Raw genomic sequence first — 60,948 nt, 5'->3', positions numbered from 1 at the left:
TCCCCTGCTGGAGCTCCTTTTCTCCACCTGTAAAACTCGGAACCCGCTCTTCGCCTGTCCTCAGTCCCCCCTCCCTGCCCGTCTGCTGGAGACCTCCTCCTTCTCCAGCAGAACCCTTCTCCCCACCCGTGGGGAGCGTGAAAGGAGCCTAAGGAATCTACGCTTACAAACCAAAACTCAGTACACATGGTCCGACGTTATTTTAATAAGCGAGTGGGCAAGAAAAGTTATTCCTTGGTTCACTAATTTATTCAATAAACGCTTTGTGTCAGGCACCGGGCTACAGTAATTTGATAGACATGATCCCTGACTTCATGGAAGGAATTTCGGGGGGCATTCACCTAATACCACAGTAATATATGCCCAGCCGTGCCGTGCCTCTCCAACAGAATCTGTTGCAAGGAACAGAGCTGAAAGTCCCCCACCTTCACGTCCACGCTCTCCCGGGGCTGCTCCCAGCCCCCGCCTGAGCGCGCGGGGACACACTGGCGCTGAGCCATCGCTGCCCGGCGCAGGCCTCCTTCAGCCGGCACTCCCTGGGGACGCCCCATCAGCCCGGCTCGGGTGGGATTCAAACACCGGCGCGAACATCCCGCGGCCCCGCCCACACCCTCCCGGCAGAAGGCCTCGCCCTTTCCGTGGGGGCGGGGACGGGCCCGACCAACCAGAGTTCCCAGAACATGCAAATCAGCTCCGTCCCCCAGGTGAGCGTGTTTTCCCAGACTCCTCTGCTTCTTCTGTGGCGAAACACAGCCCCGGTGGGGCCCGACGGCGCGCGCCCCCGACAGCCCGCACCCCCGAGCACACGTCTCCGACAGCGCGCGCCCAGCGCCGGCACTCGTTCGTCCTCACATCGGGAGCGAAGCGGGAGGTGGACGCCCTGGCGCCCTGCTAGAGGCGCCAGAAGCCCCTGAGGGAGGCGCGCGCCCGCCGGAAGCCGCGCCCCCGACGCGGCCCACAGCCCGAGGCGCCGGAAGTGGTCGCGGTCGCGCTGCTTCCGGTCTGCGGGAGGCGCTCCGGGCGGGGGCCGCGGGGGAGGCGAGCTGCCGACTGGCCGAAGGCCGGCACCCATGGCGGAGGGCGGCGGGCGGGCCGGACCTGGGCCCGCAGGTAACGTGCGCGCGGCCGCCGGGCCCCGGGGCGGCGGGGGGGGCCGGGGCGGCTGCCCGGGCCGGGGCCCTGCGTGTTGCCCTGCGGCCGGCCGGGGCCCACGGAGCCGCGCCCCGCAGCCGGGGGTCGGTCAGCGCGGCTCATGGGATGCCCGGCTGTCCGGCTTCGCGAGACCAGCCCTCGCGCCGATTTCCCCTCCTGTGGAACTTGCACCGTAACTGCCAGCCGGCTGGCCTCTAGGGCTGGATGGGACCCCCAGCTGTAAAGAGAGGACGTGGGTCATCCTCCAGCTGTGAGCGCAGCGGTCGGGAGAGCCCCCAGAGGTCAGCTCCCGGGAGGGCGGGTGCCTTCTCTCCATCCTGGCATCCGTTCCCCTCAACAACCGCCCCCCTCCCCGCACAGGCCAGGGACAGCGATAACGCCACCCCCAGCGAGCTGTCAGTGACACAGCAGGTCCAGGGGCCCTTGCCCACCGGCAGAGGAGGCAGCCGTGCCATAGTTCGGTTTAGGCGGCTCGAAAGCCTCGCGCCCAAAATAGCCATCTGACTGAGGGTCTCCACCTTGAAATATTCCTGCCAAACAAACGTGAATTTGCGGGGACGTGTGTTTGCCCGCCTTCGGGAGAGGCTTCCTCTTAACCTGCGGGGTCGGGGGGTGGGCGGAGGTGCCCTCCTTGTCTGTTGTCTCAGTTTTCCCCGGGTACCAAATGCTTCTATGTGCTCTGGACTTTACACGCTCATCTGTGTCTCTGGAGAGATACCCCTCCAAAGAGTTTATTAGTTAGTAATAAACTAAGGAGCTTATTACTCTTAAATGTGCCAAAACTTAAGGTATAATGTTGTTTTGGAGACGGGTGCAAGTAGTGCCTTTCATCCCTCCCTCCATCCATTCATTCATCCAACAAACGGTTTATTGAGGACCTGCTATTGGCTGGACCTGGCTGGGGGTGGGGATACTGCAGTGAATAAAAATACAAACAAAGCCTCTTCTGTCCTGGGCTTTGGTTGGTATTGACTTTGACCGCAGGGGCAGCCAGGACCTTAGGGTCTGGGACATCACTTCATGGGAGAGTGCGGGAGGGACTGAGAGGTGTTCACCTGGGGGAAGAGGACTGGCAGCTGCTTCCCAGCGTGGAGAAGAGTCTTGTGGCAGGAAGACTGGCTCTGCCTTTCGCAGAGGCACTCTTGTCAATATCCAGGCGGTGCTGTTTTACTGTTGAGTGTGTTGCAGGCCTGGGAGTAGAGGGGCCACAGTTAAAGCTTAAGTGCTGTGTCGAGTAATTGTGTTGTCATTGGAGAAGCTGATCAGGAAAATGCAAACTTAAAGATATCTTGGAGCTGGAGCTGGGGGAGAGGAGGCTGTGTTGAGCTGGGCAGGTAGTGGGTCAAAAAGGGGCCAGCGAAGGGAGGCCTAGAGGAGAACTTAGCAAAAGTTTGTCAGAGTCTCCTTACACCTTCTGAATCTTACCCCTACTTTGAACTTTTTCAGCCTGTGCAATGAAACTGTGGGATAACTACAGTGGAGGATAACTACCGAAGGAGCATTGGCATGGGGGCCCAAGGGGTCCTTGATGCCTGCCTGTTCATCTGCTGCAGATCTGGCTGTGGCATGAGCTCGAGTGACCCATGCGTTTGTGAACCCTCACTGCTCTGCCCACCTGCCTGTGGCCTTTGTGTCTTACCTCTGCCATTGAACTATCAAATCGTGGAGTGTAAGGAAACGTACGCATCACCCCTGTTGTCCTATGGCCCAGCCTTGTATACAGTAGGTACTCAAAAGAGATTTGATTTGAATATAAAAAGCAACTTCAGCATTGGAGAGAGTCCACCACTAGGACAGCTGGCACGGTGGGGACTTGAATGAAGGCCGTCTGAGTTCATGCTCTTTCCTTATGCCCCTCTCTGTGCAATTATGTTTATAAAGAGATATTCTGGGCTCCAGTGTGAGGTGAAGAACTCAATTACAGTTGACCCTTGACAACACAGGGGGTGGGGGTTGCCAAACCCCTGCACAGTCAAAAATCCCCATAAAACTTTACAGTTGGTCCTCCATGTTCGAGGTTCTGCATCTAAGAATTCAGCCAGGGACTTCCCTGGTGGCTCAGTGGTTAAGAATCCGCCTGCCAATGCAGAGGACACGGGTTCGAGCCTGGTCCGGGAAGATCCCACATGCCGCGGAACAACTAAGCCCGTGTGCCACAACTACTGGGCCTGCGCTCTAGAGCCCGTGAGCCACAACTACCGAGCCCACGTGCCACAACTACTGAAGCCCGCGCGCCTAGAGCCTGTGCTCTGCAACAAGAGAAGCCACCGCAGTGAGAAGCCTGCGCACAGCAACGAAGAGTAGCCCCCGCTAGCTGCAACTAGAGAAAGCCCGCGCAGCAACAAAGACCCAGTGCGGCCAAAAATAAATAAAATTAAAAATTAAAAAAAAAAAAAGAATTCAGCCAACTGCGGATTGTGTAGTGTAGTATGTATTTAGTGAGAAAAATCCATGTGTGAGTGGACCCACATAGCTCAGACCATGCTATTCAAGGGTCAGCTGTAGGTATCTAATGGTACAAATTTGTTGACTACAGTTGACTGCTGAACAGCTTGGGGGTTGATCTGCATGTAACTTATAGTCGGTCCTCTGCATCCGAGGTTCCTAGGCATCTGTGGATTCAACCAGCCACAGATTGTGCAGTATTGTGCTGTTTACTGTTGAAAATATCTACGTGTGAGTGGACCCCTGCAGATGAAACCTGCGTTGTTCAGTGATCAATGGTACTTGTTCTAGTCCATTCAGGATGTAATAACAGAATAGACTGGATGGCTTATAAACAACAGAAATTTATTTCTCACAGCTCTGGTGGTTGGAAAGTCTAAGACTAAGGCACTGGCAGATTTGATGTCTGGTGAGGGCCTGCTTCCTGGTTCCTAGGCGGCTGTCTTCTCACTGTGTCCTCACGTGGTGGAGGGGGTGAGGGAGCTCTCCAGGGTCTCTTTTGTAAGGGCACTCATCCCATTCATGAGGGCTCCACTCCCATGACCTAAAGGTCCTACCTACTAAAGGTCCTGCATCTTACTAATCACCTTGGGGGTTAGGACTCCCAGCATATTATTTGGCCGGACATTTTGGGGGACACAAACATTCAGTTTATAGCAGCTACTCCTCCCATTCCTCACTGATTTTGTTGCCCATTTCTCACGTACCAAGTTTTTTATACTAAGCTCTTTTCTGGGCAGTTGATTGTTTGATTTATTTATCTTTTTATTCTGATGAGAGAGAATTTCTATTATCTAGTAGGATAGATCTCTTCTCATACATACAAAAAAAACAAAAAGTGATTCTTATTTTTATTTCCAAATAAACTTCTAGAAGATTTTTGTCACATCTCATATAAAAACCCCAAAGAGATTTGTTAAACCTCTTAATTTATTTGGTATCACTTAAAATTTTCCTAGCATTGACTCTCACTCAAGTACATGGTATGGTTTTCACCATTTATTCTGGTCTTTATTGTTTTTCTGTTTTCTATCTTCATTATATAGGGCTGGCTTTCTATTTGGATGCATGTATCTAAAAATCTTCCTTTTTACTGCGGTGCAGCTTATATTCAGAAAAGTACACCCGTCTTAGGTTACCATCAGATGTGTCACTCCCGGGGACTCCCGCGTGGCGAGGCCATTGCCCAGATCGCGCGGCAGGGTCATTCAGGTTTACAAGCAGCAGCGTGTCTCTGGCTGTTGAGTTTTGCCAAAGTCAGGTGTCCTTTTGTAACGTGGTAGCTGATTATATGTTTTTTCCCAATACTAAGACATTCTTGGAAGAAATTAGAGTAATTTTATGGTGCCTTTTCTGATACATATTTAAAATTTCACTTTATTAATATTTTATTTAGGATCTTTATCCTTAACTAGTTTTGGCTTATTATCACCCACCCCATCAAAGTGTTAAAACCTTGCCAGGTTTGGTGTCAGGAGTGTGCTAGCTTCATTAAGGGAAACTTTTTACAGTTTCCTGGCTCTGGAAGCTTCTGGAGCAGGGGAATGATGCGTTCTTGAGAGTTGGAGAGCACCCGTGTTGGGGAGAGGCAGGGCTGGCGGCCGAGGGCGGCCCCTCACAGTTGGTGCTGGCAAGGCTTCCCTGAGCTGACAGGCGCCCCTCTCTTCAGTGCAGGTCCGAATCTGAAGGAGTGGCTGAGGGAGCAGTTTTGTGACCATCCGCTGGAGCATTGTGAGGACACGAGGCTCCACGATGCAGCCTACGTGGGGGACCTCCAGACCCTCCGGAGCCTGCTGCAGGAGGAGAGCTACCGGAGGTGAGCGCCGCTGCCCGCCCCGGGGCTGCCCAGGGTTTGGCCTGTGGGTCTGCACGCAGCTAAGGCTCGGGAGCTGTGAGGGAGGCCCAGCGGTCTCCGATTTGCAGGTGGACACCCTGAGCGTTTCCACTTTCCGAGGATGGGATAAAAGGGGACTGCCGGAAGCGTGGTCAGACTTGTAGGCGACAGCCTGATGGCGAGGGCAGAGAGACCCGAGTTCAAGTCCAGTTCTGTCACCTTTATATTTTCCAGCAACTTCTGGTGCTCTCTGGGCGTCAGCTTCCCTGACGTTACCCTCGACGACAGCGTCATTACTGTCTCCAACAGCGGCCCTGCTCCCTTGCGAGTCTCTTCTGGCTCTTTATCCTAAGGCGCATGCATAAATTCTCCTCACTTAATTATTGCATCGTTATCCCCCTTTGGGTCCGGACTTCCTGATGGAGCAAACCTGTACAGGGTTCCTGACGCCCTCTCCTCTGGCTTCTCAGGGCCTCAGTCATCTGCCTCCGGGGCCTGGGGCTCAGCCTCTGGCCAGCTGTCTCATTACCCAGGGACCATGCTCCTTTTGTTGGTAGCGCCCTGCCTGTTGCCTTGCCACATCCTGCTAGCTCCTCCAGACCGGCTTAAGCCCCTCATGGCATCGGAGTCTTGCTGTTACTTTTCCCCACTCGAGACACCCGGGGAGCACAGAGACTCTGCCTGTTCTCCGTGTGTCTAAGATTGGAGTCTCAAGTAGACTTGAAACTCACCTGCAACCAGAAAATCCTTCAGGCTCTTTCTGTGTTTCTGTTTCCCCTCCAGGGCTAGGATGCCAGTGAGTTGATAGAAGAAATGCCTGTGTATTGATACTGAAACTTATACCACTTTTCGTGGACAGTTCCCAAGAGAAGGATTTCTAACAATACAAGAATAGGTGTCTTTCTTCTTTCCCTTCTAATGTCTTAGCATTATTTCATTAGAATAGATATTCATGTTAAAAATAAAAAAGCTCCAAAGAGCCAGAAAGGATCGTCATAAAGAGAAATGAGGCGGATTGCACATGAATATTTAACACGAATGACTCAAGTCCAAAGAAAACCTTAAATTTGCAGATATAACAGTAGAATAGAGTTAAGCTACTAAAATAGACCAAGTATGTTCATATTGCTTTTTCAAGTACCGTTTTTCTTTCTTTCACTCAGGTTCAGTGAATCTCTGGTTTCTTGACGATATTTTGCTCTTGCTATGTAGTTCTTTGGTGATGAGTCCTTGGAGCGTTCCTTGGCCTCCTTGGCTAGTGGAAGCTAGTAACCAGCTGAAGGAGGAACCCTGACCTGTTGCATGTTTCTGGGTCACTGCTTTAGTGATCTGTATTCCTCAGCTTTGTTCAGAGCTGCGCTGGGAGCTTGAGGTGAAGAGCCTCAGCTGGTGACATGATGGGTCCGTGCATTGCATGACCCTGGCATCCCTTGATGGGGGAGTTGTGGTCTGAGTGTCACTTGCAATGAGGGCTGAGCCTGGACGGTTTCCCTCTGCTGCTGCTGGCCAGGAGTGTGGTGATTCCTGCAGGCTGTCCTTTGTGCTGTGTCAGAGGTAGAGGGACCACAGTGGTCATCTAGCCCCAGTGAGGATACCGAGGCCCAGAGAGCGGTCCAGCCTCAGGCCTTCACAGGTAGTAGCTGGTGAAGAGGGGCGTTGGGGCCCTGACCCAGGTCCCGAGCAGGTATGCTGTCCTCCATCCTGCACTGCCTCCCGGGCAGGCCCTTCTCCCCTTCGTGGAGCAAAGAGCTTTGGACGCGAGTCAGGAAATTGGAGATCTTAACTCTAGTGCTCAGTAGTTTTACCTGCGCCTCGAATCTCCTCATCTGTAGGACTGGGCTCGTAATTTATTGCCTGTCTTGCCTCAGGCGTGGACCCAGCAGGGTGGCTATGTGAAAGCATTTCATGAAACGAGCACCTGGAAGCACTATTAAAGCGAAGGCTGCCCTCCTGCTCCCTGTCTCAGGGTCCTGCCTGAGAGGAGCTGGAGCGGCTGGCCGGTCTCCCAGCGCCCCTCCCAGCCTGGCTCCCTGTGCTCTCTCTCAGCCGCATCAACGAGAAGTCTGTGTGGTGCTGCGGCTGGCTGCCCTGCACACCACTGCGCATCGCGGCCACTGCAGGCCACGGGGACTGCGTGGACTTCCTGATCCGGAAGGGGGCTGAGGTGGACCTGGTGGACGTGAAGGGACAGACGGCCCTGTACGTGGCCGTGGTGAACGGGCACCTGGAGAGCGCCCAGATCCTTCTGGAAGCCGGCGCCGACCCCAATGGAAGCCGGCACCACCGCAGCACCCCTGTCTACCACGCCTCCCGGGTGGGCAGGGCAGACATCCTGAAGGCCCTCATCAGGTCAGTACCACAGGGGCCGGGCCACCGTTGCCCTTGCGATGGCCACCACGGGGAGCGTGGCCGTATCAGCACGTTCTCGCAGCCACATTCTCATTTCTTGTTTTCTGCATTTGCCTTTTTTTCCTCTCTCTCTCTCTCCAATTAGACTTGTTAGAGGATTTGTCTATTTTGTTAGTCTTTCTAAAGAGCTGCTTCTTAGCTTTATCAGTTCTCTTATTTTTTTACTTACTGATTAATTTCTGTTTTTATCTTTATTTTTTCCCATTTTCCTTAATTTTACTTAATATTTTCCCTAACTTTCTGAGTTGCATGCTTATTCATTTTTTTTCTTGATTAATAATGTAAACTTTCAAGGTTATGAATTTACCTTTGCCTATAGCTTTGGCTGTGTCTGCTAAGCTTTTTTCTTTTTCTTTTTCTTTTTTTTTTTTTTTTTTTGCAGTACGCCGGCCTCTCACTGTTGTGGCCTCTCCCGTTGCGGAGCACAGGCTCCGGACACGCAGGCTCAGCGGCCATGGCTCACGGGCCCAGCCGCTCCGCGGCATGTGGGATCTTCCCGGACCGGGGCACGAACCCGCGTCCCCTGCATCGGCAGGCAGACTCTCAACCACTGCGCCACCAGGGAAGCCCTTCTTTGGGCTTTTTAAAAATTATTTTTTAATGTCCAACTACGTTATTGTGGATACTTGTAACAAAGTATATAACCACAGGGTATTATTTGTATCGTACAAGATGACAGCCTCAGTTATGTTATTCAGACTTCCTCTCTCTTTTTTTTTTACATCTTTAACCATTGGATCTTCCCCAAATTCAGAGAAGTCTGTTAGTCTGTAATTACTGTTGTGATTTTCAGTTTCCCCTTGTATTTCTAATAATTTTGCTTACCATATTTTGATGCTCATTGGGCTCATGAAAGTTCTTGCTTATGGATTGTGCCCTTTATCAAACCAAAAGGAAACCATTGGTTTCATTGAGGGCTCATTTATGTAGCATTCTGTAACTTTTAGTTTTCATCTTAGTGGGTTTAAGTAATTCTTTGTGAGCTCACTTTTACTGTTTGACTGTCTGGGGTTCTTTTGTTTTTTTAGGTGATACAAATGAACTTTTATTTCACACTTCAGGAAGTGGATAGTCTCCGAGAGCTGCAAAATGGGGTGAAAAGCAAGAAGCTTTTGTAGGATAAAGGGATTCTTTGTTTTTTAATACAGTTAACATTGTTGCCATAGCTGATGTTAGGTCTATTACTGTTGTCTTTCTGTGTCTTAACTGTACCTTTATTTTATATCTTTTTTCCATGATCTGTGTTTTCTTTGCTTTCCCTTTCTGTGGTTTTAGACGGTTTCTGGTCTTCTTTTAATTGTACTAACGGTTACCTTTTTAAAAATTTGAGCCAGATTGCATTTTCAGTCTCATGTCTCCAGTGACTTCTTTCTACTAAAGATGCTTCCCTGCCCAGCAGCCCCCGCCACCCCCACCACCGCCCCCCGGCTCTGGAGGCTGTTTGTTCTGTGGCTGGACTGAGTACAGTTCAGGTAGCCCGTTGTCGGTGTGGGAAAGTATTACAGGAGAGGGTTACAGCATTGTTACGGGCTGCATTGGGGGTGTTCTGAGGAGCAGGGACCTGGCGTCCCCCTCGCCCAGTGCAGGACATGGTTTTTTAAATTAGGTACTGAGAATATATTTATTATATCAAAAGGATTTATATATTAAATGGCTATGGAATTGAGTTTTGGAAAGATAATTGAGGATGATATGGTGGTTATACTGGAGGGTGATGAAGACGTGATGATGCTTTTTTCCCCTTCTTTTGAAGGATTTCTAGCCTGATAATCTAAATCACCTCAGTCCCGTATCTTTGCATCTTGGAGAATGTAAGTCATTAATTTGGAAATGTTTTTCGGTAGGATCAATCCATGAAATTTCATCTTGGTTCCAGAAATCCCATAGGGCATTTCAGTCAATTCATGATGCGCAACTGCTTTGAATTAACTGCAGGCTTGACTTTCAGATATATTTACAGGTGCCCTTCTTGAGGAAACGTTACTAAGACATTTTGCTGCCCCGCTGGAGTACAGGACATTACTTTTACAGTGAGGTACCAAGAGCATATATTATTCTGTTGAAAAGTTTTCTGGATTCTAAATTACCAGATAATTGACTTTTGGAAAATGGGGTTAAGTTACTGAACAGCTAATACAATCTAAACACAATCTAAACGCAACTCCTGCCTTCCCTGTGTCATTGTCCCTCATAGGCAGGGCTCTCTTCTGTCACTGTTGTGATCTGGTGTCCCTCTGCAAGTAACCTCCATTTTGTTACTTCTCATTTCCCTTGATATATATTACTGATGTTTTTTGAAAAAGGTAAGGAGTGGTATTTCTGTATGTGCAAAAGTTATACTGATTTATTGAGTCGTCCCGGTGGTTCCTTGCCAGTGATACTAAAAGCAGTAGGGGAATTTTGGAAAATATTCAGGATTAAAATGAACTGGATCCCATCCATTATATTTTTATGAGTGGATGAAGGACTGTCTTTCCCACAGCTCAGCTAATACCAGATTGTCATATTGCCCCAGATTACAAACATTCTAGAAGACATATCCGTAAGAGTAAGGAGGCAAAACAATGTCACTGCTTGAAGTCTAGTTCTCTTAATTGGTTGAGTGTGTGAAATGAAATATCGGCTTCTGCTTGGTTTGGTATGTGTTTTAGAATGTTCCTCTTGTCACTCCTAGGGTATCATGGAGAACATTGGGTGATACTTGCATTTGTAGTGGCTGACGATGCTGCATGGCGTCATTGGGAAGCGGGTTGTCATGGGAGCTCATTGGTCTGTGTGCTGTCCTTTGTCTTCCTCAGCTCTGTGCTGCTGACAGGCAGCAGTGTCGCTTCTAGGGGCACGTTCCTTCGGATGCTTGCAGTAGTGCTGAAGAGACGGGTGATAAAACGTGATTGCTGGCTGTGAGTGTCGGCCAGCTATTTCCATTAAGGCATGGAAAACGATGCTCTCCCCTCCGCCCGGGCCCCTGCGTGTCAGGCCCCATCATCATTACTGCCTACATTTTGTCATTTCCTAATTCAGCTGAAATATGTGATGACAAAATGTGTGAGGCACTGCAGCACTGTCTAGGGCAGTGGACGCTCGAGTACACAGGTGCTGGCTAATGTTTACTCACGGAAGAGTTGGGTAACGCCTTTTGGGCAGCAGTCTCACAGAAGTGGGGCTGTGCTCTTCTCATTACATCCTCTCAGGCTGCACATGTTTTCAGTTGGTCCCAGTACTGCTGATGTTCACTTTCATCTTTTGGTTAAGGTGGCGTCTGCCAGCTTTTTCCATTGTAAAGCTCCTCTTTTTCCCTCTGTGATTAAAAAATATTTTTGTGGCTCGGTACTTTGGAACCATGTATATATCCTTTGGAACCATGTATATATATATATATATATATATATATATATATATATATATATATATATATATATAAAACCACGTATATATCCTGTTCCTCATCAGATTTTTAATTTATTCATTTATTTATGTTAGACTCATGGTTTCCTGTGGAGTTACAATTATTCTAGGCTCTTGTGTACTTTGCCTGGTTCATCCCTGGAATTAGTCATTTCTCCAAGGAATCCTGGTTTCTTTTTGTGGCGAGTGCTATTTAAAAGCCAAGATGTGGACACTAGGAGCGCTTATTGTTTTCAGCTTCTCCTACTGGACAGAGCTAAGGTTACTTAAACATGTTTCTGTCTACATTTCTGTATCTATTATACATTGACAGTTAAAGAGTTCACCCTGATGCCTCTAATCCAGTCCCTCAGGGTTCATCCTACTTTTCTCCCTTTCCAAATTTATTATTCTTTTGCAACATTGAGGGATGTGGTTCCCTTACCTTTAACATGTTAACTTACTTTGCCAATCCCCCATATTGAACCAGTCTCCTGTGCTGCTGCCCCTCCCACACATGCCTCCTCCCCCGCCGCGGGCTGTAGCACCCTTGCAAGGCAGCATCCTTAGAAGCACCCTCTTCACTCGGCCGGGACTCCAACAGCTTGAGCAGGCCGCCCTCCCTGCTGTAGTCAGCGGCCCCCGCTTAGTGTAAAATGACCCAGTTGGTAGTTTGTGCTTGGCCTGGGAGAACCCTAAATGTCCCATAGAAAGCCATGTATTTGGGCGTCCTTGGGTGCAAGGACAAGGGCAGGTCCCTTGAGGGGATCCTGAAGGGTCTGCCTGTAGAGTCGTTTAGAGATTGGCTCTGGTGGAAAAGGAGGCTTCCAGGTCAGGCGGCCCCTGCATTGGCCTGTGTGAGATTCATCCTCACATCTGGGTTGTCTCTGGGAGTCAGAAGAGGAGAGCTCCTGGGCAGCCATACAAATCAGCTCAGGGACTGTCATCAACGCTCCCACCTCGGGCGGCTGCGCGAGGCTGCCTTGCTGTGCATCCTGTCCTGGGTCCTTCTAGGTGAATCTGATGCTGGGAATGGGCTGGCTCCTCTGGAGGTTCAGTGTGCCTGAAAAGAAGAGCCACCCTGGCGGGCAGGACATGATGGCACCAACTGGGTACACAGTTGGGTTAAAGTATTTCTTTTTGCTTGCAGTTTTTAAGGATTGCTGTTTAATTTTTTTTTTTCTTTTTTTTTTAATGTATGCAGACCTCTCACTGTTGGGGCCTCTCCCGTTGCAGAGCACAGGCTCCGGAAGCGCAGGCTCAGTGGCCATGGCTCACGGGCCCAGCCGCTCTGCGGCATGTGGGATCTTCCCGGACCGGGGCATGAACCCGTGTCCCCTGCATCAGCAGGCGGACTCTCAACCACTGCACCACCAGGGAAACCCCTAATTTTTTATAGTATGTATTTACATGGTTCCAAAGTCAAATCTATAAAACAAAGTATATTAAAAGCAGTCTAGCTTCTATCCTCATCTTCTTCATCCCTGCCCTATAGATAACCATTTAAAAAGTTTTGTGGTTTATCCTTCCATCATTAAAAAATAGGTAGGTATGTGTCTAGGTGTGTGTCATGTACACATTGGTATCGCAGCCTCCTCCCCAGGATAAACAGTGGCATACTTCACGTTCATCGTCCTGCTTTTCTCACTTATCAGGGTGTCCTGGAGGTCACTGCAGAGCAGTCCTTAGCCCTGGTCCTCATTCCTTTTCAGATGGTACAGTGCTCCTTTATGTGGATGGGCCAGGCCCTCTTGACGAACCTGTGGCTCGTTTCCTGCCTTTGGCTATTACGGGTACTGTTTTAATGAATTGCCTTGTATATGCATCTTTTCAGAGTTTTGCAAATGTGTCTTGGGACTAGATTCCAGGAGTTGTGATTGGTGCGTCAGAGGGTACATGCATAGGTAAGTTTGCCAGCTATCACCAGATTTCCCTCTACAGGGATTGCTGCATTATGCCTGGCCCCCAGCGATGAATAAGACTTCCTTTTTCTTTAAAGCTTGGTCAATAAGTTTTTGAATTTTTCCCAATGGGATAGGTGAGAAGTGGTGTCTCCGAGTAGTTTTAATTTGCATTTCTGTTATGAGTGAGGCTGAGCATCTTTTCATCTGGTTGAGAGCTGTTTGCACGTGTCTATATCCATCTCTGGCTCATTTATCTATAGAGCTGTTGATCTTTTCCTTTTAGAAGGTCTTTATATATTAAGGATGTAACATTCCCCAATTTGTAACTTATTGTTTTACTTTACTTATGTTAAAAAAGCTTTGTTTTTGTATCTTTTCCTGATCTTCCAAATCAACTTTATAATCAACTTATGTAGCTCCAGGGATGTTATTTTTATGTATTTACATTTATAGTCAACTTACTTGGTTCTGGGGAGGGTATTTTCATTTATATAATAAACTTAGGGAAAATGACATCTTAATGATATTGAGTCGTCTTGTCTAAGACTACGGTATGTCTTTCTATTTCCTTAGGTCTACTTATGTGACTTTCAGTAGTAGTTTATAATTTTACTCATGCAAATTTTGGACATATACTGTTAAGTTTATGCTTAGATATCTCACTTTAAAATTTATTTTGCTATCAGAAATGAGGTCTTTTTCATTTTATCTTTCAACTTGTTTTTGTTTGTATATAGAAGGCTGTTGGTTTAAAACTTGCTACTTCAATAAATTCTCTCATTGCTTGTTAACTGCATTTTCATTAATTATTTAAGGCTTTTCAGACAGTTATATTCTCTGTAAATAGGGAAAGTTTTACCTCTTCCTTTCCAATTTTAGTCAGCTAATTGCTTTCTCTTGTCTAATTGCACTAGTACTTAAAAAAAAAAAGAGTCTTTAAAACGAGTGGGCTGGAAAGTGGGGCTGTGTACCTTGCTCCCGGCAGAGCTGCTGCTTGTGTTTCCCTGCTAGGCGAGAGGCTGACTTCTGGGTTGAGGAAATATTTTTTATCATGTTAAGGAAATATCCCTTACTTTCTTTTTTATTAAGTATTTGCAAACATGCTTAAGTGTTGAGTTTTGTTATATGCCTTTTTTTTTTTGCATCTATGGAGATAATCATGGATTTTCCCCTTAGTTCTGTGAGTATGATGGATTATGTTAATAGTTTCTAATTTAAGAACTACCCCCTGGAATAACCCCCACGAGGCCATTGTATGTTGCTTTCTTAATGTTTTTAGATTCTCTTTGCTAACGTTTTATTGGAGGTTGTTAAGTTGATATTCATAAGTGCAGTTAGTTGGTAGTTTTTCTTTATGGTGTGGCCTTTGTCAGGTTTGGAGATTATTGTTTTGTTAATTTCATAAGCTGAATTTGGAAGTTTTCCTTCTTTTTCTTTGCTTTGAAATAGTTAAAATAGCCATGGGATTGTTGGATCTTCAAAGGTTTGAAAGAACTCCCTTACGAGTTCTTTTGCGTGAGTGGATTCCAAGGTTCCTAACTACCGTGGAACCTGCTGGTGGTCACGGGACCACTGTGACTGGGGGGCTCTCCGGTGCTCCCAGCGCTCCTGCAGTTCGGGCCCATCTCCACCGGGTGCCGTGGGGATGCGTTGACTGCGGTTGGCCTGCTGTGAGGCCTCACTGTCCGTGTGTCTACCCTGCAGGTACGGGGCCGATGTCGATGTCAACCACCACCTGACTCCTGACGTCCAGCCCCCTTTCTCCCGGCGGCTCACCTCCTTGGTGGTCTGCCCCCTGTACATCAGTGCAGCCTACCACAACCTCCAGTGCTTCAAGCTGCTCCTGCAGGCTGGGGCAAACCCGGACTTCAACTGCAATGGCCCCGTCAATACGCAGGGCTTCTACAGGGGCTCCCCCGGCTGCGTCATGGATGCTGTCCTGCGTCACGGCTGTGAGGCGGCCTTCGTTAGCCTGCTTGTGGAGTTCGGAGCCAACCTGAACCTGGTGAAGTGGGAATCCTTGGGCCCAGAGTCGAGAGGCAGAAGGAAGGTAGACCCTGAGGCTCTGCAGGTCTTTAAAGAGGCCAGAAGTAAGTGGCCTTAGTTGAACTCTGACTGGCAGTCTCTTCAAGTCAATTGAATGAACCAAGTTGTAGCAATTTAAAAAAAAAACAACCTCCAACTAAGCACTTGGTCACAACCTTCAGTGAGGACTAGGAATTTTCTAGAATGGTCTACCAGATTGGTCTTCTCTTTTTAAATTCCCAGACACTAAGATTTAATACCAAGAAACCTATCAAAGTGCATGTTCTCAGAGCTCCTAGAATTATGTTCTCTTTACCCCTTTGCGCTGCTTTGTGATCCCAGATTCTTTCACTGCTGTTTATGGCTTTTAAGTGTTTGCTTTACAACAAATCGCAAGCCCTTCCTTCTCTAGGGCGCCTCACGTCCCCTTCTTCAGTTCCACTCAAATACCATTGTTCTGCATTGTGTGCTAAGTATGATTTTTGTTAGAATGAGGTCTACAGTTTGCTTATTCATGAAGAAGGATTTTGCCAGTGAATTAAGTTGATGGCCAGAGAGTTTGCAGTTGAACCGTGGCTTGGTACTTGTTGTCGTTCTCTCTCCAGGACTCAGAAGTTGACCCTGTGCACCCTCTGACCTGCCCACACCCTGCCCCTTTCCCGTCTGGGTCTTGAGGGCATCTGAGTGACCACCTTTTCCCCAGTCCCTTACCTGTCGCAGAACTTATGTTTGTTGTGTTCTTGTCACTGGCTTTCCTCAAACCAGTCATTAAAGCATGGTCCTGTTGAGCCTTCCCCAAAAGAGTTGCTTGCTGGTCAGTTGGAGCCACACTGACAGAGTTAGGCTCCCTGTGTTCATGCCTGTTTCACAGGCAGAGACATGGCGAGGCTGTTTTGACCCAGAGCAAAATTGTCAGCCTGCCCTCCTCCTGTGTTGCTCGGCCCGTCCCCTTCAGACCCCCTTGGAGCTTCTGGGAGGGACCAAGAGCAGAGACTGACAGAGGGCAGTTTGTCACACCTGCTGGGGCGTGCAGTGGCCAGCTCTGTTTCTCTGTCTAGGGAGTTCCACAGAGTTGAGCAGATAACAAGACCTTTCTCACCAGGGCCTGCTCTCCTCTGGAGGTGGGAAGTGGCAGCGAGCGTTGGCGCAGCTCCGCTTGTCCTCACAGCCAGCCTTTGGTCTGTAGGGTTAGGAGAGGCATTTAACCTCTCCCTCTGTCTCTCCCTTTCTTCCCATGCGTTCCAGGTGTCCCCAGGACCTTGCTGAATCTGTGCCGCGTGGCCGTGAGAAGAGCGCTTGGCAAATACCGACTCCATCTGATTCCCTCGCTGCCTCTGCCAGACCCCATAAAAAAGTTTCTGCTGTATGAGCAGAATTCACGAGCAGTGGTTGACTGCAGTGAGGAGGAAGCAATCTCCAGAGCCAGTCGACACCGATTCTTGCCCCTGTGACCACGTCCTGTGCTGCTGACTAAATCCCACCTGGCTGTTGGTGAAGCGGAATCAGCCTTGTCCTCATGGATTGTATTCCATCTCAGGTGCTTGGGGCGTCGGACAGTCCTTAGGTCGGTATCAGCCGAAAGGCTCGTACAAAATTAATTTTGTTCTTCCTCAATGTCTGTGTTTTGGAAATTAATGAAATGGGCCTTGAAATGTGAGCAAGTTCGGGCTGAGCTTGGAGGCCTGCTGACTTCCCCAGGAGGGGGAACTATCACCTTGCAGGGCTGTGCTGCTGCGTTTGCCTCTCAGCTTGATTAACGCGAAATGAAAAGGAGTCTTGCTATAAAAGTACAGAGATGCACTTCCTGAACTTACCAGTTTGTTTCCCGTGCTCCTGGGGTAGACGTGTGACATTATCACACGCACCCCGTTTCCTTGCCGCTTCACTGTTCTCTCCTTGTGGCGGAGGCGTCATATTAATTGTCTTCATTCAAGGATGGTTTCCTGGCCACGTGGATTGGCTTTACTGCCTCAAAGTCAATACCTGCATTTGTTCACAGCCTCTTTAGGTAACGCTCAGAGTTCTGCAACGCTGCACCTGTCTGATACCTACCTGTGCCTAGCATCATGCCAACAGGTCTCATGAGTTCTCTGCCATTTCACTTTGGGGAGCTTCCAGACAGTTGATTGATTTTAGGAGGCCAACGCTGAAATAGCCAGTAATTGACTGCCTACATTCGGACCAAGGACTGTCCAACAGCATTCACTGCCAGTTCTAAAAGAGGAGGATGCCTGCGGCGCTGTCTTCTCGTCCTTGCACATACCAGAAAGTGCAAACTTCAGTCATCTTCTGGATGGTTCGAAGCTTTCGGTTGCTTTGTGTTCAGTGGACAAAACATCTGCTGTTTGGTTGATTGATCTTCACTTTTTTGGACCTAATTGTCTTGGTAGTTGCTCCTAGAACCGAAGAAGGGGATAGCAGTGAGGTCAGAGGGCTTCCCCTGGCCTGCTGGGGGTGGTGAGAAGTGAGAGGAATGAGCTGGCTTGTCACCTGACGGACGGCTCGGCTGTGGGCAGGGCTCACTCACACCTGGGCTGCGTGGCCAGGTGTGTGGCCATGTCGGCACAGGTGGGCCAGCGGCTGCCTCTTTAGAGCATCCAGGTGCTGCTGTTTCCAGGGAAATCACATCTGGTAATTTGAGGCCTCAGGGCCATTGTGTGGATCCATGGTGATTCTGACCTTTAGAAGTGTTTAGAAACGGGCAGCTTTCAAATCTGAGTTTGGATTTTCTGCAATAAGAGAAATCTAATTTGTAACAATTGAACTAATGATAGGGGTTTATTTAATTATTAGCGTCATTATGTGTCTTCACCGACCAGACAGGCAGTGTCTGGTCATTGTCTTCTGTGGCTCGAGGATGGAATTCTGAACTCCACCTCCTGTGTCATGGATGGACGTGTGTTGGAAAGCCAGGCTGGCCCGTATATGTACATATGAGGTCTGAGGGGGGGCCGTCGATGATTTGGGGGGGCCAACGTAGCCGCTGGAGGCTTCACCTCATTACAAGCGGTGGCCAAGGCGTAAGTGTTGGATGGCTTCTGAGGCCCGAGACCGGGCTGTGTGCTGCTCCTCAGGACGGGGAGCCTGCTTGGCTGGTCGCATTCAGAGCTCGGAGTCAGGAGAGGCTTCCTGAGAGGAGAGGAGCTGCAGGTGGGCGGCCGATGTGGCCCTTTGCAGCCGGAGCTGAGTGCTGCAGGGCTTCAGCCCAGGCCGGGGATCAGCTGCGTTCCTGTGGCACGTGTGGTGGGACCACACCAGAGCTGGGCTGCGGCTGGGCCAGGAGCTGCGGGGAGCTGGGGCTCTGCCTGCACTTAGGGAAGGGTTGTGTGGAAGCTCGAGCCACCCAGAGGTGGGCTGGGCCGCTGGAGGGGGCTTCGTGTCACTGGGGGTGTGTCAATGCTGGCTTGTCACCTCCGTGGGCGGGCTGAGAGAGGTGTATCAGGAGTGGTTAGCTCCCCTTACTTTTTTTTTTTTTAAGAAGATGTTGGGGGTAGGAGTTTATTAATTAATTAATTTATTTTTGCTGTGTTGGGTCTTCATTTCTGTGCGAGGACTATCTCTAGTTGTGGCAAGCGGGGGCCGCTCTTCATCGCGGTGCGCGGGCCTCTCACTATCGCGGCCTCTCTTGTTGCGGAGCACAGGCTCCAGACGCGCAGGCTCAGTAGTTGTGGCTCACGGGCCTAGCCTCTCCGCGGCATGTGGGATCCTCCCAGACCAGGGCTCAAACCCGTGTCCCCTGCATTAGCAGGCAGATTCTCAACCACTGCGCCACCAGGGAAGCCCCTCCCCTTACTTTTAAGCTGTTGCAGCTGCCCTTTGGCTCGGAGTCCCTGCGGGTGAGCCTTGCTGCAGGCTCGCAGGACATTCTGAGTTTGCCCTGCTTGGTGTTTTCTTCAGGGGTCTGTTAGGGACAGAGCCTCCCCAGCCCAGCCCTGGGTAGGAGGGTGTCTCTGTTCTCAGACCTTCTGGAAAGCTGCATCTGGGAATGCTGCCAGTGCGGGGGTCCCAGCCATGCCGGTGCGACCTTGGGGCTGCACCAGCAGAGTGGGTGTCAGCCTCCTTTGCAGGTGAAGTGAGTACAGGGCTTGCTTCTGGGGGTTGGAACCATTTTTCTGGGATCTCTCTGGAAGGAGCGGACTGAGTCGATGCTCATTGTTGGGCCTGGCCCAGAGCTGGCCGGGGAGGCAGTGGGACTGGGGAGAGGTTGAGCTGGGGAGTGGGGCCCCCGAGCATGCTGTGCTCAGGGCCGGTCCGCAGGGGCCAGGGCCTCAGCTCTTCCTTTGCAGAGACAGGTTGGCTTTCTCTTTGTGCAGCCAACTTTTAGAGGTTTTTTCACAATCCCAGCAACTTCGAGGTTCAGGCTCTAGTTTGACGTTTCACAGCTGCCAGACCTGAATCTGAACACAAAGTAGATAGCTGCTTAAGGCCATTCCTGCTTGTTTTGAGTGACGCTTTGCTAAAGCTCCCTTTTTCTTTTGTTGGCAGGGATAGGATCCAGAATAGGCAAGAGTAACTCTCTCCATCAGAGCACTTTATAAAATCATGTTTCTGAGCCCTGGGCCCCCAGCCCCACACAGCCAGGAAATGTGGTGGTACTTAATGAGGCTGTGGCCCCAGAGCCCTCCGCAGGGAGGGGCATGATGCACCAATGGGAAGGAGCCCGAGGTCCCCCCAGCCTGGTCCCGGGAGTGTCCTGCTGTTGTCCCCGCTGGGGCGCCTGCCGGCCACTGAACGGAGTCCTGTGCCTGGGCCTTGGCTGCTGCGGACAGGCGGTGGGTGGGGGGGGGCGGGCGGGGTGTGGTGGGGGCAGCGCTGACACCTCTGAGAACCTCTGAGAATTCAGCTGTGGCATCCTGGGTGGCGTTTCTGCATGTATTTCCAGAACCCATCAGTGTCATACATATCTGTGCCTTTTCATATTACTTATGCTCTTTGTGTATTTATTTACTTATGTATGCCCTACCTTGTTCCAGAAAAGGGTTTAAGGCAGTGATGCTTATTTTTTGATGTTCTCTTTTGACATTTGCTAAGTTGTAGTCAACATGCGCTTGTTGTTAAACAGGTAGTTTTAAAAAAGGAAAGGACAGTTAGCAGTTTCCTGATGTTGAATATGTTTCTGTTACCAGGCCTGAGTGCCATCATTTTAATTTTTTCCTCTTGCTTCCATGAATTGATTCTTCAAATAAAAGGTTCATGCATAAATAGAAAGAGAGGAACTTGCAGCCAAGGTCAGGCTGAGCAAAGGAAAATCGGCCCTAGAGAGAAGCGCTCTCCTGTGCTTGCTGCCTCCTGCCTGGCCTTGAGCAGGTCCTCTTCCCAGGGAGGCTGCTCTCTTACACGGGCCGGGTCTGGCCCTGCCTTTCCCATGGAGCTTTTGGGAGGACACATGAGAGAATGTATGTGAAAGCACTTTGCACTTAAGCCATCCCTGCGACGTGTACACTGCTGTCCTTGTGAGTGTGGTCCCTCTTCTCAGTGGATGGGTCTTCGAGGCCATGATGGTGCTGGGACAGCCTGTGATCTTGGTGGTCGGCTGGGCTTGTGCCCCAGGGGGCAGCAAGAGTCACGGCGCCCACGGCATAGGCCTCCTGTGCAGGTCGAAGTACAAGGACACATGTTAAATGATATAGGAAGTCAAGTTCATTCAATTTAAAGGGTTGTCTTTTATTCTGAGATTACGTCCTTCCTAATTTGGGTGATAAAATGTCCTCTTATATAATGAAGGTGATACTAGAGGGCAATATTTTCATTTTAAAATGCTCCTGGTTGCAGAATAAAACGTCGGCTGCCCTTTTGTCAAAGCACAGAATTTCTTATTGAGTTTGCCTGTCTCTGAAATCCAGCGTCGGGGACCCGCAGTCTCGCTACAGTGTATGTTTACGTGCCGAGGAATTTCTCTCGGAGTCTTGAAACAGCCTGTACGTGGTTGAAGGAGAGCCCAGCGTCTGTTCTGCCTGGTAGTCCAAGAACAAGCCCTGAGATCACTGTGTGAGCTGTTAGGAAGTGCGTGCTTGTGTCCTGCCCACGGCAGAGCAACGACCCTGGGGTGATGGGCCTCTGGCCTCCCCAGATCCCCTGAGAGACACTCCCGGGAGGTTTGTGTGGCCTCCTCAGCGAGGCTGCCCCTGACCTCAGGCCTGGGCACCTGAGACACCCCCGAGTGATGGCGCTTGCGCTGGTGGTGAGCCTTCTGGCACCAGGGCTGCTGGCTTCTGCTTGTGCCCCTCTCAGCCGCCTGCCACTCAGCGGCCAGTCCCGAGTGGTCTGGATTCCCCGCCAGCTTGGAAGTGCCTCATCTGGCCCCATGACCTCTCTCTCCCTCGCTCGCTTATGCCTCACTTCCCTCCTCATCCCCCGCCCCCAGCCTGACTCTCTTGATGTGGAATAAAATAACTGATGTGCACACATGAGTGGTTAGTGGGATCATGTCCTAGGAGAATTCCACGGGGGGGACGTGCAGAGTTTGAAGTGCGGTGGCGTGCGGAATATATGCTATAAATTCTAGGAAGACAGTTGGATGGAAAAGAGAGGCGGGGGGGAAGGGTGACTTCTGTTGCCTTAACTTGTAATCGCTCAGTGTCTGGAATGCATGGGGAGCTTTTCTTTTTTAAGTTGCTTGGATTTCAGATCTCTCCCAAGTGACGTATGCGTGTGCATCCATGCAGTTTAGTGTGGTATTTGTGGGCACGGCTCTCCTGTGTATAACATCAGTTTGCTGCTGTGATTTAGCCAGCAGTGCCCCTGCTCCGCCCCGCGTGTTTGCACAGCTCCCGCTGCTTCTGTTTGGTGTCGGGCACGTGAGGTGTGACACACGCTGGGGCCCGTGTGCCTGCACGCATGCTGAAGGGGAATGCTGACCGTCAGCCCTCAGCTTCTCCTTCCTCCTCTGGTCATGACTGCGTGCTTGCCCGCAGCAGCTGGGACCATGACTGTTCTTTGCACTTGTGCCTGGTTAAGAGCTTTCAGAAATACAATGGACATCTTTGATATGTTATTGTAACTTTAGTAAATGCTTTATTCCCCTTTAATTCCCCCCAATGCCTTAATTTTGTGGACTGTTTATCTCATTGGATAGAAGAATTGACCATGTGAAATCTTTGTACATGAACTTCAGGTAGAAGAAGCTGGCTCTCTGGAGAGTTCCTAATTCGCAGAGAAGGGCTTATCTAACACAGGAGTTTTAAACTGCTCTGGGGGACCCTGGTGCTCTAGGGAGGCACCCAAAATGTTGCACAGGTTTAAATTGATGGATGAGCCTGTTTTACTTGATGGGGTTTCTAGTTTGAAGAGAGTGTGCTCCTAAAAGTGTTTGAAACACATGGCTTTCAATCAGGGTGACACTGTCCCTACAGTGCTCTGTCGGGTGGGGAGGTGGTGGAGACTGCGGGCCCCTGTTCTTTGTGACTTAGTTTGAAAGTGGGAGGGTGAGGTGTGAAGCTTTGGGAGTTTGAAAGTGGGAGGGTGAGGTGTGAAGCTTTGGGAATGAATGAACTAAATAAAGCATTTATTCATCTCTCAGTGACTCCCTGGCATGTCTCTCTGTTTGCTGTTTCAGATGTTTTCTTTGTTCCTCACACCAATGCCCAACCCCCTACCCCCATATGTACACTTCTCCTGCTCTACTGAAAGATGGCCTCACTTTCAGTCTACCTCAAAACCAGCTGCATCTGTGTGGCAGAGATTGCTGGTTTTCCTTCATTGTCTCCATCTGTGATAACAGACCCACAGTTCTAGCTGGAGACTTGAATTCTCTGAACAGGTCTTCATTTCCCAGACTTCTTACAGCTCGATGTGGCCATTTACCATAGCTCCTTCCTGAAATCCCATTAAAGTTACAGGGAATTTTAATTTTTTTAAAAGGCATAAATCCACTAGGATGACTATAAATAGCAACAAAATTTTGGAACCTCTCAAGAAAACAGATGAATGGTAACTGACTTAGAAATACCCGAGGAGACAACGTTGTAAAAAAGAAATGAGAGCGTCTGATTTTATTGCAAAGCTCCCAGAGGCTCTGGGATTGGCAGTTCCAGGTGCCTGTAGAAGTGTTTGTGAAAGAGTGAAAGCAGGAGGGCTGGCTGAAGGCCCTTTTCAGGAGCAGTTACAACTCTCCACTCCACACAGTTGAGAAGTTGTTCCTGCCCCAGCCCGGCGGGAGACTGAGGGAGGCGAGACATCGGCCTTCAGTATGTAAAATCCTCAGCTCAGGAAACAGGCTGTATCCTCCAGGCAGGAAATAAAGGAGAAAGAGACTTCTTGAGAGATCTCACCAGCCTAAAAGGAAACACCTAAAGATACCAATACTGAATGTGGCTAAGGAAAATCACACACTTCTAACAGTGGATTCCAGTAAATAATTCAAGAAAATTCTGAGAATGAAGGCTATGTTTCCAAATTGCAAGGACTGGCCAAGTACTAACCACGGCTGGTGACCAGCCAGGGCACATCACTGTGGAATTGCGGAATGCTGGGGAGAAAAGATTCTATAACTTCTGGAGTGGATAAACAGGACACATACAAAGTATCAGGAATCAAAATAGCTTTGGAATCCTCAAATGTCACATTGGATAACAGAGGAATTGGGACCTTTCAGAATTCTGAAGGAAATGCATATAAAAGTCATGCTAAAAAGACCTGTAGTTTCTTTAAAAATGTATGTTCCACACACCCTTTCTTAAGAAACTATTAGAGGATGTACTCTTCCAGAACAAAGGGGTAAACGAAGAAAGGAGAAAACCTGGTATTCAGGAAATGTGGATCCAGCGCAAAGAGGCAAGGTGACTCCCAGGAACACAGTGAAAGCCTTGAGGACGACAGCTGTGCATCAGGCACAGAAGGCACCCGATCGAGACTAGATGTGAGGGGCTGAGGCCCCAGAGAAGATGCCTTAATTATTAGAATACCTGTTGTCTCTGAACATGTTTAGATAGGAGTTGGGATTGATTTATTGACAAGTACCTAGGAAACCAAGGGACATAACTCCAAGGAAAACAAAAGGTTGGGCAAGAAAGAAAAAGTGACCACGGTAATACTAGATGCCTCAGCTGTGATTAGTATTTACACAGAGTCCTAATAACATGCACCTACTACCATAAACGCTATTGGGGGGATGGAGGGTGGGGAAGTGTGTGTGGGTGAAAGCTAAATAATAAAGAGCAGAATTCATTACAACCAACAGAGGGCAGCAGCAAAGCCCAAAGCTGCTGCTTTCTAAGGAAAAAATGGACACACCTCCAGGGAGACTAATCAAGACAAAAAGGACATACAAATCACTTAAAAATTTAAAAGGGCAATTTTATAGGTCATATAAAAAGATAAGGGTATATTATAAACAACTTTACGATAGTAAATGTGAAAATTTAGAGGAAATGGACACATTCCTAGAAAATAGAATTTACCTAATTTATGGAAGTACTCGGACAGCCGCGGGGGCAGCTACTGCCCGAAAGGAAGTGGCATTTGAGTACTTGACGCGGAAATCTTGGCGCGTCTCCTTTAAGAGGAGGTGAAGCCCCGCCCCACGTGGGAACGCCATTTCTCAGCGTCCGTTGTGATGTACGTCACGACGTGGAGGGCCAATGAGGACCCGGGAGGTGGGGCGTTCCTGTGCGTGTGGACGAGGTGCGGGCCGGACTTCCGGAACCGTCCTCCTGGGATCCCGTCGGCTCGGGGGTCGGCCCTCAACCGAAGGACCCGAGAGCTGGGTGGGGTGGTCCTGGAGGATTGTCGGCTGGGGCTCCCCTGGCGGCAGGGCCGCGTGGTCTCCGAGGATGTGGCCTGTGCTTCTCCCAGGAGGAGTGGCCCGGCGTCTGATGCGTGGAGGTTGGACGTGGGGGAACTTGGCACCTGCGGCCCGGGGGTGGTCGGTGTGGCGTAGAGCGGGAGGCACCGGCCGAGCGGGGCGCTTTTCTAAGCGCGTCTCAGGTCAGGACGCCTCTCGCAGGTCCGTCTGCTTGGGCGCGTTCCCTGAGATGTGTGGCCCAGGCTGGAAAGACGAGTTGCTCCTGGCTGAGCACCGGGGAGCCGCCGCGGGCAGAAGCTGCAGTGAGGAGGCGTGTGGGAGAGGCTTCGGCCTCAGCGCTCCCGGACCCAAAGCAGCCGAGTCGAGAGAAACCCAACAGAGGCGGGCAGGGTAGGGCCTCGTGGCGAGGCACTGTGGAGTCCACGTGTCGGAGAAGCCCTTAGTGTGCGGGGAGTTCGGGCCCAGCGCCGGCCTTCTCCAGCACCTGGACGGGGAAGGCCGGCAGGAGCGCCGCAGGCTGGGAGGCCGCTCACCCGGGACTGTATGGCAAGCGGGAGGGAGCCTACGGCCGCCACACCGGGGCAGGTCTGAGTGCAGGTAACCCCCGCCTCTTTCAACGGCGGAGAATCCACGCTGGAGGAGAGCCTTATGAGTGCAGCCACCGTGGGAAGGATGCATTCAGCGAAGGATACACGCTTGTTTGGCACCAGAAGGTTCACAGCAGAAAAGCCTGGGACTTCCCTGGCGGTCCGGTGGTTAGGACTCCGCGCTTCCACTGCAGGGGGCACGGGTTCGATCCCTGGTCGGGGAACTAAGATCCCCGCAAGCCAAAGGGTGCAGCACCGCCCCCGCCCTCCCCCCCCCCAAAAAAGCCTGATGAGTGCAGTAGTATCAGAGAACCTTTAGCGACATCGCTAAGCTCAGTCGGCATCAGACGGTTTATACTAGAGAAAGTCCCTTTGAATGCATGGAATGAAAGCATTTTGCCAAAGGTGTGCTCTGATTTACACTGGAAGTTCACCTACCAGAAAAGTGTTAGGAGTGCAGCAAATGTGGGAAAACCTCCTGCCAAAACGTCAACCTTGTGCTGCATGGAAGTCTGTTGAGTATGTCCAGTGTGAGAAAGCGTTAAGCTGCAGGTCCAACCCCATTCATCCCTGGCAGGTTCACCCTCGAGGAAGACCTCATGGATGCAGAGATGGGGGAAGGCCTTCCACCCAAGAGGCTTTTTCATTTAGCAGCAGAACGTTCGCGGTAGGGAGGCCTGTGAGTGCAGCCGATGTGAGAAAACCTTCAATCAAGGGCCTCACCTCGTAAAGCATCATGAAGTTCATGCTGGGGAAATGCCCTAAGTGTGCAGGGAACGTGCTCTCTCCTCGTTTAGCGGAACAGGACGCGTGCCAGAGACGAGCTGAGGGAGCCTCTGTGAGGATGCCCTTGGCTGGAAGTTGAGCTTCATAGGGTCAAACGGGATATTCCTGATGAGTGCTAGGTGGGTGGGGAGCTTTCGGGTACTCTCACCTGCCCCGGGGCCCTTGCCAGAGTTCTCTCGCTGGCAGGGCCCATGGCAGAAGCCATCTCACCACTCTGCCAGCTGGGAGGGTCTCGTCACCTGTGCTCGTTCCAGTCCCTGGAGGGACCCATGAGCAGCCTGGGCCTGTTGATGGGCCTCATCTCCTTCCTGACTAGTTAGGGCGTGGGTGTGACCCAGCATTGGCTAGGAGGACCTCAGCTGGGTCCTTTCTGTGGCTCTCAGGGATGGTTTACCTTTTTTCAGGGAACTTGTTGGCCTCATGTGACTCGATGGATTTGTCCAGCTTCCAAGTCAGACTTCCAAGGGAACTGCCTGCCTCCCATTATTCTGCTGGGTGTGGAAATAAAGGCCTTGTTACTGAAGCCACCTTGAACTTGGGGATTTCGGCTTACTGTGTAGGGTGAGTTGAGAACAGGATTGGGGTCTGCCAGCATTAAGGGGTGGGTGGGGGAGGGGAGAGAAAATGACAGGGAAAAACTCTGTCTCCTTTTGGCTTAGTTTGTACTGCTGCCCAAGACCTTCAGGGAGTGACTGAAGCTTAGGGGGCTTAATCCCATGGGCTGGAAGGCAGGATTATTTTGGACACAGAGATCACCCTGAGGAGAGGTGGTTGGTGTGACAGCCCCAGTGCATCTCAGAGCCGTATGAGTTTGGTCCCTTGTATCCAGGGGGTGTCCCGCATTCCCCAGCACTGCTGAGGGGAAGCTTTTTCCCAGCACCTCTCTAGGAGCCTCGTCTCCTGAAGTTAAGAACCCGGTGGGCACGTGTCATTGACCATAAGACCTACAGGGGCCCTGTAGGAGCCATAATTAGTGCAGAAACACTAGGCGTAATAGTAGGGAACAGGGGAGTCTGTGGCAAAGTTAGGGGGCAGTGTGCCCGTTTTAGACACACACTCATAAGTGTGCTGGTAACTCTGGCTCTGAAAAATGAGAGTGTACAGAAATTATCTAGCCCTCCAGACGTGTGTCTCTCCAAGCTTACCGTCAGCAAATAACCTAAAGGTTCTGTAGTGGTTGCACCTGCTCCAGGGCTGAGAGGTTCACTGGGTTACCCTGGGCTGCCGGACCGAGGCTGGTGGGCAGGACACCTGTTGGCGTGCCAGAGAGATTCACTGGGAAGCTGCTTGCATGGGGTTCCGTTGAACCTGGTGGGACACTGGCGGGGGCAGGCTAGACTCCCGGGGAAAGCTGGGAGGCTGCCTGTGGGGAAGTTGAAGTTTCTGGGAAGCCCGTTAGGATACCTGAGGAGCTCAACCGGGAAGCTGCCTGCTGGGTGCCGCTGACCCTGCAGCAGGTATGCTCCACCGGTGTCTCGTATGCCAGCCAGGTGCCTAGGGGGTTAGAAAGAAGGGAAGCACTATGGAACTACGAAGAGAAACCCCCCCCCCCTTCCCAGCATCCCTCCAGCACCCTCTCCTGACCAGCTTAACATCGTTCCAGTTCCGGTATCACAGCTGAGCGGTGGAGCTGGGATTTGGGAAGGCTTGGGGGAGGAGTCTCAGACCCAGCCTCCCCTGCAGGCACGGGGTCTGGCCTGTGAGTTTACTTGGGTCTGAGAACCAGGTGAGAGGCAGTTCCTAGCCACAGTTGTGACTCAAGTCAGGGTTTTGGCTCTTAAGCCTAAAGGTTTTTTTGTCCCCCCCCCACCCCACCCCGTTTTATAGATCAGTCAGTACTCTTAGGAGCACTGTGTTCAGTGAACCACTGTTAAAGATCCCTGGGGACCAAGGTGTTTTGATTGCAGGTACACATCTGCTGTCTTTCTTGGTGGATGCCCCCCCCTTGCCTTTGGTGGTCGATTCCTGCCGTTTGGCCTCTGCTCCTCTGGAATCCCATCATCTCCACTGAAATTGGGGAGCCCACCTCAGCGGCAGCATCCCCACCACCATGCATGCCGTCAAGGAGAACAATCCCGAAGCCTTCCAAGCACGTGAGTGCCCCTCTTACTAAGGGGTTTCTCGGTGCCCTAGTGAAAGGAACATCTTCCGGGTCTTCCGGAAATCCGTAGTTGGGAGGTGGGTGTGCAGGTCACACGGGATGAATCCAGTCCAACATTCCTATCTCCCTAGGCCTTTGGATTCCCTCCTCCATGCCAGGGAAGCTCTGGCATCTCACCCTAGCTAAATGTAGGCCATTTTTGAGGATAAGTCTCAGTCAGACAGTCAGATATGTTGTTTAGAAACACCTCCAGCTGCTCAAGTGAGTGCATTAAATCTGAACTCTAGTCCCTTTACCATCATCCATAAATTTGCCCTGATCTAGTGTTAACGTCCCACCCTCCGTGGTCTAACACCCTTAGAATCCACTTCACATGTGTTTCCCATGTTTCTGGTATATGTTAGAAAAGGCTTGCTCATTTTCTAGGTGGGTTAGCTAGTCTTCCCAGAGCATTGTGTGTTCCTGTCCCACTGGAGCATGCTGTGCTTTGACCTTAGTCACGTGACTGGTGGCAACAGGGGGTAGTTACGCTGGGTCTTGAGAATAGCTGTCCCTTTTCAAGGCGTCTCCCCTTGGCAAGGGTGTCACCGGATTTTCAAGCAAAGGAAGACGCCACGGACAGATGACCTCTACTGGTGAGGGAGGCTTAGGACAACTTGGGGTTTTAGGCTGGTCAGTTTCCCTGGATCTAACCAAATGTCCCCACCCCAGTTTCATGTTCCCACCCTTTCTCAGTCAGTGCCTGACGTTCCCTTGAGATACTGGTGAGACTGAATCTAGCTGTTCACAAGCAATACAATGAACTTTTCTGTATGACTTTTAGAAATATCAGCCCTGTGACTGCAAGAAAAGAAAGAGGTTCTTTACTGAAGTATTCTGGTTCTCACTATTACTTGTCCTGAGAGTTAAGTCGCCATGACTTGTCATTTTCTCTCTGTGTGCACTCCAGTGCACTTGAAGCTCTATCCCATACCATACCGTACTGCCTGTAGCCATCTTTAATACCATTAAAAAAAAAAAAAAAGGCTCAGTAGCCACAGGTGCTCCGAGTCAACTTGCTTCAGTCAGCACTTCATCACAAGCAACCAAAGGCGATGGCTCGATTAATTCTGATGCTGCTGCATGCGGGCGTGCCACGGATTACTATCTTCCCGTTTCCCAGTGGCAATGAGCTCAACACTGCTTAAGCTCGAAATCACAACAGATCAATTCCCAGATCCCACTTTGCAAGTCCATCTCCTGTGATCACTCCCGGTACCAGTTCTGTATCAGTCAGGGTCCAGTCCAGCATACAGTAACCACACAATAATATGAGCAAGGAAGGTTTGAGGGAAGGATTATTAACTATTTCCAGGGAGAAAAAAGAGCATTCGAAGGAATACCCCAAGGGAGAGGACCCACGGAAGGAACAAATGTGGAAGGCAGGGAGCCCTCCCCAAGGCTGGATTGACACCTTGTTGGAGGTGGTGGTGTTTTAACCCAACAGACAGACGGCAGAAAAGTTCGCAGGGTTGATCTGGGCCAGAGTTGGTCCGTGTGACTGATGGGCAAGAACTCCGAGCTAGTGGAAGGCGGGACCCCCTATCCCCAGCGCCCCCCTCCCCCGCACTGGGGTGCCTACGTGATTCACCTGGAAGCTGCCCTGGGGAAGGGAGGTGCTGTCAACTTGGCTTAGAAGCCTACTGGGTCATGGCTGGGCTTGCTGGTGAGCTGCTGAGAAGCCCTCCAGGGAGTGCCCTTGAACCCTCTGGAAACTGCTTACAGGGCTGCCCCTGAGCTCCCCACCAGGAAGCCACCTCAGGTGCCCTGAAGCTTACTGGGAGGCGAGCTCCTGGGCGCACAGCGCTCCAGCCAAGCACCCGGGGAGCCAGGAGGAAGGAAGGCGCCCAGAGCCAGGAGGAGAAACTTGCTCCTCCAGTGCCCCTCCAGCTCCCTCTAGCGACAGAGCCTGACGTTGCGCCAGCTGCAAGGAAGACGTGGTCTGGACCAGAAGCAGGACAGTGGGAAGTGGGGTCAGGGCTGAGAGGCCACGCGTTTACCACCGGCACAGCCAAAGTCATGTTATGACGCTAGCACACCCTCGATGGCAAAACCCAGCAAAGGCAGCAGGAGGAAAAGAATACTGGTCTGTGTCGCGTGTGCATGGATGCAAAACGCTAAAGAAAACTCAGAAAACTGGATTTAGCAATATATAAACTCTAATGCACTGAGACCACCTTGGGTTTATATTGGTGTCCGCTGGCTCTCTTAACTGCGAAGCACCCAGCTGTGACCAGGTGACCTCATCAGTGGAATGCCGCCTCCAGGCCAAGGCTTTTAGGAAGAGAGCACGTGGGCTCCTGCCCTTCTCTTTCCGCTTCTGCTTCCCGTGCAGGTGATGACGGCCCCTTGGGGATGGAGGGGTTACAAGGTGGTGGCCCGTGAAGAGCTTCCTGCCAATCCAGCCACCGTCCTGGCTAAACAGGTGATAAACTTCTCATGTTTTGAGCTAGTGCCCACTTCGGCATAGGTATGTATGTGTATGTGTGTGTTTTAGCCTTACCTACCCATATTTATAAGTTACATAGTTCACTGTATTTACAGCTTATTAAGGGATAAAAATGATATGATCATGTTAACAGATGAAGAAAAGGTGTTTAATAAAAACCCCTGGCAACTAGGAGTGGAAGGGAATGTCTTTGTTCTGACACAGGTTATTCATAAAAAACCCACAGCAAGCATTGTAACTAATGGTGAAAAATTTAAAGCTTTACTTTTGAGTTGGGTCCACTAAGGCAATTAGCAACCAAACAAAATAAGCGATATAAGAATTAGAAAGGTGAAAACAGAACTTATTTGACAATGTAAGTGTAGAAAATCCAAAATTACTTACAGGTACATTTTTAGATTAATAAGGAAGTTTTTAAAGTTGTTGAATACATAATCAACTATAAAACCAGTTGCATTCTGTGCACCAAAACCACAAAATTAGAAATTAAGACTTAAAAAGGTGCAATTTACAATGGCATAAAAATCAAGTACACAGGAATATGTATAACAAAAGACATGTAAGAAAACTTTGGGAAACATGAGAGAAGAACTAAATAAGGAGGCTATATAAAAGATGTCAGATTTCTGCACATTGACCTGTAGATTTAATGCAATCCAGATAAATATCCTTACATGTTTCTTTTTGAATTTGAAAAGACAGTTCTAATAATTATATGCCAACCTAAAAGGATGAAGCTAGTCAACAGGTTCTGGAAGAAAAAGGAGATGCTGAGAGATCTTGCTCTACCAGATTTCAAGACTTAGTATAAAGCTAAAGAGAGAGAATGGGGTTATGTACAAGGGGAGACAAATGGCCGGAACAAAGAACCAGAAATAGATCGATGTGTATGTGTTTGTGCTTGATTTATGGTGAAACAGACACTGCAGAACAACGGGAAAAATGGTCTGTTGAATAATAATGTTGGGACAATGGGGATCCATAGTCACACACACACACACACACACACACACACACACACACACGAAAATGGATCTCCACATTTCACCATAATAAAAAGTCAATTCCAGGTGCATTTGTTGATAGACACGAGAAAGGCAAAAAAAAAAAAAAAATTGCAGATAAAATAGGGAAATCTTCATGACCTCAGAGTCTTAAAGAGACACAAAATTTGTAAGCCACAAAGAAAAGATTGATAAATTAATCTGCATTAAAATGAAGACGTTCTGTTCATCAAAAGACACTATAAAGTGAATGAAAGACATCACTAAGTGGGAGAAGATATTTGGGATGAGACAAAGGTCTTACATCTAGAATTAAGTAAATAATTTTCTACAAATCAATAAGAAAAGAAGACTGATAACCAAATAGAAAAGACCTGAACAGGAACTTCATAAAAGAGGAAATCCATATGGCCAACAGACACATGAAAAGTGTTCCACTTCAGTAGTAATCATGGAAATGCAAGTGAAAACCGCAGTGGGAATCCAGTACATACCTAACAGATGGGCAGAAAGTCAGGAGTTGTCACTGTTGGTGGAAATGTAAAATGGCACTAGCCCTTTGGAAAACAGTGTGGTAGTTTCTTAAAAAGTTAAACATACACCTACCGTAGGACCCAGGGATTCCACTCCTAGGGATTTACCCCAAAGAAATGAAAACATTTGTCCATACAAAGACTTATATACAAATATTCGTATTTATTCATAATAGTCCCAAATTGGAAAGATCTCAGTATCTATCAAGGAGAGGAGATAAACCGTGGTACACCCATATAACGGAGTACTGCTCAGCATAGAAAGGAACGGACTAGTGATACTGCAACAACATGAACCGTGAAAGCACGCTCAGCGAGAGAAGCCAGACACAAAAGGCCGCATGTTGTATGAGTCCCTTTATATAAAATTTTAGAAAATGCAAACTCTAGTGACAGAAAGCCGCCCAGGCTTGCCTGGCGTGGGGCGGTGGAGTGGCGCAGGACAGGGGGGGTCACCAAGGAGCTTGTGGCTGTGCTCACCGCCTGGAGTGTGGCGACGGGGGGCCCGTGTGTCAGCTCTGTCCATCTGTGCACTCCAAATGTGTGCAGTTGACTGTTAAGTCGGTTTATCCCTCGGTAGAGCTGTTAAAACCAAACCCCTTGTATTCAGTCAGCAAGAAGAAAAGCCACACAGTCCTGGGCCTTTGGCATGATTGGAAAACAGAGTAGTTCAAACTGCCAATTGCTTTTAAGTAAAACCCCACAAGTGTCCAGTGAACCTATTTCTCAAGTTCTGACCGCTGCCCCTGGGGGGTGTTCTGGCCCGCAGGGGGTCCAGGAGGGGTTCCAAGTCCTCCACTTCTAGCTCCATCTGCCGTGCCCTCCCCACTGTGGCTGAGGAGAGAGGCCCTCTCCACTGGGCGCCGTTCTCCTGGGTGTGCAGACGTTCCACTCCCTGTATCTCCACCTGTGGCCTCCCTGCCTCCCCCTCGCTGTTTGTGCCCCTGCCCCTCTTGGGCCTCTGCGTACCACAGTCCCTTGATGCTGGCCACACCCTGACACCTTCAGATGGTCCACGCAGGTCCCTGAAACACCCTTGGCCTCCTAGGATGAGGGCTCTGTCGTGCGTGGGGCGGAGGTGTGTTTGGGGCTCTGGGACGGGACTGGTGTCCCAGGAGGAGGGAAGTGGCTTTTCGAGAGTGTGCAGTCATGAGATTCTGCGGGTTCAGAATGGCTGGGGTGCTGGGGCAGAGGAGCAGGGGCTGAAGCGGGACGGAGCATGAGAGAGCGTGCTGAGGAGATGAGTTTAGATTTTAGCCTGCAGACCCATGTTTCTCAGCGTGTGCCTTTGGGGGCCCCTCCAAGAAACACCAAAGAGGGCTGGCAAATTCATAAAGAAAACCAGTGAGCCGGCATTGATTGCATTCCTTTCACACGTTTGAAGTGTGTGATAGATCATGGTCTTCACAGGCGTCCTGGTCTTAACGGATCGTATCCCGAAGGTTTCACAGGGCTGCATAGCAAGGCTTGTGTTAGCTTCTGGGGGCTACCATCTGGGCAACAGAGTGCAGTTTATCTGGGCTTCGTATTTTCATGGAACTTACCAATTATTGTTTATGCTTAAGTTTTCATCTTAAAAATTCTTTGTTGTGTTGTGATAGCCAGAATAATGGCTCTCCCAAAATGTCCGTGCTCTAATCCCTGAAACCTGTGAATATGTTACCTAGTAGGGCAGAAAGAACTTTGCAGATGGCCTTAAATTAAGGATCTTGCCATGGGGAGATTATCCTGGATTTTCCTCTTATAAGAGGGAGGCAGGAGGGTCAAGGTGGAGCTGAGATGACAAAGCAGAGGCTGGGGTGATGCACCCATGAGCCAAAGAAAGTGAGCCGCCTCGAGAAGCTGGAAAAGGAAGGCAGGGTTTCTGGCCCTTCTTACCTGGGAGAACTCAAAGGGTTAACTCAGAGCTTCTGTATCAAATATTTTTAGTTGATACATGATGGGTTGTGGAAGAATCTCTGTCCCAAGGCCACGTCATCGAATAGTTTGCTTTCGGCTTGGGTTTAGCCTTGATGTGCAGACTGTGAGTCAGCCAGAGACGTGTACTCAGAACATGTCTGAGGAGGGACAATTGGAACTTCTGGTCCTGTTTATTATCGAAAATTTATGCTCCAGGAGGATGGGAGATGTGCTGAAAAAGGTATGTGGGGACCCGTGCTGACAGCAAGTGGCGAGGAGGGCGCTGCTGCGTGGATGGGGGGCCACACTGCCTCCACGCCGGCTTTGTTTGGAGCGGGCAGCCAGCCCTGATGTTGGCCAGGAACTGTGGTGAGCACGTCTCCTGTGTGCTGCAGGCAGGCTTGCAAGGCTGTGTCCTGCACATCGATGTACACGAAGGTCCAGGGCAAGGTGCTTGTGGGTATAAACACATGCACTGATGACACGAGTAAAGCCTATTCATTCCGTGGTTTCAAGTGGCTTATCCTTGGGCCAAGGACAGAGGGCAAATGATTTAACGGGCTTTTTTACATGCATCAGGGACGTGACCCCACTGTGAGCGTTGGGGAATGGCGGCCCCAGCACGAGGACACTGGCTTTGACCCTCCTGGTCGGAGAAGGCCCTGGCTCAGCCTGGCTTTCACCACAAGCGCTGAGGCTCAGGGAGGAGGGGGCGTGGCCGCCGTGGTCACGCCCGCCCGCCCCACGTGGCGCCAGGGACTGAGCCAGGGCCTCAGCTCTGCACATCGGTTTGTGCCTGGATGTCGGTCGCAGTGCCTTTCCGGCCAAAGAAGAGGCCGTTCTTTGGGGAAGTAAGTTGCGGTAGCAACTGGTGTTTTCTGGGGAAACCAGTGCCCTTTGTTCTGAAGGGGCCGCCCATTCATTTGCTGTGTATCCTTGGCCCCTCGTACAGGGCCTGGCTTCTGGTAGGTGCCTCATAAATGCCGGTGAATGATGTATTTCAGCAAAAGTGAAATCATTTTGTGGATTGAAATAGCTTCCGGAGAGCCCCTCGCTGAGACCCTGACGTGCAGGCCGTCTGGCCCCAGGTGACCGTGCACCAGTGGGTCCCCCGAGGCTCCCTCTCCCCCGGATCTCCTATCTGGGGTGTCTGGCTTCATGGTCAGCAGCCTTGGGGAGGGGCATTGGAAACTGCATTTATGGTTTTGAAATCCAAAAGTGATATCCATACTGCTTCAGAAGGAGCGTGGGCCATGCTGTGGTGGGCTGTGGGTTCGAGGGCGGCTCTACAGCACCGAAGGGCCCAGGACATGGGGGAGCTTGAGTTTCACGGCCTATAAAACCCAGATGGGGTGCTAACCTGGTGACGCAGTGGTTGAGAATCCACCTGCCAGTGCAGGGGACACAGGTTCGAGCCCTGGTCTGGGAAGATCCCACATACCGCGGAGCAACTAAGCCTGTGCGCCACAACTACTGAGCCTGCGCTCTACAGCCCACGCACCACAACTGCTGAGCCCGCGTGCCACAACTACTGAAGCCTGTGAGCCCTAGAGCCCATGATCCGCAACAAGAGAAGCCACCGCAATGAGAAGCCCGCACACCATGACGAAGAGTAGCCCCTGCTCGCCGCAACTAGAGAAAGCCTGCGCGCAGTAAGGAAGACCCAACGCAGCCAAAAATAATTAAATAAATTTATTAAAAAAAAAAAAAAAAACCCAGATGGAATTCCAGGTGTGCGAGATAAAACCACACTTAGTGTGCAAGTAATGGCCAGGGTGGGCAACTTGAGGACAGACCTCAAAAAGCCTGGTGGACCAGCGTTGCCAATTTCAGCTCACTCCCACCTCCCCCAGCCGTTGCTATGGCAATGCAGGGAAGACCCCCAGGCCCATGCCCGGCACATGGCAGGGTTCAGAGAACGTTGTGGAAGGGAAGAATCTGCTGAACAGGACTTGGGGGGGTGCACCTTTACCCCTTGCATCACCTCCTGCCCCCCTTCTCCCCTTCCATCTTGTTCCCCGTGGCTTACCCTGGCGGCTCCTGCACCAGCTGGGAGAGCATCCCACCTCCTGTCTGCTCTGCTCCATCCTCCCCCACAGCTGGAAGGAGCTTTCCCGAATGTGGCTCCGCCTCCCACCTGCCCATGTAAATGTCGTCATCTCCAGCTCTGATGTGGCCCCGCTGACCCCACCCCCACCTCCTGGTCACATGGAGCCGCTTCGTTCCCCCCCCCACCCCCAACATGCCATGCTCCTTCTCACAAGCTGTGCTGGAAGCCCTCTTGGGGCTGCCCCCGCCCCAAGATGCCACTTCTGCTGGGAAGCCTTCCCTTCTTTCCCCGCTAAAACAGTGCGCCCTGTGCTCCGCAAGGCCTGTGACCTCACCCCTAAACATTTGTCGTAAGGGTCTGAGTACAGGCTTTGGTCTTCATGTCTGCTCCGTGAATGTGTGTAGATCAGGGCTGGGGGCATATGCTCAGGGAGTCTGCGTTATACAACCCCCCACCGCAGCTGGCCTCTGCAGGGTGGTAGCTCTAAAGCTTTTCGTTTCTTCTGTAGGGTCCCTGGGAGCAGATAAGTTTTACCCTTATGAATGAAAACTTAACCCCCAAACTTCCTCATCTATGGAAATGGGACATTTCTGAGAAGGACTTTATTTATTGTTTAATATGTGCCGACACGAGATGGTGGGTCCCTTGGCAGGTTCTTGCTGAGAGAGGATGAGGTTCTGGGAGAGTTGTTTTCTGTTCTGTAGACGCTGATGATTTAAGCCCTATAGGGTTGCCAGGCGATACGGGATCCCTGTTAAATCTGAATTTCAGATAAACAGCAACTAATTTTTAGTATAACTATGTCCCATGTAATATTTAAATTTATCTGGACACCCCATATTTTTATTTGCTAGATCTGGCAATTCTGTTTGGAGTAAGCTTGGGGATAAAATTAAAGTTTTTATGAGTATGTAATTTTGTCAGTGGGAAATCTGACCTATAAATAGGGATGGTGAGTATTTTGAGAAGCAAACAAAGTAATCAGAGAGACACTGTTTTTAATTTATGAAACCTGAATAAAACTCTTCTAAATTAGCTTCAAAAAAATTAAAAAAGTATCAGCTATTTCCCAGGCGCTCACCATCCATGCCTCTGATAATGATAACCATTGAAAAGGCCTGAAAAAGCATGAATGTTTAACAGAATATTTTCCTAATGCCTGATGTATTGCATTTACCTATATTTTTACCTTTTGTTGTTGTTCAGTTTTCCCTCCTGATGTTCCAAGATCCTTCTTTTACCATTTCCTTTCCATTTCAAGATCTTCTTTAGTCATTCTTTAGGGCAGGTCTGCTGGTGACAAATTCTCTTAGTTTTCCTTCATCTGAGAATGTCTTGGTTCCTCCTTCATTTCTGAAAGGTATTTTCAGTGACACTTTTGTTCAGCACCTGACAAATATCGTCCCACCTCCTTGTGGCCTCTGTGGTTGCTGATGAGAAATCGTGTCGTTGAAGTTATTTTTCTCATTTAGGTAACATGTTTCTGTCTTGCTGCCTTCAAGATTTTTCTTTGTCCTTAGTTTTCAGAACTTTCATTATGATGTGTTTTGGTCCAGAGTTCTTTGGGTTTATCCTTTTTGGTCCTTGTTTAGCTTCTTGAATCTGTAGGCTTGTTGTTTTTTGCCAAATTTGGGAAAACTTCAGCCATTGTCTCCTTGAGGATTTGTCAGTCCCCACTTCTTTCCAGGTCTCTGATGACATGAATGTTGCATCTTTCATTATAGTCCCACAGGCCCCTCAGGCTCTGTTATTATTATTTTTTTTTAGTATTTTTTTCCTCTTGTTAAGATTGGTAATTTCTGTTGTTCTCCCAGTTATTTCCTCTGCCTTCTCTATTCTGCTGTGGAGCCATCCAGTGAGTTAAAGAAAAAAAACCCTCAAAACTTTGGTTATTATACTATTCAGTTCTAAAATTTCCATTTGTTTCTTTTTCATATCTTCTGTTTATTTGCTGAGGCATCCATTTTTTCATTTATTTCCAGTGCATTTATAGTTCCTTGTTTAAGCCTGGTTATGATGGCTGCTTTAAAATCCTTGTCAGATAATTCCAGCACATGTGTCATCTTGGTGTTGGCATCTGTTGACTATCTTTTCTCATTCAAGTTGAGATTTCCTTGGTATGACTCGTGATTTTCAGTTGTATCCCAGACATTTTAGATATTCAGGATTTTATTTAAATCTGTTTTAGCAGGCAACCTCTGCCACCTTGTCCCTGGGAGAAGGGAGTGTGGCCTTGTTACTGTCAGGTGGGGTGTAAATCCGGGTTCCCCTCTTGGCCTCTGCTGACACTGTGGGGGATGGAGAGAATGCCCCCCTGGAACCACAGGGGTGCGGGGTGGCAGGGTGGTTACCTTGTTACCACTGGGCAGTGGTGAAAGCCTTGGCTCTGCACTAGACCTCTGCTGACACCGGAGGAGCAGGGGGAGGAGGTGTAGTGCAGAGGATGGGTGTGGAGGATGTGTGTGTGCTAATTTCCTTTAGACTAAGTCTATATCATAGCTCATCAGCCATCTCAGGGGAAGCCCTAAACCCAGGGTCGCCTTGTCACTGATACTTAAAAGCACCTTAGATTTCAAGCATGATCTTAATCTTCATAGAAAATGAAATGAAAAACAAAAGCAGTAGCTTTACAGAGCCAGGATGTCAAGCAGAGACTGCTGGGGGCTGGGCGCAGTGTCTGAGCCCTGTATGGTCTTCATGTTGAAGGAGATGAACACACCTGCCCTAAAGCGAGTCTTCCTATGGACAGAGAACCTGCAGGAAGGGCTTTGGGGCTGTGCGTCTGGGGCCAAGTGGGACTCCAGTCTTGGGAAGGTCGTCTACGCTCTGGGTCCTGCTTTTCTCATTTGTGAATCAGGAAGAGGGGCTGTCTCTGGTGAATGACTCTGAGCATCTTTGGCGTTCCCCATTCTTGTCAGTGATGGCAAAAGTCAAAATTATGGAAGGCTCACAGAAGTGGGGAAATTGAATTTACTCTGGCAGTTAGAACATGGGGAGCTTGGGAGATTGAATCCAGTTTTCGTGAGTAACGGAACAGCCTGAAATCGTGGGGATCACAGCACTTCACAGGGTCACTTCACATGTCTGGTTTGACTCTAGAAACAATTAGCATTTTTCCCCAAAGGCCCTTAAAGTCTAAATCGGCATATCGTCCAGCTGTGACACTGGCCTGTCATGGGGCATCTTGTGGATGGGAGGTGGCCTGGGTAGGGCTTGTACCTGGCCCTCCGGGCTGGGCCCTGGCTCTGTCCTGCACAGGTGCAGAGAGGATGCAGCGTTCCCGAGGGGTTTCACAGACCCAGAGCCGGTGCCCAGCAGTCAGAGCCTCTCGGGCAACTCTCTCCTCTTTCTAACATGACAAAAGTCCAGGAAAGAAAGTGCCTCATCGATGGAAGAAGAAAGTGCAAATTGGTGTTTGGATGGAAGGAGGGTTTTCAGATACTTTGGGCAGAGGAGCCTTTGTGTCCTTTCTCCTAAATGAGAAAGTTAAGAAACAAAGAGCCATCCGTGGGAAGCAGGAGTGAGTGCTGCCCTGATGAAAGAGATGGGGCGCTGAGGAGGGCCCATCACCCACCTGTCCCGGGGGGGAGATGTGCGGGGACGGGCCCAGTGCCACCCGGATTCCCAGGGTGGCTGTGCTGTCGCAGCCAGAGCTGGTCTATTTGGGGTTTGTGATCACAATCCTTCACTGAATTCAGCAGGTACATTGTACCTAGTGCAGAGCTACGGCTTCTAGAGCCCCAGGGACATTCGGCCCCCAGGGTACCTGTCCTCTGCTGGAGGAGCTCTGAGTAGGCACTCTGCAGGCTTTTCCTTCTGGCAAGAAAAAAGAGTTTCTCAGTAATCAATCGCCCCTCCCTCCGGCCCCAGTTCATCAGAGCCTCTCCAGGCTTGAATCACTCTGGCAGGGGAGCGAGGTGTGGGGAGGGGAGGGGCTTGGCGGACGGGCCAAGCAGAGTTGGGCCCGTGTACAAAGGAAGACCCTGAAGTATGGCAGCCTTAGCTCCATCGCCCACTCCGTTTAACCCAGACCTCAGCCTGGGTTCCAGCAAGTTGGAGGGGGCTTTTATCCTGAGTTTTATTGTTCAGATGTTGGTCCTTTAATATGTAATTTGACCTGATGTAGGGCTGAGAAAATGCATTGTCTTATTTCACCCTTGACATTTTTATTGCAGGGAATTTTCAAATCTGTGGGAAAGAGTGTTCAGGCTGCTTCCTTGGGAGGTATTTAAAGGGAGGCAGGTCAGCTACTGAATGCAGGGAAGGAGGAGAAGAGTGGGGAAAAAGAGAGAAAGAAAAAGAGAGAAAGAAAGGAATTGAAGAGTGAGGAACCCCTACACAGCATTCTACTTCTCTGCATGTTCTCAGTAGCATAATTTTCCAGGTAAGGTGTACTTTCCTGATAGGCTTTTTCCCTCCATTAATCAGACGTGAACTGACGCTGGTTTCTTCCGCGGGAGGGAACTGTCCCCAGCTCTGTGACCTCGGCCATTTCTCTTCAGTTCCCTGGGCCTGTGTCTCTTCTTGAGCACGTGTGTTGTCCACAGCTTAGGCTTACTTTAGAGGTTAAGTGAACCCGAACAAGGGATGCTGAGGAAAGGAGCACTGTTTACTCAGGCATGCATCAGAGCTGCATGTTTGTGTGTGTGCGTGTGGTGCACGTGTGTGTGAAAGGGCTCCCCGCACGAAGCTGCGCTTTGCAGGAATCTGATGTCAGGGAGGAGTTTGTTAGGAGAGGAATGTGAAATAAAATTCATATTTTCTGGCAAGGCAAGAAACATTTAAACACAAAACATCTTCTCTGCCTTTTGGTCTCGCTTCTCAACCCCACTGTGCTCTGTGTGTCTGCATTATGCATGGACCAGACCTCCTCCCTTGGCAGGAATACCCACTCAGCCACAGGGAGCAGCATTCTCCCAGCATCAACACGACAGCTCCTTAAAAGATAACACTCTTCTTGATCTTACGGGGTCAGATGACCCACCAGGATGACACTTAGATCTGGATTATGTAAACTGTCACCGATACGTCATTCGAAGTACAACCCTCTGTCTCAAAAGACTTACGTAACTGTGCCTGGACTTCCAGCGGGTGGAACAGCTCTCAGAGCTTTTTGAGATGCTCTTCCCAGGTTATGATTCTCAAATTTGGCTCAAATAAAAATGTCCAGTTCTTTCTTAGATCGGCTGATTAATTCTCCGTCGACAGGGGGCCGATCTGAGCACGGAGGGAGTGGGGAGCTTGTGCAGAGGCCCGGGCTGGAGGGGAGCCCAGCGACCTTGTTCCTCCCTCCTTCCAGCCTTGCTGCCTGCCTCCCCTCAGCCCCTCCAGTTGCAGGTGGAGACCACGGAGCACCTGCTGGGCCAGGGTAGCACTCTGCTCCTCATCCCAAGAGCCTTGAGAAGCCACTTCATGGCTGAAGCAGGGAAAGTTGCAGGGGCCTTGCGTTTTGAAAAGAGCACACTGGCTGTGGGAGCCAGCCTAGACGTCCAGGGCAGGATGAGTTGGCGCTTTCCCAAGGCCAGCTTTGATGCTGGAGGCCTGGACTGCCGTGGTGGTTGGAGGGATGGTGGTGGAGGATGGAGAGAAGTGAGCAGGTCTTAGGGTTGCTAAGGAGGTAGGAGCTTCTGATCTTGGTGGCTGATTGGATAACGGTGAGGAAGAGGAAGGTACCTCCTAGATTTCTGCTGTATGCAGCCAGGTAGAGTCTTCTTATTCACTGAGATGGAAGCAACCAGATGAGGCTGGGTCTTGGAAATATCGAATTTGAGGTACCTTTGAGACGTTCCAGTGAAAAATGTGCGCTAGGTTACTTGGAAGTACTGATACAGAGCTCAGCTGAAGCCTGGCCCTGCTTTTTCACCCTTTCTTGTATCCACACCAGTTACCATGCGGCATTCCAGTTCCTCCCTTGAGAGGCAGAGTAGACTTTCCCAACCCTTGATGGGAGGCTCAGGTCTCTTTGATTTAACACCCCCTCCAATCTTTCTCAACCCCTCATCCTCCCCCAGCTATACCCACCTTACCCTTCTCCTCCCATGCATGGTTCAACTCCTCCAAGTTTGCTGCCCCTCTTTGAGGCTCTTCAAATACATTTCCTGAAGAACAGCTCCTTGGGCGTATAGTTCCTTTCCATCTTTGGATCCATGAAAATTAAGAGAAAGTTATCTGTTTCCTATACCTAACATGCAATGGTCAGATAGGCATAAGATCATCTACCACTGTAGATATTCCTCTTTTTTTTTTTTAATAAATTTTTTTGTTTTACTTACTTTTATTTTTGGCTGTGTTGTGTCTTCGTTGCTGTGCGTGGGCTTGCTTTAGTTGTGGCAAGTGGGGGCTACTCTTCATTGTGGTGTCCGGGCTTCTCATAGAGGTGGCTTCTCTTGTCACGGAGTGCAGGCTCTAGGCACGCAGGCTTCAGTAGTTGTGGCGTGTGGGCTCAGTAGTTGTGGCTTGCGGGCTGTAGAGTGCAGGCTCAGTAGTTGTGGTGCACGGGCTTAGTTGCTCCGCAGCATGTGGGATCTTCCCAGACCAGGGCTCGAACCCATGTCCCCTGCATTGGCAGGCAGATTCTTGACCACTGAGCCACCAGGGAAGCCCCGGTATTTCTCTTTAAAAATGGGGAAATGGGAGACACAAAGGAGTCCCTGGCCCATAGCAATTCTAACGTCCAGTTGGACACAAGTTGCAGTTCCTTGATTAGGTTTCAAGGCCTGGAAATGATTCTTCATAGTGTTTGGCCTCTTGATTCCACCCTGTGAGTCATCCTTCCTTTTCTGTGAAGGATAATGCATGTTTGCAGTGGAGTGGTTTTCAAGGCTTTATACCTGCCAGTAGAATTTTTGGGGTCAAACTGACTCCTTTAATTTAGGGCTACCTCTGTCCCTTTCAGTGTAGGCTGGCAGTGTTTTTTCTAATTTAGTTGTGGGTTACATGTGAATCTCATTGGGGTTTAGCCCATTAGACAGAAGCTACATTCATAAATCTCTTCTAGATAAGCCTCTAAGCTTTGTTTCTCTTCCTTCTTTGGGTTTAGTTTGCTGTTCTTTGTAAATTTCTTGAAATGGAGACTTTGATAATTGATTTTTAGCCTTTCTTTTCTTTTATGTACACTTAAAGTTATAAAATTTCCCTCTGAGTATGGCTTTAGCTTTAGTCTCATAAATTTTGTTGTTATATTTTCATTTGAATTAATTTCAAAATTAATTTCCAATTTCCATTATTAATTCTTTTTGACTCATAGGTTATTTAAAAGAGTATTTGGAATTTAAAAATTTTCCCCAATGGTAGCTTAATTCCACTGTAGTCAGAAAACAGAGGATATGATCTGTATGTTTTTAATTCTTTGAAATTGGTGAGATTTCGACATGTTGATCAGATCTTCTGTGTATTTATTGATATTTCTGGCTGCTTCTTCTATCCGTTCTATCCATAGATGGTTGTTAAAATAATCCATTTTGATGCAGTTGCATCTGTTTTTACTTCTATTTGTGTAGATACTTGCTTTATATATTTTAAGCCTATATTATTAGGTGCATGACAGCTGGAATTGTCATGTCTCCTTGGTGGATTGACCTTTTTATTATTATAAAATATCTCTTTATTAATGCTTATTGCTTTTGAATTTAATTTGATAGAAGTATAACATCACTGACGTTCCTTTGGTTAGTGTTTGCGTGGTATATCTTTTTAAAAAATGCTTTTACTTTCACATTCTCTGTATCCTTGTATTTTAGGTGTGTCTCTTACAAGTGTCATAGAGTTGAACTTTGTATTTTTATCCAATTTGATAATTTGTCTTTTAATTGGTATATTTAAATTTACATTGTAATTACTGATATATTTGGGCTCAAATCTACCTACCACCTTGTTATTTTTCCTTTGTTCACATGTCAAATGTTCCTTGTTCCAAATTTCTCTCAAATGATTTTCTGTATTTTTCATCTACATATTTCATTCTGTATTTAACTTCTACTGACTTGTCTTTTAATTCTTTAATTCTCTCTTCAGCTGTGTATGATCTGCTTTTAAAGTCATATACAGTTGAAGAGTACAGGTTTGAACTGCACAGGTCCACTTACACACTAATTTTTTTTTCACTAAATATTTATAATAGTACTACATGATCTGTGGTTGGTTGGCTCTGTGGATGTGGAACCATGGATATGGAGGACTGACTGTAAAGTTACCTAAGTGTTTATTTAGCCTGATGAATTGTCACACACACACACCTATATCTATATCTATCTCCATATCCAAACAGTTATCACCCATATCAGGACATTTAAAGTGCTTAATACCCCAGACTCTCCCTTATGTCCCTTGCATTTGATATTTCCCTCAAAGACAGCCAATTTTTTGACCCCTGTCATCATGGCATAGTTTCATCTATTTATGCGTTTCCTATAAATGGATCCCATAGTATATACTGTTTTCTATCTGACATGTTTACTCAACATTGTGTCTGAGATACATCATGCTTTTTTGTGTAGTAATAGTTTGTTTTTTAAAAATTGCTGTGTAGCAATTCATTATATGAATATACTACATTTTTTTGTGTGTGTGTGGTACGCGGGCCTCTCACTGTTGTGGCCTCTCCCGTTGAGGAGCACAAGCTCTGGACGTGCAGGCTCAGCGGCCATGGCTCACGGGCCTGGCCGCTCCGCGGCATGTGGGATCTTCCCGGACCAGGGCACGGCCCCATGTCCCTTGCAGGTGGACTCTCAACCACTTCGCCACCGGGGAAGCCTGAATATACTACATTTTATTTATTCTACTGTTGACGGACACTTGAATTTTTTCACAGTATTATTGTCTTGTGACTTTTTTCTCTTGGTCCCATGTCCAGTGTGTCTAGTAATTTTTGAATGAATGTTGGACATTTTGATCATAAATTGTTGTGGCTCTGAATGATGTTATCTTCCTCCAGAGAGAGTTTACTTTTGCTTATGACAGGCAATTAAATTTGGCGCAGACTAATTTAATACAATCGGATAGTAAGCTGATTTGAGGCAATTTTCAGTTTTTGTAAAGTGAAGTACGTTGCTGGATCATCCGTATTCATGGGTGATGCTCCTCAGTGCCTCCTGAGCTCTAGTTACTCCACAGTATAGTGAGAGTGCCCAAAGCTCTGCTTGGCTTTTCAGACTCTCAACTTTTGTTTTCTCCAGGGCTGGTCAGCCTCTGGGGTACTGTTTGCAAATTAGCAATCACTTTGGGGAGATAAGTGGTGCAGTGTTGGGCTCACTTCTGAGCATTTCCGTGGTCTCCTGAGCCCTCAGGTTTTGGCTCACTTGGTAGCCTTGAACCTCAGGGTTTTTTTCCCCTTATCCCTGTAAGACTGATGAGACTCTGCTTAACTTCTCTCACTCGTAGTACCCACTTTCTGCTTGACTTTTTTTTTTTTTTCATGAGGCAGAAAATATTTCATGTTAGGCAACATTTCCTTCAGATGCAAGAAGCACATTGTGAAACGATACTTATAAATGAAACGCAACCATTTAATCTTACTACTCTATAATGAATTCCTCACCCTAGAGTAATTTGCTGTAAAAATAAATATACGTTTTCCAAATGCTTTCTCTGCTCTAGGCAGGTCTAAAATCGATTTATAATCAGAGAGCCTCTGTCTTGCCTGTTCTGATCGACAAAGCCATCTAATTTTTTGTTCAAATGACCTGTGGAACTTCTGGATACCAATCCTTTGAAGATTCAAAGTAGGCTCTCCGGTTTTTCATCAGGGAGCTGCACTTTAAAGAAGGGAAAAAAACACTCTCAGAAACCGCCGTGGAAATCAGAAAGTGCACAGAACACTTGGCCCTGGGCAGGACCTGGTACTGGGATGCGGTGTCTTCCCTAAGTGCTGCTCTATGTTCAGGTGATGTGTCTGTGCCTGCTCTCCCCTCAGGGCCACTGAGTACTCATACGTGTCACAGGGCAGGGGAGAGACAGACAGACTCTAGCTGTAGGCGTCAAGGGTACCTGTCAGGAGGCCAATAAACAGAACCTAGGAAAAACTCATCTAAAAGCAACGTGGAGTTTTTGGTCTCAGGGGTCTTCAGTACTATTTGGGGGTGGACTGTTGCTTTCTTCTGGAGGATTCATCTGAATGGGGCCTGGTAGTGTTCCTTTTCAGGGAAGTGCTCTGGCATTCTGCAGGAGATAAATCTTTGTCATGTGGCTCTGTTCTGGACATTACACGGTGTCAGGTGTCTCTGGTTCTGGCCACTAATGCCAGTATAAATGTCCCAGACACTGTGACAACCAAAAGCACCCCCCCCCCACCATTTCCAAACCCGTGGTTCTCTGACAGGTGGTCCCCATCTGTCAGAGAACCATGCCGGGTCCTTGCACACCCATTGACCCTGGGGGAGCTAACTGTACCATTAACCTGGGAAACTAAGTGCTGGGTTAAGAGTTCAGCTGATTTACTCCACGGTATTACTGCATCAGCGTCCATTTTGTTTGGCCAAGCAGCCCGTGTGGGCCTTAAACTGACAATGGCTCCTTCATGCAAGCAGTGCTGTGTGGAGTGGCCCGCAGAGTCAGGTGCAGATGTAAAGCTCCTGAAAGGACCCCTCAACGGCCCTTGTGGACAAGTGTCCACCTGCCTCCCAGGACCTTCCCCGTGGTGCCCCTTAGGTAAGACCCCCGTGGAGCTCACCAAAACCCCATTTTGGTTTGAAGTGAAAAATCCGGCCTTAGTCTGGGAACCTCAAAGCATTCCACCCACAGACCCCAATAAAGACAGGCTTGTGCCCAGGTCCCGCCTTGACCTCCCCACGTGGCCCCTCCAGGTGTGCAGGTACTTCCTCCAGGGCCTGGGAGTCATAAACTTCTCTCTCGCAATTTCTCTTGTGGCGTTTTGCTTAACATCTGGCACCCTAGGGGTTTACTTAGCAAATGTGAATGTAACAAAATCATAGCATGTTTGGTAACTGTGGGACAGGAGGGGTCAGAACTATGTCCCTAAAGACTATGTTTTTAAAGTTCTCTGCTCTGTATGGAATAAGGCAGGACAGTGCCTGAAAAGCAGCTTGTTCTCTCAGAGAGGTTTGTGCGTTCTTGTTTTGAACGTTGTGCCTGGGAGATCCTAAATTAAGATGGAGAAGGCTGTGGGGACATCTGTGGGTATTAACGTCACCTCTTTATGGTAACGGAGACAGTGAAAAAGAGTCAGGCCAAGCTTGGCTGGGCAGCTTGACAGGAACCTGATGTTCTACCAGCAGCATTATTGAGTCTGAAAGACGCAGAGGGCAGGAAGGTCATTGTCAGGGAGTCGTCTTGTTGGGAGTCGCAGGAAAAGATACGTCTCTTGATCCTGCTTCCTGGGCCAGCGTCATGTGCACGTTTTTGGAGGCAGTTTTGTCTGAGAGCAGCTGGATGGAGCCAAGGTGATGGGCAACAAAAATGATTCCATTGATCAAGTCCTCAGGGTCACAAGGTCCGGGAGCTTCGACGTAGGTTGGGAATGAAGCCAAGCTTTTTCTTGACTCTTTATTTGTGGAGGCTCCCGTGGGGTCACTGAGATGAAGGGATGTGCTCGAAGACTGCGCCCATGGGTGAGGAACTGCTGGGAGACGGAGAATCTCCATCCACCGGCCTCTGGTCGTCACAATCCCTGGTGGGACTAATGTCCTGGCGCATGACCCAGATGGGCTTTCTGGGCTCGTCGGGGGTATAAGGCAAACATATGGCCCCGGTTTTCACCTCCTCGATGGCCTCCTTGATGGCCAGCGAGCTGGCATCCCTCTTCTCCTTGCCGTACTGCTGCACTGCCTCGCCGCCAGCAGCCCCCTGCTGCACCCTTAGTGCCTGCGGCCTGGGGCTGTCTGGGCGGCCCCCGCCTACGGCCTTGGGCGTGTCGTCGGCCGCCTTGTCGAGGCTCTGCGAGCTCGTGCTCTGCTTGAGCTCCGCCACGATCTGGTCGATGTCCTCCTGTTCGTAGCTGTCCATGCGCGGGTAGGGCGTGAACTCGGCCTCCTTCTCAGGGCTGTCGGACTCGCCGTCGGAGCACTTACTCCTGCTTGACTTCCAACCCTCTTAACTGCATGCTGCTTAGGAAAATACCTGGAGGGTGGAAGCAGCACTTAACTTCAGGCTCATCTCAGTCAGTTCCCTTCCTCTCGGGATCGTTGTGTCTTAAACAGCTTCCCTTGTTATTTTGGCAGCGAGTCTGGTCTGATACAACCTACTCTGTCATGCCAGAAGCAGGTTGATGAAATAATTCCAGACCACTTGTTTTATTAGCAGCTTGCATTTTATCAGATGGTTTTAAAATCAGATTTCCATTGTCGTCCTGTGAAGTAGTAGAGTTATTGGCCCTGCTTTACAGATGGGGGCACGGAGGCTTAGAGGGGTGAAGTGGTTGATGGAGTTTCCATAGCTAACTCGTGGTGGACCATCTTCTTTAAGCCTTACTCAACACTGAAAGCCACTTGCACTCTACCTGACACCATCGAAGGGAATCCAAACTGTGCTCAGGGATCAGGAAACAGCAGTAACTGAAGAAGAGGACCTGGTGGACGGTGGTTCAGTCGCTGAGTTAAAAAGAAGGCGCTCAATGAAACATGAGTGAAACGCTCTGTAAGCAAACACCGCGTGGCTTCAGTTATCTCACCCTCAGTGACTGGGAAGTCCTGGCAGCAAATTAACCTGCTCCGCGTGCAGTGAGCGGGTTCCTCACCACCTCCTCCGAGCGGAGGCGCTGAGTAGCAGGGCTACGGACGCCAGCCCTCGTTGAACAGAGGCTCAGGGACCGTGGGGTGCCCTCCGGGGGTGGTCTGCTTTGGGAATGCCTCTTCAGATGCCATGGGCAGCACTGTGGGGAGAGATGGTGGGCAGACTGACTTCACGGGTTGAATACCACGTGGTGCACCTTTCCTGAGAGAAGCCCCAGCACCTCCCCGCAGGTGACGGAGTTGAGGCCCTGGGAGGTTGTGGCACCTGGGACACAGAGCCTGGGCCCTTCTCCTGTGCCCGGCTCCCTCTTGGGAAGGGCAGCAAAGGGGAAGGATCCTCTTCATTGTCACTGTGCCTCCGAGGGGAAGTGGCCCTCCTTAGGTGGCTGGTCCCGTGTGGCGTGAAGAACAGTCTAGAGGACCTGGAAGCTGACATGGACTGGCCCCTGGGGAGCGTTTGGGGAAAGCACGGGAGAATGGCGGATGGCTCGTGTCTGGTGTGACGGCTTGATGGAGCCCAGGCTCCTCTGACATCTCCCGAGTTTGCTGAGTGTGGGATAGTCAGGACAGGTGGCATCAGGCCCTCTGGTCGCCACACCTCACCTGGAGATCCCTCAACTCCGGGCTTCCTGAATCTGTGTGCGATCCCCCAGGAACCCCTCCCTCAGCCCCCTGGCCGTGTGGTCCCGAGGCCACCAGGGGTCCTGTGAGGGAGGCTGGGCTGGCCTGTCCCTCTCGGACACTCACTCTTCACACCCCTCTGGCGAGCACTCGCTCCCTGCCCGGGCGCCAGGAGGCTCCGAGTGTTTCCCGTGTTGGTTTAGGGGCCACACCTACCAGCTTCACTGGAGGTTCCCGGACCCCCTCAGGAGCCGGCCACACCTCCTTCCTCAGACCCCGGCCTCCTGGGAAGGGTGTGCCATGCTCCGGGTTCTTTCAACACTGCCAGGTACCCTTCCTCCCCGGTGCTGTGCCCTTTTAGATAGAGATGTGGCATCGACATCCATTTCCTCAAGTTACTTCTTGTCATGGACTGAATTGTCTGCCCCCAGATTCGTATGTTGGGGCTCTAACCACCAGTGTGACTGTATTTGGGAGGTGGCGGCTCTAGGAAGGTGATGGAGGCCAAATGAGGCCGTCAGGATGTGGCCCGAATCCGCTAGGACTGCTGTTCCCGTCAGAAGGGGAGGAGATGCCAGGGACCTCTCTCTGCACACAGAAGAAAGGCCGTCGGAACCCAGGCAGCAGGTGTTCTCTGTGCCGGGAGGAGAGGCCTCACCAGAAACCACCCCTGATGGCACCTTGATCTTGGGTTTCTGGCCTCAGAACATTGGAAATCAATTTCTGTGGTTGAAGCCACCCCTCTGTGGCGCTTGGTTATAGCAGCCCGAGCTGACCAGCACGCCTCTCATCTGTCACTGACGGAGCCCGAAACTAGAACAACTCCTCCCAACCTGTATGGGGGAGGCTTTCCTGGTTTCTTACAAACGTTCTTTATCTCATGAAGCACATCAAGTCCACTGACTACAACATCTCCCAGGGTGGGCGGAGTGAAGCAGAGCTTCAGCTCTCACGCCCGCACGCACACACCACACACACACACCTCATCCCCCATACGCCACATCCCACACTCGCACACGTGTCCTACCCCACGTATGTATTCTCTCAGCTGTGGCTTGGTGTGTGTGTTCGGGATGCAGTTACGATTCCTGACTGGGAATCAGGATCTATGCTTGGAATCCCAGGTGCCGGGACTGGATGGCGGGGAAGGCTTCGTCGCGGGCACCGCTGGCACCGCCTGGACTTGGTCACTCCCCTTTCTCAGTGCGGGAAGTGCTCGCCACTGCAGGCCTTGGCAGAGCTGAGAGAGATGATTGCTTCCCGGGCTGGGGCTGTTTGTCCTTCCTTTGTTCAGTCAGTACGGTGCTGGGTTGAGTTGCACCCGCCAAAGGGTGTGTTGACGTCTTACCCCCGGGACCTGTGAACGCGGCCTCAGTCAGGAGTAGGGTCTTTGTAGATGCAAATCAGGATGAGGGCACACTGGAGTGGGGAGGCCCTGAAGCCAACGACTTCAAGGAAGAAGGAGGCGGGAGGTTTGGGTGAAGACACTCGGAGGAGACTCAGAGGGGAGGAGAGTGGCGAGGACGCAGGCAGAGGTTGGCTCGGTGCTGCTGCAGGAGACGCTGAGGCTGCTGGAAGCCAGGGAGTCCGGGGAGAGGCCTGGAACGGACTCCCCACAGGGCCTCCTGAAGGAGCCAGCTCTGCGATGCTGTGATTTGGACTTCTGGCCTCCTGACCAGTGAGAGAATACATTTCTCTTGTTTTAAGCTGACAGTTTTTGGTCGTTGTCATGGCAGCTCCGGGAAATGCAGTTCCATAAACATCTTCTGAGCCACCGCTAAGAAGCAGCCACTGTTCCAGGTGCTGGGCAAATAGGACGGACCGGGTCCTGCCCTCCTGGGACTTTCAGCTGGTGACTCGAAAAGAGGTAACGAGGTGACACATGGAAGTGGTTGTCCCGTGGGCCCCAGAGGAGGGGCTCTACCAGCTGACACGGGGACTCTGGCTAGTGGCTGGTGTGTCCTGGAGCCTATGGACCTCAAGAGGAGACGGTTTGTCCAGAATGATCTGGACCTGTGGGGGTGGGGAGGGCAGGCAGATGGTGGTGAAAGGGCATGGTTCAAGGTTCAAGTTTAATGGCAGCATCCTGGACAAGGTCTGAACCAGCCTTCCAGTGGCACGGGCTCCCAGGTGCCCCTGAGGGGCCCTCAGCCTTGCCTCCCCGACCTGCGCCCTGCGTTGTGCCTCGACCCACACGTTCCGGCGTCTTTCCAAAAGTTGCTTCTAATTAGCCTCCTTTCTGGCCTCCGAGGCCGCAGGCCTGAGGTGGCGTCCACATTCCCTTAACGTGTTTAGAGTTTATTCCAAAGCAGGGAGGCCGCCCTTGCCCTTTGATCAGACTTTGAGCGTGCGATCGGATCGCGTTCTGGCAGTCTTCAGTTTCACAGACCCCTCCTCCTTCCCGTCTGCCCCCTCCCCGCAGGCCCGTGGTGCCCCTGCCTCCCCCCCCCCTCCGGGGTCCCACACCCTCACAAAGGCCAGGACGGAGGGAGGGAGGGCCGAGATTGGGCCCACGTGGCTCATGTCACAGGCCTCACTGGGCCCTGGTAACTGTGTGAAGTTACTCATCATTTTCAAGAGAACATTAATTTCCCCTCTCACTGACTCCCCCTTGGCAAGGCCTGTACCCCAGAGGCAGCTTTTAGAACTGTTCTGCTTCCCCTCGAAGGAAAAATGCACCAATGGCCAGCAGCATTTTATAGACCGACTTTGGAAGCGGAATTCCTCTGCCCCGGGGTTGCCGCCCATTTGAGCGTCCAGACCTCCTCCCTGACTGCTCGAGATGGATGGATGGATGGGAATCGTGTAGGTGCCGAGCACAGGGCCTCTGCTCCTCCGTGGTACCAGGAGGCCTGGGGATCAGGCAGGAACAAAGGAAGGAATGACGGGTGGATGGGGAAGAATGAAGCTTCCCTTCGAAGCGTTGACCCCTGGCTTTGGGGCTGAGCGGCTGGACGGTGGCCGATTGGAAGCCCCTCCACCACGTTCTCACACCTGATGCTGTGCTTTGAAGTTCCCCAGTGTCTCAAACCCTTGAGCTGCCCCTGCAGGTTTACAGAAACGTACTGTCCTGTGGGTGCGAATCGGAAGAGATGTGTGGGCGGCTCGCGGAGCTGTGCTCTCTGGACAGTGGCAGGCGGGCCGGCTGAACCCTCCAGAAAAAGAATGACCCGCGGGAGGGTGCCTGCCTGGCGTCTGTCTTGGGTCGTGGCCTCAAACAAGCGGCCAGGAGGTGGAAGGTCTTCCTGACTCCGTGGTGGCCGGTCCCCTGCCCTGCTCCCAGGCCCCGTGTCTGAGCCCCGGCCTACCTCACCTACAGTACACTTGAGCTCTCTTTCTTTGGGATGGGTTTTCCCCGAAGTTTCTTTTTGTAACTTTTTATTTCATACTGAAGCATAGTTGATGAACAGTAGTGATGGCTTCAGGTGCACCACAGGGTGAGTCAGTTACACGTGTACACGCGTCTATTCTTCTTTTCCGAATTTTCTGCTTCCTCCTCCCTCCGCAGCCACTGGCCCAACTATTCATGGCTGGACAGGCATCAGTGGGTCCCAGGCTCTGCTCTGGGCTCCGGGCATGTGGCGGGGCCCTCAGGCTGGTAGGGACCCTGAGATGGGAAGTGTGCCCCCATGTCTGGTGTCCGTGTGGTTCATTCTCCCTCAGGGCTGGCAGCTGGCAGACGAGAGCCCCTTGGGTCTGTCAGCCTGTCCTGCGCTTACACCTCGCCTGGATGAGTCCTCATCTTGTGTCTGTCTGGGGAAGAGAGGCCGCCCTCACCCCCAGGACCCACCCCCGCCACCAGCCGCCTCAGGCCTCCCTGTGGAATCTGCGGGGCCAGGGCACAAGTCAAGGGCACTTTGGGTCACTAGCCACGAGCCCACCAGAGTGGAGGAGGTCCCACCGCCCTGAGCTCTTAGACCCCTGGGGCCCTTCCCACCATCCCTCCCCCATCGCTGATCTGCCCACTTGAAGATCCTTGACTCATCCTGGCATTTTTATTCATCTGTACCTCTTGGAAGTTGGCTTTCTGTGGGGGAGTGTGAGTCACTCTATTTGATAAGACAGAAGTGGTTTTGAAGAAACGCAAGTAGCTGAATATAAAAAATTGAACATGACTTAAGTGCTCCTGGAGCTGTGTGGTTCTCAACTGCAGGGTACAATGCCATGGCACGAGGCGGTTTTGGTGATCACACCTAGGGGGTCGCATCCAGTGGGCAGGGGCCAGGGCTCTGCTCAGCCTCCTGCAGTGTACAAGACAGCCTCCCAACATAGATTGATATGGCCCCAAATGTCAGTAGCATCACTGTTGGGAAGCCTGGTCTGGAGCAAGGTGCTTTGGCTCTTGTGGGACGTGTTTGCTTTCTTCTCGATTTCTCTCTCCAGGGCAGGCTGAAGCTGCCAGGATCTCACTGGTTGGGACTGCATGCCCACGCTAGGGAGGGCACAAGCCTTTTCGGGCCCCACCATGCCCCCCATGCTGACCCTCCACAGAGACGCTTGGACAGGGTTCAGAGCCCTCCTCCAGGGAGTAGAACTTTTGGAGGTACAGGGGGTGGAATCCTTGAGTTCTCTTTTCTCTTTGGAATTGTTCCTCTCTCGAGGAGACCCGAGCTGCCAGCATGGATCACGGGTGGACAGGCCTGGCCTTCCACTCCACTCCCCTGGCTCCCAGCAGGGCCTGGGACAGACCACCTGGGGGAGATCCACTCTCGGCTTATGTGTTAACCACATTTACTAGCTTCTGTATCTGATGTTTTGATATCTGGGGCCTTGTTGACCCGGGAGAGGTCCCCCACCGCCAGGTCAGCTAGTTTCTAGAGACAGCGAGCTACTCGCTGGTGAGCACAGCTTGGCCTGCAGACCCCCAGCCCACCTGCCTTATCTGGGCTGCTACACTGCTGAGACACTAGCCCCTTCCCCTTCCTGACTGGCCCAGGGTCAGGCATCAGACAACGAGGGGCAGCCCCTACAGACCCGCTAAAATTATCCAAACCACCCAATCCTGGCCTGGTCAGTGCCCTTACCCTGTCCTGCCCCTTCCTTCCCTCGGGAACCCCCATAAAGACGTTCCCACAGTTCCCTCACTCATGCTCTCTGCCTGTGACCGGCCTTGGTGTTTCCTCCTGTGGCCCCATATGGCATGGTGCCCCCTGCCCCCATTCTCTTGGGAACGGTGAGTAATAAACTATCTTTTCAATGGCACTTGTCTCCTGACCTGTTGGCCTCACCTTACCTGAGTAAAGCCAAAATCCCAGATACATTTTGTTTTTTTTGCGGTACACGGGCCTCTCACTGCTGTGGCCCCTCCCGTTGCGGAGCACAGGCTCCGGACGCGCAGGCTCAGCGGCCATGGCCCACGGGCCCGGCCGCTCCACGGCATGTGGGATCTTCCCGGACCGGGGCATGAACCTGTGTCCCCTGCACCGGCAGGCGGACTCCCAACCACTGCGCCACCAGGGAAGCCCCAGGGTACATTTTAGCGCAGCTTTAGGGAGGGACGTCCTGTGCCATCTTGCTCTTCTCCGGAGGTTACTTGAGCCTCTGTCTTCTCTCCCCCCACCCTCCTTCCCTCACTCCCCCCTTTCTTCCCTCCATCATCATGGAATCCACACATCAGCAGCTTACACTGAGTACCTCTGGGCACTGTGCCAGGTCCTGGACGCAGTAGAAAACGAGATTGGCCAGGTCCTCCCCTCATGGAGCTTCCATCCTAGGCCCCCCAGTGTCCCTGTGGACTCCGGCCACCTCGCAGCAGACCTCAGAGGGCTAGTGGGCACTGCATGCCTACGTGACGGGCCTCAGCTACTCAACCCCCAGAGCAAGACTGGCATTCGCCGTGGGACACAATGTTGGCATAAACTATCTGATCACCTGGTGCAAGCTCGAGTCATCCTGCCCTGTACTCACCTGCTGCTTCCGAAACCTTTTCTTCAGTCCCTGTCATCCTTGCAGCATGGGGTGTTTCAAGATTTAGCATCCTCTCTCAGCCTACCTCTAAAAGTTCAGATTCATTTTGTACCCCCTGGACCCTATTTGCTGTCTTAATTCTAGAGTTTTGGAAACTGATCACCTTTCTGATGGTAAGGCTGTCCTCTTGTTTGGTACACGAGCCTGCGGGTGGTTGGAGGAACCACTTACTGGGCTCACCCGAGACCCTGGACCCTTTGTCTTTCCCACAGAAGAGACCTCATGCCCTCCAGCTACCCATGGGCCAAGACCCCCCTCTCCTCATTATTACTCTTGAATCCCTTTAGGACACCTGTGCCTTACATGTCTGGGTTCTCCCATTCTTTTTTTTTCGTTTTTAAATATTTATTTACTTATTTATTTTTGGCTGAGCTGGGTCTTTTTTGCTATGCGGGCTTTCTCTAGTTGCAGCAAGCGGGGGCTACTCTTTGTTGCGGTGAGAGGGCTTCTCATTGCAGTGGCTTCTCTTGTTGCGGAGCTTGGGCTGTAGGCGCACGGGCTTCAGTAGTTGTGGCACGCAGGCTCAGTAGTTGTGGCTCGCAGGCTCTAGAGCACAGGCTCAGTAGTTGTGGCGCCTGGGCTTGGTTGCTCTGTGGCATGTGGGATCTTCCTGGACCAGGGCTCGAACCCATGTTCCCTGCATTGGCAGGCGGATTCTTAACCACTGCACCACCAGGGAAGCCCCTAAATATATTTAGAATTGCATCACACGGTGTTATAATTTTGTTTCACACATCAAATATAATTTACAAAACTCAAGAGGAGAAGGAGAACCTATTGTAATTCTCCATATCTTTTTCTTATATGTGTTTTCCTTCCTTTCTGACATTCCAGATTTCCTTCTTTTACTGTTTCCTTTCTGTTTAGAGACTTATCTTAGTCATTCCTTAGGACAGGTCTGCTGGTGACAAATTCTCTTAATTTTCATTCATCTGAGAATGTCTTGATTTCCCCTTCATTTCTGGGCGATATTTCCGCTGGGTATAGCATTCTGGACACAGGGTTTTTTTTTTTTTTTTGACACTTGAGAAATATTGTGCTACTTTTTTCTGGGCTCTTTGGTTTCTTATGAGAAATCTGCTATCACTCCAGTTGTTTTTTCTGTACAGTAAGATGCTTTTCTCTGGCTGCTTTCAAAATCTCTTTTTTTTGTCCTGAGTTTTGAGACATTTAATGATGATGTGTCTTGGCACAGATTTCTTTGGTTTTTCCTGTTTGGTGTTTGCTCAGCTTCTTGAATCTAGATGTTTATGTCTTTTGCCGAATTGATGAAGTTTTCAACCATTATATACTTAACTATTTTTCAGCCTCTCCCTCTCTCTCCTCTCTTCCTGGACTCTGATGATGTGAATGTATGACCTTTTGTTTTATTCCCACAGGTCCCTGAGACTCTTTATTATTTTTTTCAGAACATTTTCTCTCAGTATTCAGTTTGGTTGATGTCTGTCGTTCTGTCTCCTGGTTCACTGAGTCTTTCCTCTGTCTTCTCCATTCTGCTGTTGAGCTTCTCAGCTAAGCTTTATATTTCAGTTATTAAATGTTTTAGTTCTTAAATTTCCATTAAAAATATATTCTATTTCTTAGTTGAGACTTTCTTTACTGAGACTTCCAATTTTTTCATTTGTTTCAATCATGTTTGTAATTGCTTGTTGAAACATGTTTATCATGGTGGCTTTAACGTCTTTATCAGCCAGTTCTAATGTCTGCCAGCTCACTGATGACATCTATTGATTGTCTTTTTTGTCACTCAGTTTGAGATCTTCCTGGTTCTTGGTGTGATGGGTGATCTTTATTGGAAGCCTGTGACCTGCTCTTGTGGAGGAGGGGGGTCCTGCCTTGTTACTGTCTGGTGGAAGTAGAGGTCTGAGTTCCCCAGCAAAGAAGTCTTTGCTGTTGTAGGTGAAGCGGGGGGCACAGTTTTCTCTGTGGTGTTTGGCTGGAGCAGAGCGGTCATTCTCTAAAAGTTTTCTGCCCTGCCAGGCTGCCTCTTTTCTGATACTTTGGCTAGAGAGAGCAGACTTTTCTTGTTTTTACTGGGGGTGGGGTGGCGTGGTATCTTTGCCCATTGACAGTTCTGGGTTGCAGCCTTGTGCATATCCAAGTCTGGATATATGAGGCAAAGGAAAAGCTGGGCATCTCCTATTGTGTTGTCACTTGGGTCCTGGTCTGCCATCTTCTCTCCACCTTTCAGTGTGTTTTATGTTTGTTTTATATATAATGTTCAGGGCTTTTAGCTGTACTTAGGGAAAAGTAGGTCTGCTTTCCATTCCAGAAGCAAAAGAAACATGAATTCCTTTTATAATAAGAAGGACTAGGATGCAGTCATGTTTCATCAAATGTTTCAGGTTAATTGGGTTGCAGAGATTAGAGAATGAACAGAAGACTGCCTTCCAGCTGAAATAAACTTGAGGGAAAACTCAAGGGGCTGGTTGTAACAGACCGAATAATAAAAGCAGCTCTTTTGCTCATAAACTTTTCTGTTTAAATATTTTGACCAGAGTCTCCAATGAAGTTTTGTCTGTTTACATTCATCCATGACAAAGGAAGGCTGATGCAAGGAACGATTGCAACCCCGTGTAGTTCATAAAGTTAATAACTGAGAAATTGGGCTTTCGCTTCCCCATTCTTATTGTGCTCTGGCTTTTAGCTGAACCAGTGATTATTTTTCGTACCAGAAGCCCTTCCCCAAAGGTCTGCTTAAGTGTTCCAGCAGATCGGGAAAGCATCAGGGGGGTGGCACACGGGCAACTGCAGCCCACAGCCGACCTGCAGGCTCCTCTTTCCGGCTGCAGGCGCCCCCGTTCCCGCTCCTCGAACCCAAACCATTTCCTCCCTCAGAAGGGAGAGCAGGGATGAGGTTTCCAGATTCAAAAGGAGGCTGAAAACAACCTCAGCCCTTTTTATGGTGCTTCTTTTCCTGGGCAGCATGTGAGGGGGGATGCAGTGTGTTCTGAGGACAGGATAGGGCAGCAGCAGGCCCTGCAGTGTCCCCAAGTCCCCGGCCCTCTCTTCGTGCTCTGGTTCTGCCGTTCTCACCTGCGACACATGCTGCACCAACGCGACGCCACGTAGGGGCGGGGGTGGGGGGAGAAGGACTCTTGCTGACTCTCTCCTCGTTGTCAGGGTCACAAGGACAGTCGGTGCCCTTTGGTTCTGGGGACAGTGACATCCTGTGGTTCATTCGTCCCTCAAACACACAGAGTGCTGACTCTCCGACTCCGTGTACCCAGCTTCACAAGGTGCTTGTCGTACCGTCTGGCGATGTCTCTGTGGGGCAACATGTGATTGCCCACTTGACAGCCACACGGTGAGGCTTTTCATAGCCTGGTGCCCAAAGGGAGGCAGAGGGTAGGTCAAGGGTGGAGAAGGCCCGGTGGGCACCTGCTCAGTCAGGAGAGAGTGCCAGAGAGAGCTGCTTCCCATCCCTGCACTGCACGGACTCGCCGTGTCCCTACTTGTCACACACAGCTTCTAAAAGATGGGGGAAAGCATGGGCCTGGCCACAGCCCCCCAGGCAGGTCGAGTCGAATCCAAGAGCTGGGTTGTGTTTTGCATCGAAAGCTGTGCTCCCCCACTCCCTCCTCCTCCCTTGTGTCCCTGCTCCCAGCTGGACCAAGCAGGTTAGTACTAACTCCAGTTTCTTCCGTCTTTCTCGGCCCCTCTGTAACTTAAAAATCCAATAAACTAGGGGAAAAGTGAATCACTCCGAACCCTTGGTGTAGTTCCTACTCTGCCACAAACAGGCTAGGCCACCTGGAGCAATCACCCCCCCCCCCCCCCGCCTTCCCTGGACTTTGGTTTCCTAATTGTCGCAGTCGAAGGGCTGGGCCCTGTGGCAGCCCATCGGAGAGGCACTGGCTTTGGGCATCAGCCCAGATGCTGTTCTGCCTCCAGGATTCAGACCGAAAAGTTAGAAGCACTCTTTCCTGTGCACAGAATATCTTCTGATGACTTAGATCCACCTCAAACACATTTTAAGAACGTTACTCTCCACTTCTGCAAGGGAGGCGGGGGATGAGCACGGCCGTGCTGTCTGTCCTCTCGGGAGGTGGAAGGTGTCTGGACAGGAGGTGCCAGTGCTGTGCCGAGGGCGTGTTCTTACTGGCTCTTTACTTGCGGGAGAGTTCTTTTCTTCTCCACTTAGGTTTCTCGTGCCTGGGGGCAATCTGATCTTAGCAAGGATGACCCTCAGACAAGACAAAGTTTTATTGATATAATCAATTCCTGACCTTGAGACATAGAGAGACTTGTTTCTTATTCAGAAACAAACTACAGGGACTTCCCTGGAGGTCCAGTGGTTAAGACTCGGCGCTTCCACTGTAGGGGGCACGGGTTCAATCCCTGGTCGGGGAACTAAGATCCTGCATGTCGTCGCGCTGCACCGCCCACCCACCGAAATAATAATAATAATAAAATAAAAACAAACTACACATTTGGACTCTTACCCTGTGGGTGAATGGGGGCCTCAGAGGATGGTGTGATCCCCAAAGTGCCAGGTCCTTAACTATTTACACAGGTCCCTCTGGTGACAGCACGGGAGGAGGTCTGGAAGGGAGGGGAGATGGGCAGAGACTTGTGGTCCCAGGGAAGGTTGACCAGGGTTTAGGTTGGGGCAACACGCTGGGGGGACAGGGGATTCCAGAAATATGTAGAAGTGAAGTGAGCAGGCCTCTGAGAAGGGTAGGGTGAGGGGTTGAGGGGAGCTGAAGGAAGAGGCTTCCAGTCTGACGACGGAGCAGGGAAGACCGGGGTGGAGGATGTTGTGAAGAGCAGATTTGGGGCGGGCGGGAGGAATGCGCTCAGCCCTGTTGGGGTGCTTGTGGGGGTCCGGGTGCCTCTGCTCCACAGGGGGCCGGGCTGACCCTGAATGAGGCGGGAAGCAGCTGGGCCGGTGGGTAGACCTGGGGGCTTCAACAAAGGAACGGGGAGCAGTTATCAACCTGTGAGTACCCACTGGCATCTTGGGACCAGGGGATTGGGTTTCTCAATCCCGGACAGAAGGAGGACGGCTTCCAGGAGGTCATAACCCACCCTAGTAACCCATATCCCATGGGAAGGAAGGGGCATATGTGGAGAGAAGGGACTGTCCCCGTGCCCTTCCTCTGCCCCACACGCTGTTGTCCTGGGCTCTCATGTGGTCATCGTGTCTTCCTGGGTGAGCTCCTGACATCTTGCAAGGTACTGGTCCAGGGACCCCGTGGAGTGGCTGGACCCGCCCATCAGCGAGCACTGTCCGTCGGGAGGAGTTGCAGGGAAGGGAGTACGGGGCAGGGTTTGAAGTATCTGCTGACCTCAGACCCCTGTCCTTTAAGCTCACTCTACTGTGCTCACCCT

At 50.3% G+C, this 60,948-nt stretch overlaps 1 protein-coding gene across 1 annotated transcript; it reads left to right on the top strand.

Annotated features, from left to right (window-relative positions):
• Positions 1-680: 680 nt before the first annotated feature.
• On the top strand, positions 681-22,962 carry ASB1 (ankyrin repeat and SOCS box containing 1). Its single transcript, XM_089916070.1, has 6 exons — positions 681-704; positions 896-1,110; positions 5,267-5,413; positions 7,478-7,780; positions 14,833-15,218; positions 16,399-22,962. The coding sequence occupies exons 1-6, from the start codon at positions 681-683 to the stop codon at positions 16,602-16,604; spliced, it is 1,281 nt and encodes a 426-aa protein (XP_089772196.1). The 3' UTR covers positions 16,605-22,962.
• Positions 22,963-60,948: the final 37,986 nt, after the last annotated feature.

The sequence above is a fragment of the Delphinapterus leucas genome, chromosome 8, assembly GCF_059928025.1.
Source record: "Delphinapterus leucas isolate spDelLeu-1000000601 "Yukka" chromosome 8, BTC_Dleu_Yukka2, whole genome shotgun sequence".
NCBI classification, from domain to species: Eukaryota; Metazoa; Chordata; class Mammalia; order Artiodactyla; family Monodontidae; genus Delphinapterus; species Delphinapterus leucas.
This window is presented reverse-complemented; position numbering and strand designations above follow the sequence as displayed.

What these genes read in the sequence shown, in the direction of transcription:
- ASB1 (XM_089916070.1), top strand. Translation starts at nt 681, where the DNA reads ATGCAAATCAGCTCCGTCCCCCAG. An exon ending in CAGGAGGAGAGCTACCGGAG is followed by an intron (nt 5,414 to 7,477) that starts GTGAGCGCCGCT and finishes GCTCTCTCTCAG; the next exon opens with CCGCATCAACGAGAAGTCTG. An exon ending in ATCCTGAAGGCCCTCATCAG is followed by an intron (nt 7,781 to 14,832) that starts GTCAGTACCACA and finishes TCTACCCTGCAG; the next exon opens with GTACGGGGCCGATGTCGATG.